The sequence below is a fragment of the Aquarana catesbeiana genome, linkage group LG03 (genome assembly GCF_042186555.1).
Source record: "Aquarana catesbeiana isolate 2022-GZ linkage group LG03, ASM4218655v1, whole genome shotgun sequence".
In the NCBI taxonomy this organism is placed as follows: Eukaryota; Metazoa; Chordata; class Amphibia; order Anura; family Ranidae; genus Aquarana; species Aquarana catesbeiana.
Genome location: NC_133326.1, coordinates 341,362,857 through 341,434,945, shown reverse-complemented (window position 1 = coordinate 341,434,945; position 72,089 = coordinate 341,362,857).

Sequence of the window (72,089 nt, the reverse complement as noted above, 5' to 3'; positions counted from 1 at the left end):
AGTCAGTGTAGTGGCCCACTGCCAATCGGCCCACCGGGAAACTCCCGGTAGTCCCGATGGCCAGCACAGGCCTGGGGTGTACTCACTTTTGTTTCCAGCGGTTTAGAAATGAATGGCTGTGTGTTGAGTTTTTTTTTGAGGGGACAGCAAATTTACATTGTTATTCACTACTTTACATTGTAGCAAAATGTAATTTCTTCAGTGTTGTTGTCACGGTACTACTTACAGTGAGCACACAGGCGAGCAGGTGACATTGGATCCCCCAGGGCCTGGAGTCTAAGGGCCAGCCGGTATTCTGCCAGGGACCCCCTCACGAGGGTTTGGGCTTAGCTGCGTGCTGACCCCAGGTCACGACCCCTGGGTTCACCCTGCTCGTTAGGGAAGTACCAGAAGACACTGTCATACAAGGATAGATGGATAAAGCAAAGGAGAGCCGGACAGTGAGCCAAGGTCAGGGCGGGCTGCAGACAACGTAATCAGAACAAGCCAAGTCGGTACACAAGAGATCAGTTCACGAGAGGTCAGGTTAAGGCAGGTTACACGAAGGGAGCTCAGAAACAAATGTTGCTCAAGCAACCAGAACTGGTCTGAGAGGGATTTAAATGGAGAAGCACATGAGGGGCAGGACAGGAAGTAGCAGGAAGGAATTGTATATTAAGCAACAGGTAAAGCCTGCGACGCCCATAGCTGCAGAGTGCAGCAGAGCTGAACACAAGCTAGTGGAACAACAGGTGCCAGCCAGCCTACAGCAGTAAAGGTGAAACACAGATCAGCTCCGCAGCTGATCTGTGACAGTACCCCCCCCTCTTACGAGGTCCCCCTACACGTCTGGGGGCTGGCTTGGAGGGAAATTTCCGATGGAATCTGGTCACCAAACGTGGGGCTGAGACATCGGTGGCAGGAACCCAAGACCTCTCCTCCGGACCATAGCCCTTCCAATCAATCAGATAGAGTAGCTTCCCTCGGAAGTACTTGGAGTCCAATATTTCTTTAATCTCATACTGATCCGTGGTATCAGCCACAGGAGCGGGGTGAGAGGAAGGGCGAGAGAAGCAATTGAGGACCAGTGGCCTGAGCAGGGAGACATGGAAGGCGTTGGGTATCCTGAGATGAGAGGGCAGACGGAGCTTGAAAGCAACTGGATTGATCTGACGGAGAATAGGAAATGGACCAATGAAGCAAGGGGCAAATTTCATTGAGGGCACCCGGAGTGGGATGTGCTTGATAGAGAGTCAAACTCTATCGCCAGGCTGGAACTTAGGAGCTGGACGCGATGACGATCTGCTGCCATTTTATGCCTGGAAGCAGCTAGATGAAGATTCTCAAAGACTTCTTTCCAGATTGAGTTGAAGGACCTTTGAGTTTCAGCTGCTGAGGAGAAATGGGAACAGAAAAGGGAAGAGATGGATGCTGCCTGTAAACAGTGAAGAAGGGAGATTTTTCAGAACTGACATTGGAGTGATGGTTTAAGGCAAACTCTGCCCAGGGTAAAAGGTCCACCCAGTCATCTTGGTGGGCTGAGATCATAAGTGTGCGCAGCCTATTGCATTAGGGTGTGCACCCCAAAGCTCAAACACACATGCATGTGTGTATATATATATATATATATATATATATATAATATATAGTAGTGGACCTGTCAGTAGAGCAGTGGACGGTGTCAGTAATGCAGAGATTGAATTTAGTAGTTTATTTATCTTTTTACCAGTCGGGAGACTCTGGTGAAATATCTGGGGACTAAACAGACCCCTGATGTCTCACTTTTGAGGCAGAGAAAGGGACTTAGGACAGAGATTCCTCAGTCCCTTTATCTGTAGCCAGGCAGCAGGGGAATCTGCACAGGACAGGATGATTAGGGTGTGCCCGGGCACACCTGGCACCCTAAGTGCGCACGCCTATGGCTGAGATGAAGGCACGGAGAAAACATTCTACATTTTGATTGATACTTTCCATTTGCCCATTAGACTGAGGATGAATGGCAGATGAAAAATCCAATTTAATCCCAAAGGAGCTGGCCAAGGCTCTTCAAAACCGAACAGTAAATTGAACTCCTCTGTTAGAGACGATATGTGAAGGCATCCCATGAAGACGAAAGATCTCCTTAATAAAAGATGTCGCAAGACTGGGATCAGAAGGTAGGCCTGGGAGAGGAATCAAGTGACACATTTTTGAGAACCAACCCACCACTAACCAGATGACTGTAGAACCTGTTGAGGGGGGCAGATCTGAGATAAAATCCATGGAAATACAACGCCAAGTTATATCAGGAACTGGTAAAGGCAAAAGCAACCCAGCAGGGGCGGACATGGAAGATTTGGATAGTACACAAACCGTACAAGCTTGAACATATTCCTTGACATCTTTAGGAAGAGAAGGCCACCAGTAATGACGCTGAAGAAGGTCACAAGTACGAGGTATGCAAGGTAAGGTAAGGTAAGGTAAGCAAGGAGTTTGGGACAAAGTGCGAGAACTACAAAAGCTTTACCTGGAGGAGGCTGCGTAGACCGGAGCTGAGTAGTGGCTAGAATACAATGCGGAGGGATGATGGGACCAGGATCTAGGTGATTCTCAGAATCGTTGACATCAAACGATCTGGACAAGGCATCGGCTCGAAGGTTTTTGGCACCTGGATGAAAAGTAATATTAAAGTTGAAGCGGGCAAAAAAGAGGGCCCAGTGAGCTTGACGTGGGTTCAAGCGTTTCACAGATTGTAAATACTGCAGATTTTTATGATCAGTATACATGGTAATACAATGGGGAGAACCCTCTAGAAGATGTCGCATTTCTTGAAGAGCTAGTCTAATAGTGAGTAGCTCACGGTCCTTAATGATATAGTTCTTCTTCGCATCAGAAAACTTCTTGGAAAAGAATCCGCAAGGCTGAGACTTGCCCTTCTGAGCTTGGAGTAGGACAGCACCGACTCCTACTGAAGAGGCATCAACTGCCAAAGAAAAGGGTTTTGTAATGTCCGGACGTAGGAGAATTGGGGCAGAGAGGAAGGCTGCCTTGAGTTTGAGGAAAGCATCAATGGCTTCAGGGGACTAGAGCCAGGCATTGGCTCCCTTGCGGGTGAGAGATGTAATAGGGGCCACCAAGGTTGAGTAATTACGAATGAATTGGCGATAGTAATTGGTGAAGCCCGAAAAGCGTTGGGTGGCTTTAAGACCAGAGGGCTGGGGCCACTCAGAGATGACCCGAAGTTTGGCTGGGTCCATGAGGAGGCCCTGTGACAAGATTATGTAGTCCAGAAATCAAACTTGTGTTTGTTCAAATAGACATTTCTCCAATTTTGCATATAGACAATTGTCCCGTAGATGCTGTAGCACAGCTTTCACATAAAGGCAATGGGTAAGTAAGTCTGATGAGAAAATAAGAATATCATCAAGATATACAATAACACAGACATACAGAAGTTTGCGGAAGATCTCATTAACCAAATTTTGGAAGACCGCTGGGGCATTGCATAAGCCAAAGGGCATCACAAGATATTCATAATGTCCGTGCCTGGTGTTAAAGGTGGTCATCCATTCGTCTCCTTCCCCGATTCTTATTAAATTGTAGGCCCCTCTAAGATCCAGTTTGGTAAAAACATGAGAACCTTGCAGTCTGTCAAAGAGTTCCAGAATTAAAGGAAGAGGGTATCGGTTCTTCACGGTGATGGCATTAAGGCCCCTGTAGTCGATGCATGGACGGAGTGAACCATCTTTTTTCGCTACAAAGAAGAACCCGGCTCCAGCAGGTGAGTTTGATTTCCTGATGAAACCCTATTGCAGGTTTTCCCTAATGTATTCAGACATGGCTTGTATCTCGGGGATAGATAGAGGGTAGACTCGGCCTCGGGGAGGAGAGGTCCCAGGTAACAGCTCAATGGAGCAGTCATAGTCTCTGTGAGGAGGAAGGCGATCAGCAGACTTTTTGAAGAAAATATCTCCGAAAGACTGATATTGGGAAGGCAACATGGGAGTTGTGGAGGTCTCAGCCAGAGGAATGGGAGGAAGGAGGTAGCACCTTGGAAATACATCGTTGCTGACACGGAGGACCCCAAGCTAATACTTGTCCAGAATTCCAGTCAAGATGCGGGGAGTGTTTCTGCAACCATGGAAGGCCCAGGATGATGGGACTGGAAGATTTATGCAGAATTAGGAAAGAGATCTCCTCAGTATGCAAAACCCCAATGCATAAGACAATAGGAGGGGTTTTAAACCAGATGGGGCTCATAGGCAAGAAGGAGCCATCTACTGCGGTCACGGAAAGGGGTATAGCCAAGGCAACAAAGGCAATGCCCAACTCGGAAGCTAAAGATTGTTCAATGAAATTCCCGGCAGCACCAGAGTCCACGTATGCAGAGAGTTGATCAGCATTTTGAGCCCAGTGGATAGCCACGGGTAGGGTGAAACGAGGGAAGGATCCATCTAGATCACCTCCCTCCAAGTGACCTAGACCCTGGAGTTTCCCGGACGGACTGGACAGTTCAAAACATGTCTTTTATCGCCACAATAAAGGCACAAGCCCAATCTTATGCGTCGGGCACGTTCCTTGAGAGTGAGGCGAGTTGGCCCAAGCTGCATAGGTTCTTCCAACGTGTGAGAGGTTGAAGATGGAGAGGGCTCCACTGGTCTTTGGACTACCTGCGTTGGACGGCCAGCAGGGGGATGACTCGCTGGACGCACCATTCCTACCACATTGAATGATTTAATCGCATTGAGCATTCAAATAGACATTCTCCAGGGCCCGCTCCTGAAAGCGAATGTCTATTTGAATGCTCAATGTGATTAAATCATCCAATGTGGTAGGAATGGTGCGTCCAACGAGTTCATCCTTGACACGCTCAGATAGGCCTTGCCAGAAGGTAGCAGTAAGGGCCTCATTATTCCATTTGAGTTCAGCGGCCAGCGTACGGAATTGAACTGCGTATTGGCTGACAGTGATTCCTTGCTGACGAAGACGAAGGAGGGCCCCAGCAGCCGAAGGAATGCATGCAAAGAACTGGAGGTCAGAGGTGATAGAATCGTGTGATTCCCGAAAACATAGGCAGTGCAAGAGAGGGGCAGTTCCCTCAAGGGAAAACACCCTCACCCTCACATGTCCGCCGCTGGGGAGAAGAAACAAGCAGCCAGAAAAAGGCTGGCTAAACGTGCGGGGAAAGCAACAACCCAAATTAATTACACCAAGTATACATGACATTAATACATAGAAAATATATTCATTACAAGAGATAATGAGGGGCTGGATTGCCCCAAATCTATAATACTGATTTTTTTTGTAAACAAAACATTTCAGAAATGTGACTATTACTGACCTAGTTCAGGGACAGATATGGACGGCCAGGTAACCTGAGGTGTAATAGGCCAATGGGGAATTGCTGCAATAGTTGACAGGGAGGGATACACAAAGAGAACCCATGGGATAAGGGTAATTTGGATTGAAAGGGACAGAAGGGATAGGGAGGGGGGAGGGGAAAGGGGGAATGGGGGGAGAGAGAAGGGAACGAAGAGGGGGAGGGGGGGAATTGTGAAAAACCTACAGGAACGATTTATAAGATATCATCTCGTTGAGGCCTGGGGGGTATTAGCATTGAGACGTTCGATCCACAGAGTCTCTCTCTGTAAAATCGTCCTATCCCAATCACCCCCTCTAGGACCCTGTTGGACTACTTCAAGAACCAAAAATTTGACAGCCATAACATCAAATCGGTGGTGCAGTCCGATGTGTCGGCCTATGGTGGTAAGTTTACCATTGCCGGAATAGTATAAGTGATCTCCGGTTCACTGTCGGAGTTCTCGTATTGTTTTGCCTACGTAGAAAGCATTACACTTACACAGCATAAGGGAAATCACCCCCATAGTGCCGCAATTGGAAAAGATAAGAGTTTGTTGGGTAACTGGAACCTCCTCCCCTCGAGAATCCAGGGACAGTCCCCACATTGGAAGATTTCTGTAACAGATCGCTTGTTTGTTTGGTAATGGCTGTTAGTCAAACGGTCCCTTAACGAGGATGCTCTCCGGAACACCAGTTCAGGAGTAGATCTCACATGTCTGCTCAGGGCATATTGGTCCGCCAGCAAATGCCAATGGTTGGACAGTATCGTTCTGAGTTGTTGATGGTGGGCAGAGTACTTAGTGATAACTTTAACTGTATCAGTTGATGGAGGTTTGGGTGAGGTATACAGTAAAGAGCTCCTAGTACGTGCTAGTGCTCGGTTAAACGATTTTCTTAGGTTGGTACGTGAATAACTCTGAGTAAAAGACGGTCATGCAAAGCATTAGCTTGGGTCCTGAAATCTGTCTCTAGAGTGCAATTTCTTCGTAGTCGCAAATATTGCGCATACAGAATTCTCCGCACTAGTGGACATGGGTGAGCACTAGACGCATGGAGAAGCGTATTACCAGCCATTGGTTTGAGGAACAAGTCTGTGCCTATTGTACCGTCCTGTTGTTTGATGATAGAGAGATCCGAAAAAGGAATTTGTTCATTGTCAAAACTAAATGTAAATTTGGGGGATACTCGAGTATAGAGCCTCGATATCTATAGCCACGAGCAGGGCATCCAGAGGGATGTGGATCCCCTCAATATGTTTCAAGAGATCGGTAGTATCACGTATATTGGAGGGAAGAAAGCATCTACAAATTTGCTGCCATTGTGTGTAAGTGATCCTATTCCAGAAATGATTGGTCTACTGGGAGGTGTCTGGATATTTTTGTGGGTTTTCGGAAGGGTATAAAAGGTGGGGACACGTGGAAATTTAGGAACCAGGAACTCCAGGGTATCCTTTTCAATGAGGCCCTCGCAGAAGTCCCCAGTGCAAAGATCCAGGAGTTCTGAGGCAAAGGTAGAATAAAGGGCAGGAGCAATGGGCTTGTACCAATTGTGGTTGTTCAAAACAGTCAGGCACATTGATTGATACTGGGTATGTGTCATTAAAACAATGTTATTACCACCTTTGTCCGATTGTTTGATAACAAGCTCGGAACATTTTTGTAAAGACTTAAGTGTTTTAATTTGTCTAGTATTGAGATTTGATGGAATCTCATGCCAATGCTGTTTCTTAAGATCCCTGATAGCTTCATGCAGAAAAACCCAAATGGCCAGGCAGGTCAGAAGATCAGGAAATTTGCGAGATCTCAATCGAAATTGTTTGGTCGAACGGGTCTGGTATGTAGTGGAGATGGAAACCGTGGGTACCGAGGGGGAAGGAGGGGAAGAAGTAATGTCCTCCAGTGCCTCTTCATCATAGAGGGGCATGAGGTCACGGAGCGCCCGAAACTCCTCCATAGTGAAGTGTTTAGTTTGCTCCACAAGCTCACGTTCAACATTGAGTTGTCCTCGATTCTTATCAAAAATAAACTTAAATATGAGATTACAGGTAAAAAGGTAGAGAACCTTAGTCTCTGTGACAACAAGTGCATCAAGTGAACAGAAGCCCAGACCCAGCTGGAGAACTGAAAGCTCATCCTCAGCTGGTAGGGGGTCAAGTTTGTGATGTTGTGATGGGTGTCGTGTTGGGAGTGTTGGGTGATGGAAGCGGGGTTAAAAAAAATAGATCTTCATTAATTTTAGTGCTTTTGTTAGTTAATAGTGACAATCCCAGAATTTTTGGGATGGTTCCATGTAAGGTGGAGTTGTTTGCAGTCCCATCGACTGGGGCATGATTCCCTGCCATGGAAGGTGTTTGTTGTGCTTGTGGGGTTTTAGGAGCTTTAGGAGCTTTCTTTTCCTTTTTGGGGTTTGTAGGTGGAGTCCCACCACCGTAATGCAATTTTTTACGTGAAGAATTAGTGACAGGTGCCACTGTGAAATGTAAATTACTATGTTGGGAAAGAGAAGATGACAAGGAGGATTCAACTTCAGTGGCAAAGTTCTGGGTATAATTGCCTCGTGGGTGTCCCCTTCTACCGGGATTTTTTCCGGACCACTTGTAGGCATAGACTTCTGAGAAGGCTAGTTTGTCTTTACTGAATTTGCCCTGTTTTTTGACTATTATCTCCTTGTTCATCAATTCTAATCGATCTTTTAATTCCTTCTATTTGGTTGAGAACGTGGTGGTGCCAGTTAGATGTGTGTATTGGGTGTTGAGCCGTTCAATTTCACTGTCCAATAGTCATATCATTAGTGTATTGTATGATGAGAGATCTCATCATTTCAAGACTAAACAATTGTGTTTTCCCAGGATTTTTTTAAAATCTGGGGATGGGTCTTTGATGGTAGGAAATATCTGGACTCTTAGGCCCATGGGACAAGTGTTTTCAGTGATATATAGTTTGAAATATTCAATGTGCCAATGTAAGTGAGATTTTCGCTTCAATAAACTAGACATCCTGTTGAAAAAAACTTTAACATCCTCATCTATTTTATGACCACTCAGACAAGAGGTCTGTATATTGGTCATAAAGCCTTCCCAGTAAGTACTGAGAGCGTCCATTCTATCCAATAGAACAAGGGGCAAATTTCAGAAGGTGATGACGATTACATAAATCAGAGTTGTATAACGCAAATAGAAAGTAGGCACTCAGAAGCTGCAAGTGTTGATGGCATGTGGGGTAATCCACATATTCATAATCAGCCGCATGCAAAAGAAGGGTGTATTATCCACCCAGTAGATATAGGAATTTTTAAGTACAGCTTCAAATAACAAAGCCTAAACCTAGGCATAAAAAGTACCAACATCCAGAAATGATATAGGAAAAAGAAAAAGGGTAGTGGATGGGAGCGTGAGGACAGTTGCTGAGACTGACCAAATATATACTCCAACCCACAAGGTTTTGTGGTGGTCTATCTCGGTACTGATACACAAAATACAAATCTTGGATAAAAATTAAATCATTTATTACATGTAAGAAGACATACATAGATCACATTAAAAAAGTTTCAAAAAATAGTAAACAAATATTCAAAGGTTACCCCAGAGATATCTGTTGATGGGGTTTTCTCATAGATTAACCAGTCATCTACTAGTTTAGTGGTATGTAGAACGCTTCGTCAGGAGGAATAATCTATAAAACAAATGATCAAATAAAACACAAGAACACATAATCAAAAAATTACAAAAGCATGATATATACATAGAGCTCAGTGGTAATGTTGAGAGGTTGCTTACCCAACAGGTCAATAGCCAGGTACAAAGCCCAGCCGCCTAACTTTTCAAAGCTATCTAAGCAGGTAGGTTATAATTCTTCTCCCCCTTCACATCCCCACATAACAACCCAACCTCCCATTACCCATCTCCTCAAATAATAATCTCTCACTCCCTATCATCCCCTCTTTTTCCCCCTCCCCCCCCCCCCTTTTTCTCCCTTTTCCCTCCTTGTCCCTTCCTTTCTCTCCCTCTCTTTTTTTCTTTCCCCCTTTCCCTCCCTTTTTTCTCTTCCCCTCTTCCCCCCTTCCTCCGCCCCTTTTTCTTTCTTTTTCTTTCCCCTCCCCCTTCTTTTCCTTTCCCTTCCTCCCTCCTTTTTTTCCCCTCCCCCCTCCCCTCCTTCCCCTCCCCCCGGTGCACTTCATAATCCCCATATGGGTATTACTTCACCAACCATTCTGCATGTATCTATGTCGACCCCTATTTAGATTCAATTTCCGCATAATTCCCCCTTGTCCATCGCAGGGGGAGCCTTTTGAGCGGCTGGGCTTTGTACCTGGTGATTGACCTGTTGGTTAAGCAACCCCTCAACGTTACTGCTGAGCTCTATGTATATATCATGCTTTTGTAATTCTTTGATTATGTGTTCTTGTGTTTCATTTGATCATTTGTTTTATAGAATATTACTCCTGACGAAGCAGTCTATGTGCCGCAAAACTAGTAGAGGACTGGTTAATCCATGAGAAAACCCCATCAACAGATATCTCTGGGGGAACCTTTGAGTATTTGTTTACTGTTTTTTATAATAAATTATTTAATTTTTATCCAAGATTTGTATTTTGTGTATCAGTACCGAGATAGTCCACCACAAATCCTTGTAGGTTGAAATATATATTTGGTCAGTCTCAGCAAATGTCCTCACGCTCACATTTGACCACTAGTTGATTCTAAGTGTCATCCTGTGACACTTTTACTAAGAGACCCCTTAGTCTCTTTTGTAGTAAAGTGATTGTAAAGGCTTGTTTTAAAAAAACAAAAAAGAACAAACATGTTATACTTAACTCCTCTGTGCAGTTGGTTTTGCACAGAGCAGCCAAGATCCTCCTCTTCTCAGGTCCCTCTTTGCTGCTCCTAGCCTCTCCCTCCTTTCAGTGTCCTTCAGCCAGCAGCTTGCTACAGGGGGCACCAAAGTGGAGTCAGAGCTCCCTGTGTCCATTCAGACATGGAGCCCCGACCTGGCCCTGCCCCCTCTCTTCCCTGATTGGCTGGCTGACTTTGATTAACAGCCCTGGGAGTCAATGGCGCCACTGCTCTGTCTCAGTCAATCAGGAGGAGTGTCCTGGATGACTGAGGGGATCGTGGACATCGCTGGAGAGAGAAGGGGCTCAGGTAGGTAATTAGGGGGGTGCTGGGGGGGAGGAGCTGCTACACACAGAAGGTTTTTTATCTTAATACATAGAATGCATTAAGATAAAAAAAACCTTCTGCCTTTACAACTCCTTTAAGAGCTCTTTTTCTGCCTGCCAGCAATCTTCTTGGTATTTGTCACTGAGCCATGCATGATAAAGTAAAGAGTTGGAATCCCTGTTAGATTATATTGCTGCCTGTGTCCCCACTTGGGAGATTTCCTGTTTCTGTTTATCCTGCATGAACGCTCTCTAGAACTAAAAGTGAGGGAAAATCAAAAAATCTTAGTTGCCACCAAAAAAAAAAAAAAAAAAGAGAGGAAATTTTTTTCAATGGGAACATGTTTCTGGTGTCAACTGCCTAAAGCCTAGTACACACTACTTCACAGCTCCGGTCAGAGCCGCATTACTAGCAATCCGATGTTAGTACATCAATCTCCCCTGCTGTTCTACTGTGTTCTGACAGGGGGACGGCCTCCTCGCTAGAACACTCTGGTCATTGTTCTCAGTCTTTGGCTTAGAGAATTGATTGGGAGCCGGTTGGCTGCTGATTTTCCATGTTTGCCATACACACGGGCCGAATATTGGCCGTTTTGTTATTGAACTGGCCGATGTCACTCGACATTCGGACCGGCTGCCATACACACAGGCCAAATGTCGGACGGTTTTTATTGAAGCGGCCAATGTCGTCCAACATTCGGCCATTGTGTTCTAGATTTTAGAGGTGATTTCCTCTATTACAGAGAGGTTTCCTCTAACTTGCTGTTGTGTCCACAGGACATGAACTAAAAATAAATATGTGAAACAGATGGCATAAAAATAAAAAACTGACAGGGGCTTTAGCCATTCTCCATATAGCGTTACCCTCGTAGGAGCCACTGGAAATTGCCCAGGTTTTTTCCTCTGTAGATTGCCCCGCAGCCAAGCACAAGTTCACAGTCTCCCTTTGGCTCAATAACAAGTCCAGGGGTGTTCTCCTTGGTGTTTTTATTTTCGGTGTAACTTGGATAGAGTTGGAGGATTTGAGTGGGATACTCCAAAAAGAACTATGTACAAGATGAGGATAGTAAACTCCCTTCTGTAGAGCTGAAGCAAAAGCAAAGTATGGACTTGGCTTTGTAGTAGAAGCAGTCAAAAGCACAAAAGCTTCTTTCTTTCAGCAATCAGAGCAGAGTCCCTTCACAAAGAACTAGATAGACTGAGCTCTTCAGGACATCAGCCGATCAGGGCCATCTTAAAGGCAGGGCAAAAGGGGCCAATCAATATTAAAGATGGCCCTGCAGCTGATGTCCTCTTTACACAAACACACAGCTGACTCTCTAGCACCAGCCCAAAAGTTTCTCTCTGCTTGTAAATTTTATTGCTGACAATACTGACTTAACTTGGAGAAGTACAGCCAAAGCTTGTTTCAGAGGAGTGCAGTTCATTTTGCACTCCTGTGCCCCTATCTTAGCTGACAGCGGGCTGAAGCCCGCTGTCTGCTTATGTCACAGAGCCGGTCCAGGCTCGGGCAAGATGCTTCTCAGCAAGCCACTGAGAGCCTAAGCCTGCTGCTCCCGCCCCCACCACAGCCCAGTGGTCCAGTGAGTGCAGGGGGGGCAGAGCAGAGAGCTGTGACTGATAGTCACTAGCTCTCTGCTCGGGGAGCCCTGAGAACAGCTGTGTTTGATTGCTTGGTTCTCAGTGTTAGAGACGAGGGGGGACAGTTGCAGTATCGGACTGATGCTGTATCCACCTACTGTAGGTAAGTATGATTCTTCAAAACCCATCATTCTTTAGGTTTTTTCCTTCTGTTTTCACTTGATGATCTGGCCAGTAGCACACCCTTTGTATTAGTGAGACACAACTCATAAGAACAGGAAACACAGCAGGCTGCAGCTTTTTTTTGTTTTTTGTTGGGATAAAGGTTTTGCATGAATAAATAAAAGTTGATCATTTTAATCACCCCTCCCAATGTGTGGCTTTCGGGACACTTTGGATGTTTCTTTTTTGCACTACTATACACCTTTGTGTTGTACAATAGTTGTATATATTGTTCTCAGCTCTGCGTAGCCCTTTGTTGCCACTGGGCATGTTGTGGTGTCTTGAGCAGTGTTTGCTTTCTTCTTTTTTTCCTTGTATTCATGAAAACTTATTTTGTATTGCATGTTTCAACAAAATGGACATATAAGAAGGTCATTCCTTTCTATTATTTTACTGTATTTATTTCCAAGTCATGGCTGAAAATGGAAGCATACCTGTTTCATAGCTATTGGCCGCCATTTACATTGTCAGTATGAGTTGTATTTCACAGTTACAAATGTACAAGGAAACAGGTGGGCTTATTTCTGTAAAATATCTTGCATTGTTAAACTCTAAGCAGCTATATATAGTGCTAGCTAAAAGCATACAACATTCTGCATGGTGCATAACTCAGAGTGACCTAAGGCACCAACTGGTAAGAACAAGGCGTTGCCATAACAATCATTTTACAATAAAAGAAAGCAGATTTGGGACACACACATGAATAACATTCCTCTAACTACAATCAACAGTTATACCAGTTTTACAATGTAAGAGTCACTTTGACTGCTATTTCTGTTTCTCTGCCAGCTTTAATCATGTAGATACATGCCTTTTGCACAAAACAGGTATGTTTGTTTTATTATCTGACACAACGAACTCTAATTTCAGAACAGAATATCACATTTCCAGTGGTAAAAGTTACATTTATTTTTTACAGTAATATGAATTGAAACAAACGTACATAACCATGTCACTCCCAGCTGTATAGCCTTCCAGAATTCTATGTTCAAGGAGTCTTAGTTTATAAACGTATGCCTCCAGAGATTTTTGTCAGTGAACTGACCCTAATTTTCCAAAACAAACCATTTTTTCATATAACCCCTCCTTTTTATCAGATTACAACAATGTACTGTTATATATTAATTTTCCATTTTTAAGGAATAACTCCACTTTTGTGTGGTAAGGGGGAGTATCTGCCTATAATCAGTCCCACTATACTAATAAGAGGAAAACTGCTGCAAAAACCACTTAGCCAATCATATAATTAGGGGTGTGCAAATCTGTTCAATTTAAGTGAGGTTATTTAAACTTTGTTTAAAATTAATAAAAAAAAACAAACTTGGCAAATTTGATTTAGGGCTGCTAATAAGGGGGTAGCACCAGTCCTCCTGTACGGAGCCAAGGCCAGCAGGGTGGAGGGAGCCTAGGCAGCAGGGGAATCGTATATAGACTGTACAGGGGGTAATCGGTAAAGCGGGGGCAGTGCAGTTAGAGGAACTGATCCCCTGAGTGTCTCTCCGTTCAGCAGCTAAAAGCTGGCTTCTCCTTCTCTCCCTCCCATTGTCTTTCAGATGCTGCAGGGAGAGATACACAGAGGATCAGGTCCTGTAATTGCCTACCCCACCCCCTCCCCCACTCCTCACTGATCCCCTTCCCTGTCCAGGATTTAATTTCCCCTGTTTCCCGCTAATAATGATTTTAGTGATTTTTTTATGGAAATATAATTAAATTTTTTTTTTGGGGGGGGGGGGCTTGTTTTCTAACAGCAGCCCTAATTTTATTTGGTAGATTCTGACAATTTTATAGATAATATGTAATCTACTGTAAAAAATGTGGCTGGGTACTGCTTCGGGGAGCCTGTGTCAATAAAAGAAAGAAAAAATGCAGGTTTTCATCTATGTGACTTTGAGGGCAAAAATTACAGGTTTAAGGGGTGTCCTAAAGCTATGCGTTGTATTTTAAAACAAGCATAGGATCTCTATAACTGATCTGGTCTTGGTGAGATAACTTCATTTAGTCTCAGTAGCTTGGTGGACAATGATCCATATGACACCTTGCAGATCGTAGAAAGTGTTATTCCAAAACTTGTGCAGATCATAACAGGTGATAGGTCAGAAAATCATAGTGTGTCTAGCTCCAGACAAATACAGTACATTTAATCTCTTCGATTGTAAGCTTTAATGAGCAGGGCCCTCTGATTCCTACTGTATTAAAGTGTATTGTATTTGTACTGTCTACCCTCAAGTTGTAAAGCGCTACGTAAACTGTTGGCACTATATAAATACTGTATAATAATAATAATGATTGGAGGCTAAAGTATGAAAAAGAATGGTGGGATTAACGCTATAGAGCAGATATAGATATAGAGCTATAGAGTGAAGTAGGGACAAAATTATTAAAGGCAAACAAACAACAATGCATGTGTAACATAAATGATAATATTTTGGCAGCATATTTTTTTCTATGGAATTACAGAGCAGCAGAACCTCAATCTACTTTTATTTGATTGACATCAGTTAAAAAATTATCTACCAGAAGAAGTGATCTAAGTTATCCCAAACACTTGCATCTTCAATAAGGGTTAGAGCTTGGAAAATGTGTGATGGTAGGGGGGATTTTATTTTATTTATTTTTTTTGGGGGGGGGGGGTTTGCTGGCATGGGGGATTTTGAAGGAGTGAAAGAAAATATGTGTTGAGAGTGGCATTTTGGGGGTACAAAGATGACCAGCTTCTCTTTCCTCAATTATTCACATCAGGACTGTATTTCTTCGCACTTTTCTAAGGACATTTCTGCCATCTGCCATCACAATGGACGCTCTCCTTTCTTGTCCTATCCTGACCCAGTCACTGTATAGCTTCTTATTACAGTCCTTTCTGCCAAAGCTTTTCAGTCTGGAAATACCTCTGCTAGCACAGCTGCCCAATGGAGCACTACTAAGTATGCAAGCAGAGTTAAATTCTATATGCCTGCCACCACTCTGGCATATGTTCTCAAGGGACATTTTAGAGACTTTTTGCAAGGATGCTTCCAAGAGTGATGTCTCACATCAGCCATATTGCTACTGTCATCTGTTAAAAAAAAGTAAGGTATATATATATATATATATATATATATATATATATATATATGTATATATATACATTTACAGTTGCAATAAAAAGTATGTGAACCCTTTTGGAATGATATGGATTTCTGCACAAATTGGTCATAAAATGTGATAATGTGATCTGATCTTCATCTAAGTCACAACAATAGACAATCACAGTCTACTTAAACTAATAACACACAAAGAATTAAATGTTACCATGTTTTTATTAAACACACCACGTAAACATTCACAGTGCAGGTGGAAAAAGTATGTGAACCCTTGGATTTAATAACTGGTTGAACCTCCTTTGGCAGCAATAACGTCAACCAAACCTTTCCTGTAGTTGCAGATCAGACGTGCACAGCGGTCAGGAGTAATTCTTGACCATTCCTCTTTACAGAACTGTTTCAGTTCAGCAATATTCTTGGGATGTCTGGTGTGAATCGCTTTCTTGAGGTCATGCCACAGCATCTCAATCGGGTTGAGGTCAGGACTCTGACTCCAGAAGTCGTATTTTCTTCTGTTTAAGCCATTCTGTTGTTGATTTACTTCTATGCTTTGGGTCGTTGTCCTGTTGCAACACCCATCTTCTGTTGAGCTTCAGCTGGTGGACAGACGGCCTTATATTCTCCTGCAAAATGTCTTGATAAACTTGGGAATTCATTTTTCCTTCGATAATAGCAATCCACCTAGGCCCTGACACAGCAAAGCAGCCCCAAACCATAATGCCCCCACCACCATACTTCACAGTTGGGATGAGGTTTTGATGTTGGTGTGCTGTGCCTCTTTTTCTCCACACATAGTGTTGTGTGTTTCTTCCAAACAACTCAACTTTGGTTTCATCTGTCCACAGAATATTTTGCCAGTACTGCTGTGGAACATACAGGTGCTCTTGCACAAACTGTAAACATGCAGCAATGTTTTTTTGGACAGCAGTGGCTTCCTCTGTGGTATCCTCCCATGAAAAATCCATTCTTGTTTAGTGTTTTATGCATCGTAGATTCACTAACAGGGATGTTAGCATATGCCAGAGACTTTTGTAAGTCTTTAGCTGACACTCTAGGATTCTTCTTCACCTCACTGAGCAGTCTGCGCTGTGCTCTTGCAGTCATCTTTACAGGATGCCCACTCCTAGGGAGAGTAGCAGCAGTGCTGAACTTTCTCCATTTATAGACAATTTGTCTTACCATGGACTGATGAACAGTAAGGCTTTTGGAAATAAATTTATAACCCTTTCCAGCTTTATGCAAGTCAACAATTCTTAATCGTAGGTCTTCTGAGGCATCGTTCACATCAGGCAATGCTTCTTCTGAAAAGCAAACACAGAACTGGTGTGTGTTTTTTATAGGGCAGGGCAGCTGTAACCAACACCTCCAATCTCATCTCATTGATTGGACTCCAGTTGGCTGACACCTCACTCCAATTAGCTCTTGGAGATCTCAACTAAAAGAAAAAAGTGCACTAAATAGCCACACCGTAAATATTGAGGAAACAGTAGGGGGTACTACTATAAGTATTACCAAAAGGCAGACTTTATAGGCCAAGAACCAATGGAGGAGGAAACAATATAAACAATCAAATTTATTGAGAAAATATAGATTACAAACATTATCTTAAAAAAAGGTAGAAATCATAGCATATATGCATCTGTGTTTTTAGTGCAGTGAGCCCTTGCTCACACAAGGCACAAGGGCTCACTGCACTAAAAACACAGATGCATATATGCTATGATTTCTACCTGTTTTTAAGATAATGTTTGTAATCTTTGTTTTTTCAATAAATTTGATTGTTTATATTGTTTCCTCCTCCATTGTTTCTTGGCCTATAAAGTCCGCCTTTTGGTAATACTTATAGTAGTACCCCCTACTGTTTCCTCTTGGAGATCTCATTAGTCTAGGGGTTCACATACTTTTCCCACCTGCACTGTGAATGTTTACATGGTGTGTTCAATAAAAACATGCTAACATTTAATTCTTTGTGTGTTATTAGTTTAAGCAGACTGTGATTGTCTATTGTTGTGACTTAGATGAAGATCAGATCACATTTTATGACTAATTTGTGCAGAAATCCATACAATTCCAAAAAGGTTCACATACTTTTTATTGCAACTATATAGTTGTGCTCATAGGTTTACATATTTATGATTTCTTGGCCATTTTTTTGAGAATATGAATGATAACACAAAAACTTTTCTTTCACTCATGGTTAGTGTTAGGCTGAAGCCATTTATTATCAATCAACTGTGTTTACTTTTTTTAAAATCATAATCACAACAGAAACTACCCAAATGACCCTGATTAAAAATTTACATACCCCAGTTCTTAATACAGTGTATTGCCCCCTTTAACATAAATGACAGCTTGAAGTCTTTTGTGGTATTTATGGATGAGGCTCTTTATCTTCTCAGAGAAAAATCCTCCAGTTCCTGTAAATTCTTGGGCTGTCTTGCATGAACTGCACGTTTGAGATCTCCTCAGAGTGGCTCAATGATATTGAGGTCAGGAGACTGAGATGGCCACTCCAGAAACTTTACTTTATTCTGCTGTAGCCAATGACAGGTCGACTTGGCCTTGTGTTTTGGATCATTGTCATGTTGGAATGTCCAAGTACGTTCCATATGTAGCTTCCTGGCTGACGAATGCAAATGTTCCTGCAGTATTTTTTGATAACATACTGCATTTATCTTGCCATCAATTTTGACCAAATTTCCTGTGCCTTTGTAGCTCATACATCCCCAAAACATCATCAATGTTATCAAGTTGAGCTCAGGACTCTGTGCAGACCAGTCAAGTACCCCCCAACCCAAACTTGCTCATACTTTATATGTTTTTAAGAACCTTGCTTTGTGCACTGGTACACAGTCATGTTGGAACAGGAAGGGGCCAACCCCAAACTGTTCCCACAAAGTTGGGAGAATAAAATTGTCCAAAATGTCTTAGTATGCTGACGCCTTAGGAGTTCCCTTCACTGGAACTAAGGGGCCAAGCACAACCCCTGAAAAACAACCCACACCATAATCCCCCCTCAACCAAATTATTTGGATCAGTGCACAAAGCAAGGTCCATAAAGACATGAATGAGCAAGTTTGGGATGGAGGAACATGACTAGCTTGCACAGAGTCATGACCTCAACATGATAGAACAACTTTTGGATGAATTAAAGCGGAAACTGTGAGCCAGGCCTTCTCGTCCAACATCAGTGCCTGACCTAACAAATGTGCTTCTGGAAGAATGGTCAAACATTCCCATAGACACACTTCTAAGCCTTGTGGTCAGCACTTCAAGAAGAGTTGAAGCTCAATATTGAACCCTACAGACTAATGCCCCGTACACACGGTCGGATTTTCCGATGGACAATGTCCGATCGGAGCGTGTTGTCGGAAATTCCGACCATGTGTGGGCGCCATCGAACATTTTCCATCGGATTTTCCGACACACAAAGTTGGACAGCAGGAGATAAAATTTTCCGACAACAAAATCCGATCGCGTCAATTCCGACCGTGTGTGGCCTGTTCCGACGCACAAAGTGCCACGCATGCTCAGAAGAAATTCCGACACGGGACAGCTCGTTCTGGTAAACTTAGCGTTCGTAATGGATAAAGCACTTTCGTCACGCTGCAATGTTCAAAATGGTTTAATACAGCGCACTCTCTTCTTCTTTATAATGTGACAAGAATTAAGTCGTTTTGATGCTCATATTCACACACACTTCTCACAAAGTTTTTTCGTTACTATTTATCGGGATTCCCTCAATATATTTTGATTTCTCACATCTGACAACATATTTTTTTTTTTTGTTTTTTTACTTTAATGTAGAATCTTTTTTTGTTTTTCTCTTTTTATTTTTTTTTTTTTTGGTGATTTTGATTTGTACTCCCGAAAATGTTTGTGTGTTTTTTGTGACAAGTTCCCACAACACCACTAATATGTTGTTCTATTTAATCTGTAGGAGATTGTTTGGTGTTGTTGTCCCTTGTTAATTTCACATTGTACTTTAGAAATGTACCTGAATCGTCACCAACAAACTGTCCTTTTTGGATGAAAACACACACAGGAGAGTAGAATTTACCGAAAAATATTTTATTAAGGGGTCACAACAACTATAAAAAGAGGGAGGCAACGCTGGAGAAACTGCAGAAGTGGGCGAAGCCTTGGACCCCCGGGGCAGACATCAATTATTTAAAAGTAAAATTGGTGGCCTGAGGAGTCCTTATCTAAGGGAGGGCAGTCTGGTCCAGAAGTCCCAGAGATCCGGAAAGCAGCAGATGACATCTGTGTCCCCAGGCTGTGGTCATACAAGAGACTGCAGCTTTTGTCAGACCAGACTGAACCCAGGGCCATCACTCTTTGGTCTTCCTTCCACGCTTCCTTACAGGCTTTGGCTGTGGTGGTGGAGTTGTGGCAGCAGGAGGAGGAGGAGGAGGAGGAGGATCGTCCCTCTCCATGACGTCCGTCTTGTGTGTCAGTTCCCCACTCTCCCCCTTACGTAGGACTTTATAAATCAGGTCCTCAGAAATCTTGCGTTGGCCCTCCTGCATGCCCTGCAATTTGGTGGCAGCCATGCAGGCAAAGGCCTCTTCAGGACTGGGGAAGGCTCTGAGGGACGCCGAAGCCTCCTGGATCAGCCTGTACGCTGAATCCTGCACAGGACTGGGAGTGGCCTTCCTGGCCCTTTTATATGGCAGGCGGAGGGGAGGGACCTGAGACTCAGTCAGGCTGCGACTGGTCCCTGGCTTCTCTTGGCTGACACTTAGCCCCGCCTCCTCCTGGCTGCCAATAATCCCCGCCTCCTCCTGGCTGACACTAATAATCCCCGCCTCCTCCTGACTGCCACATTCCACAGCCTCCTCCTGGCTGAGGTCTTCCTGTGTATGAAAAAGGGACATAGTTTTAGTATTGTTTTCATCAATCACACACAATTTTCACCTCCTGACTGCTGCAAATTCAATGTTAACAAATATAACAGACTATGCTTCTGAGCCCAGCATTTTGCATTCTTGTCCCAATTTTGGGTGCCCACTACTGTCTATTGATATGTAAAACACTTTTTTCAAGCAGCAATTAGTGTTCAATAATAACATCTAGTAAACATCATTTATTTATTGACCAGAAATCTGTAGAAGAATGCTATACCTGACTCAAGCTGGGCTCCTCCACTTCTTCCTGGCTGGAAGGCCCAGGTTGGACATCAGAAGCCTCAGCTGGTATGGAAGGAAGAGTGGAAGGAAGAACGGAGAGGGATTCCCTGACTTCAGTGTGGTCTGACAGAAATCGCAGTCTCTCATAGTACCACAGCCTGGGGACATAAACGTCATCTGCTGCAGCTCCGGACCTCAGGGAATCCGTGACCTTCTTGCGCTCCCTAAGATAAGTGCTCCTCAGGCCACCAATTTTAGCTTTCAAATAGGGGATGGTTGCTGTGGGGACCACCGGCTTCACCAACTCCAGCAGTTTCTCCAGCGCTGCCTGCCTCTTCTGTTTGTGGTTATAGTGGGGGTGTCTCACCTGCCACAGACAGGGCAGCTCTCTGTACTTGTCAATAAACAGGGGCAGGAAATTGTGGTCGTTGAACCCATCCATTTTCTCTGCAAGACACAACACAAGACAAACCCTAATGTCAGGCCAAACTCCCCTAATCTTGTTACAATATAGGCTTCCATTTCGAAGCAGTATAGGCCCAAGTTTAGATCCTACCTTCGTTAGCACGATCGACGTCTCCGATGCTCCTTCCTCCGCTCACAGATCGTACGTAAGACGCACGCGTTACGATTTATACACACTGCGCATGCGTATAACTCCGCCCGCAACTGACGTTCTTTCTATTCTATTCCCCGCCCCTTTTCGTTCGGCGCAGTGGAGGAAGAGCACATGGCGGATAGACAGCAGGATCGTGCTAAGTACAGCAACGAGGAGGAGGGGGAGGAAAGGCCGGAGCCTGAAACGTCCCGATCCAGAAGGAGATTAAAGGACTCAAATATGTCCTTTGGGGAGATGTTGGAAATGGTGGACATCCTGAAGAAGGCCGACTATGATGGAAAGTATGGACCTTACCCCAACCCCAATGTCCGAAAGGCCAAGATCATGGCGAAAGTGGTCAGGAGTCTGCACCGGAAATTCGGGGTACGACGATCGAAAGATCAGCTCAGGAAGCTGTGGTCGGACCTGAAATTACGAGAACATGAGCAGTACATAAAGATCCGGAGAGTGCTGCAAAAAAGTAAGTAGTTGTGCTGTGTTCCTATTGTTCTTGTGTTTATTACGTTTGTGCTGCTCCATGTGCTTTTAGGAACTGTTGTACAGTTTAAAATGGCAACTTTCATGTTCATGGGCACATTATTCGTTCGGATCACACATTTTTTTTTCGGACTATAAAATACCATTGTTTAGCCCATATGCATTTGGCCACCATTTTGAGGCCCTATACTTGTCTTCAAAGAATTGGGTTGTGTAGATGGCTTTGTTACTAGAATGAAATGCAAACTAGATTGTGTGTAAGGAGAGGACACTGAGCAGCTGTTTTCACATCTGGACACTGGAGCACTAGTGTGGGACACAAGAACACCATTTTTATTAGGGGGGCCACACAGGTGCTCCAGTGTATACTATAGGGGGGGATACATCTGTGAAGCTTGTACCAAACAGGTAAAGTATTGCAGCTTGACAAAGGACACTAAAAAAAGCTACATCTTGGAACTCTGCTAAAATAGACAATTGTACCCCACTTCCAAGCAATGTTTCATCTTTATAGTTCTGCCATCAAATATCTGTGTGCTAATTATACCATTTTTGTTTTACATAGGGGAGAAAAGACTCGGAGGACACCCCTCATCCGAGGAGAACAGAGCCCCCCCCCCTCTGGAAGAAGGGGAAATCCCACCAACACAAGATGAGCAGGAGGAAGAAGACGTGGTGGAACTAGTCACCACAACAGGTGAGTGTCTGCGACCACAGGCTCAGATAAGAGATGGATGGCGGCATTTTTTTTAGACCTAATTTATTTTGTGTTTCCTCTCTTTTTAGGTGATCGTGAGGTTGTGGATCCAGATCCTTTCACATCCGAAAGTGCCCAGATCCTGATCGGGGAGATCATGGGGTGTAATTTACAATTGGAAAACATCAAGCAAAACATCAATGATGTTATTCCCAAATATAAAAACATCATTGATGTTTTGGGGCGAGTTTAAAGCCCCTCCAAATCACTTTCTTCTTTTGTCTGCTACAATGTGCTAAATGTTTTTGTGATTTTGCACAAAGCCAAATTTGGAGGATGCACACAATGTGTCAACATGTGCTATCTGCCATCACGGAAGATCAATGGACGCGTTTTGGGGGTGCAACCCCTTCCTCAATTATAAAGTAGCGGTGAGGAAGGGCTTTCTCCCCCAAAACACGTCCCTTGATCCCCCCTGATGGCAGATAGCACATGTTGACATTGGGAAATTTGTGTGCATCTTCCAAATTTGGCTTTTCCAGGGGTGATTTCCCCCCATCTGAACGCAATATCAAACACAGTTCCTAAATACTCATGTCTGATATTGCCTTCAAGTTCTACCAAATGTGAACTTTGTAAGATCAAGATTTGTGTCTTTCTTGTGGGTTTTACACAGGCCTGTTTTCTATAAAATGCACATTTTGATTTTGGATAATGACACCACAAAAATTGTTATACAACAAACATGTTGGTTTGTCAGAAAAACCTTTGGTAAATGCACATGTGATTGTGCAGGTATTAAAAAGATTGCTCATCAAGAATGTGTGGATTATTGTCTCCACGCTACAACACTTTTGGGGTGATGTAATTGTTGTTTTATGAGAAAATGGGGGTAATTTCCTAAGGGGAAATCCACTTTGCACTACAAGTGCAGTTTCAGTGCAGTTGCAAGTGTACTTGTAGTGAAAAGTGTCTTTGCATTTAGTAAATAACAGCCAACAGTGCTTTGTATAAGGTTACACAATCACGACATTTTCTGCACTCCAAACATTTCTGTCAGGGTCAGCTAAAACAAACACAAGCAGTAAATGTCCACAAAGAAGAGCCTGGGGGGAGATGCCTGTCGAGAACTTGAGGTCCTGCAGGCTTCTCCCTGTGGCCAAATACCGCAGGGTAGCGACCAACCTCTGCTCCGGAGTGATGGCTTGCCTCATGCAGGTATCCTGCCTGCTAATATAGGGGGTCAGCGAAGCCAACAAACGGTGAAACACGGGGTCCGTCATCCTGAGAAAGTTCCTGAAATCATCAGGATTATTCTCACGGATCTCACGGAGCAAAGGCATATGACAGAACTGGTCACGCTGAAGCAACCAATTCTTGGTCCATGAACTCCTCCCCACCCTGTTCATGGACTGGACTTGTGTCAAGGTCAGGACCCCAACACCAAGCCCCTGCACAGCACGAACTGTACGAGGAGTACGCATACGAAACATGGCTAGAAAACGGTCGGCTGCTCAGAACGAAGTAACAGAACGCACTGAAGAACAGCAAGGCCTGTGAAGAGCGACCTGAAAAACAGCAACGAGTGGACAAGATCGCACAGAAAACTCCGATACGAACTGACTGCACGCACTGAAGAGCAAATACAAACCCACAAGCACAAACTGAACGGCAGAAAACGATCTGAAAGCCACGAGTCTGAAAAAGCGCGAATCGTCTCTCACCAAACTTTTACTAACACGAGATTAGCAAAAGGAGCCCAAAGGGTGCCGTGCTTGGTTCTGAACCGGCCTTTTCTAGTCTCATCGTACGTGGTGTACGTGACCGCGTGGTTGTCGATCGGAAATTCCGACAACTTTGTGCGACCGTGTGTAGGCAAAACAAGTTTGAGCCAACATCCGTCGGAAAAAATCCTAGGATTTTGTTGTCGGAATGTCCGAACAAAGTCCGACCGTGTGTACGGGGCATAAGACTGAATTGAGGAGGTCCAAAATGAATGTGATCTTGCAAGAAATATACTAGCTACACGGCAGAAGTGTCCCACCCTGATTTAGCTATATATATATATATGTATATATAAGGGGTGGGGGGGTCAGCCTATCAGTGCTCAGACCATATACCAAACAGTCCATCAAATTGGTCTGCATAGCTGTCGTCCCAGAAGGAAGCCTCTTCTAAAGATGATGCACAAGAAAGCCCGCAAACAGTTTGTTGAACACAAGCAGACTAAGGACATGGATTACTGGAACCATGTCCTGTGGTCTGATGAGACCAAGATAAACTTATTTGATTCAGATGGTGTCAAGCGTGTGTGACGGCAACCAGGTGAAGAGTACAAAGGCAAGTGTGTCTTGCCTACAGTCAAGCATGGTGGTGGGAGTGTCGTGGTCTGGGGCTGCAGGAGTGCTGCCGACACTGGGGAGCTACTGTTCATTGAGGGAACCATGAATGCCACATGTACTGTGACATACTGAAGCAGAGCTTGATCCCCTCCCTTCGGATAATGGGCCGCAGGTTGTATTTCAACATGATAATGACGCCAAACACACCTCCAAGACGACCACTGCCTTTCTAAAGAAGCTGGGGGTAAAGGTGATGGACTGGCCAAGCATGTCTCCAGACGTAAACCCTATTGAGCATCTGTGGGGCATCATCAAACAGAAGGTGGAGTAGTGCAAGATCTCTAACATCCACCAGCTCCGTGATGTCATCATGGAGGAGTGGAAGAGGACTCCAGTGGCAACCTGTGAAGCTCTGGTGAACTCCGTGCCCAAGTGGGTTAAGGCAGTGCTGGAATATAATGATGGCCACACAAAATATTGACACTTTGGGCCAAATTTTGTCATTTTCACTTAGAGGTGTACTCACTTTTGTTGCCAGTGGTTTAGACATTAATTGTTGAGTTATTTTGAGGGGACAGCAAATTTACACTGTTATACAAGCTATACACTCACTACTTTACATTGTAGCAAAGTGTCATTTCTTCAGTGTTTTCACATGAAAGGGTGTAATGAAATATTTACAAAAATGTGGGGGGTGTACTCACTTCTGTGAGATACTGTATATCTATCTATCTATCTATCTATCTATCTATCTATCTATCTATCTATCTATCTATCTATCTATCTATCTATCTATCTATCTATATCTAGATAGATAGATAGATAGATAGATAGATAGATAGATAGATAGATAGATAGAAAGAAAGATATAGATATATACACACACACACACACACACAAATGTTTAAAGCACATGTTACTTTACTGTGGTTTTCCTTTAAATCATAAAGGTTTTCATTGTGCTCAGTGTAGGCTGATTTGGATCTTCACATGGGAGTGGGACTGAGGTTCCAAAATCCACTTATTTCCTAGCTGAATACCCATTAGAGTGATGAAACTGTAATAAGCTCAAGCAGTTTTGATGTACTTTTCTCACTGGCAGTGTTGTACAGAAAATGTAATTTTAATAGGAGACTTAACAGTTTAAATAAATTCCGGACACACTTGGACGGCTACAAATGTCACCAGTTCCCCACCAGTGAGTCTGCAATGTTAATAATCTCTTAATGAACTGAGGAGTCCAGTATGTACTGAACGGCTGACTTTTCCTTTATCCTTGAGGCACCTTGATAAGCGCGGCAGGTGTATGATTTTGGATACCAATAAATGACTACCCTCCCCCTGTACAAAGAAAGAGGAATAATCCAGCAAGTTGAAAAAGAGTACCTATCATGATAAAACTAGTGACTTTGGGAAGTACCTTCTAACTGCAGGACATGGGAAACAAAAGGAGCCCAACAATGTGTTAATTTTTTGCCACTGATGATAAGAGCAAGTTGAAGTTACAGCCCACTATTTTGAAGTATCAGTGTTTGCTAGAAATGTAATACAGTATACATGGTTTAGTTTCAGTAGACTGCTCCAAACAATGTTGCAATGTTTTTAAGAATATGCACATTGATATGTGACCATTACTCACATGCCTTCTGCCATGCATCTCTTCTTCCTCTTCCTTGTAGAATTTGTTAGTAGACAGTCTTATCCTTTCATGTCTTTCTAATCAATTACTGGGCCTATGACACCACCACAGAACAAAACAGGCCCTAAGGGGTTGATTTACCAAAACTGGAGAGCGCAAAATCTGGTGCAGCTGTGCATGGTAGCCAATCAACGTCTAAGTTCAGCTTGTTCATTTAAGCTTTGACAAAAAAACTGAAAGCTGATTGATTTATATGCAGCAGATTTTGCACTCTCCAACTTTAGTAAATCAACCCCTAAGCCCACGTTCACATTGGGTCATTTTGACGAATCCGAATCAGTGCCACGCCGACTTTGCGGTGCCGCACCGATTCCCAAAAGTAATACCTGCACTACTTTTGGCAACTTCGGGGGCAATTTAAATAGACATCTGTGCATGAACCAAACAGATGTCTGTCAAATCTCCCCTGAAGTCAGACTGCATTGCCGGTTTGAAATCGTGCAAATTCAGCTGAACACGCACGATTTCAAACCCTCCCTCAATGTGAACTTGGGCTTAGGGTCCATTTTTATATAAATAATGTTGTAAAATGCAAACTCATATACAGTATATGCATATAGAGGCAGTGTAAAAACTGAGCCTGGCCTTCCGTGTGCCAAGGTTTGCTTTGAATACGGAGAATTGTAGTCAGTTCAATTCCCAAACGCCCAGTCTCCTGCTTTCTCTAAAACAGAACAGTGTGAATTGGATTTCACATTCCACAGTTTGATCTCATTGGAACAACTATGCAGTATGGATAAGCAACATTGTAGCTTAGTGTTCTTCATAACCATAAGAAACATTGTTCTGCTAAAACAAATTAGCCATTTTGGTAATGCTTTATAGCTCACACTGCTCTTTATAGAGTGTTCCTAATTTTGGCATTCATAATAAAATTTAAATTTTTTCCCATTAAAACTTTTCTGTAGAAGACAGAAAAGTTGCAGTTTTTAAATGATGGTTTCATTTATTAAGGCAATAAAGCTGTCCAAACCTGTATGGCTTTATGTGAAAAAGTAATTGCCCCCTAAACCTAATAACTGGTTGTGCCACCCTTGGCGGCAACAACTGCAATCAAGTGTTTGCGATAACTGGCAATGAGTCTTTCACGTTGCTGTGGAGCAATTTTGGCCCACTCTTCTTTGCAGAATTGTTTTAATTCAGCCACATTGGAGGGGGTTCCAGCATGAATTGGTCATGATACAGCATCTCAATTGAATTTAAGATGGCTTTGACTAGGCCACTCCAAAACCTAAATTTTGCTTTGTTTGAACCATTTGGAGGTGGACTTGCTGTTGTGTTTCGGATCATTGTCCTGCTGCATAACTCAAGTGCACTTGAGCTTGAGATCACAAACTGATGGCCAGACATTCTCCTTTAGGATTTTCTGATAGAGCTCAGAATTCATGGTTCCATCAATTATGGTAAGTCGTCCAGGTCCTGAAGCTGCAAAGCAGCCCCAGACCATCATGCTACCACAACCATGTCTGACTGCTGGTATGATGTTCTTGTTATGAAATTCTGTATTTGTTTTATCAGTCCACAGATTGTTTGCCTAAAAATCTTGGGGATAATCAAGATTTTTTTGGTAAATGTGAGATGAGACTTTGTGTTCTTTTTGGTCAGCAGTGGCTTTGGCCTTGGAACTCTCCATGGATGCCATTTTTCCCAGTCTCTTTCTTATCATAAACACTAATCATAAACACTAATCTTGCCTGAGGCAAGTGAGGCCTGCAGTTCTTTATATGTTGTTCTGGGTTCTTTTATGACTTCCTGGATGAGACGTTGTAACGAGCCCCTTGCTCACTCGGTTCCACTCTCCCGACACTCCTCTGCAGCTATAGAATCAGATTGCAACTTCTGATGGTTCCGTCATCCAATGCTCCGGGATTAGAACTTCAGCTATGTGCCGTTCTAACCCAGTTGTGATAGCTCAGAACAAACACCAGGCAGGCCGTATGTAAGTTCAAACAGGAATCTCTTTTATTGCAATATACAGGCTCTTTTATACACTAAAAGTGGAGGTGCATACCTCCGACTCATATTACTCTAACAATACAGCTGTAACATAATTAACCTAATTAACATGATCTAATTAACTAATCCCTTTAGACAGCCTAGATGACTCAGACATGACCTTTAGGCCAGACTGGCCGCCTTGTAGTTCAGAAAATCCAATCAACATTACCACAATAGCAGAGTTAATTAAACACAAACAACAATGGGATCTAATGACTCTTAGATCCCATACTAGAGACTTATTTACAATACGCATTTTAGCAGACAACAGACAGGTAGCTGGAATTATGACATTAGCATTTAACAGTAGGAGTCCCAACGGTATGAATCAGTCACTATTCCAATATGGCAAATCCAGGGTCCCCAGAGTCTGTGTGTCCTGGGGGACCAGGACCCGAATCCACAGTAATACCGCCTCAAGGGTCCCCAGGCATACAGCTCACAAAGAGCACCGTTCCCCCAAATGCCAGGGCCCACGATCGATCAGCAAGAGGCTAGCATACAGTCCCCTCCAAAAGTCTCCCGGCTAGGTCTGTCACAGACGTCATCATGCTCTTGGAGTAATTTTTTGTAGGCCGACCACTTCTGGGAAGGTTCACCACTGTTCCAAGTTATCTCCATTTGTGGATAATGGCTCTCCCCGTGGTTCACTGGAGTTACAAAGCCTTAGAAATGGCTTTGAAACCCTTCCTAGGCCGATATATGTATATTACTTTGTTTGCAATCTGTTCTTGAATTTGTTTAGATTGTGGCATGATGTGATCTGTTAGCATGCTTCACTTTGTCAGACAGCTTCTATTTATGTGATTTTTTTTGATTCAACAGGTCTGGCAGTAAACAGGCCTGGGTGTGGCAAGTGAAATTTAACTCAGCTTTCCCAAAAATTGTGGTTAATCACAGTTCATTCATGATTCAGTATGGGAGGGGGCAATTACTTTTTCACATAAGGCCAGGCAGGTTTGAACAGCTTTTTTTTCCCTTAATAAATTAAATAATAATTTAAAAACTGCATCTTGGATTTACTCGGGTTATCTTTGTGTAGTATTAAAATTAGTTTGATGATCTGAATCATTTAAGTGTGAGAAATATGCAAAAAGAAATAAAAAATCAGGAAGGGGCAAATACTTTTTCACACAACTGTACATGTAAAACTAATGTAGGAGGATTTGTTTCATCTCTGTTTATCATCTGGGGCTGTTCACTTCACTGGGTATATGTAAGGGTTTACATTAACTTTAAACGATCAAGTCAAAGCCTAAATAATGGATATGCTCTCATGTCTATACCCACTTTTGCATCTAAATTGAGACTGAAATTACACAAAAATAGATTTTTAATGCCCCTCCTTGCCCTAACAAATATCTCTAATGAATAAGAATGTAGAACAAGGGGGTGCAGTTGTTTCTACCAGCCCAGTGTGCTGACTGTATTCACATGGGTTCCCTTTGAGCTGGCAGAGCACAGTACTGCATATGCACTAGTGAGCTACATAGACTTCTATATGCTGTCCCTATAGTAGCTCACCAGTACAGCAGCAGTGCTTTGCTCAGCCGACTCATGTAATCTACTTGCCTATCCTCCATTAGGGGCAAAGTGTATTTTTAAGCATTAGAGGTATCTGCGAAGGCAAAGGGAAGTCTCAGTCTGAGTATTGCTACCATAGAAATATAGCTATTGTTCTGACCTAGAAACTTCTTTATTGCAGATTATTTATATTTCCAGCACACAGAGAATTAAGCAGAGTTTGCCAATTCCACACCATTTGTAAAAGATAACTAAAAGTAAAGAAATAATGTTGCATAGGCATTAAAGTTGTTGTGTATAGGGAACACAATAAAAATTGTGACTCAAGAGTTATAGGGGAAGATACATGTAAAGGCATATGGCACATAAATTCCTATTTTAGAGTCATGAAGTCAAACTCATGGTTCCTCTATTCTTTTATCACTCCCCACCCTATAGGTTTAATTTATAATGAATGCTGGTAACAGCATATTAGCAGAAAGTAAGCTCACACATAAGGAAACTATGATAAGCATCTGTGCAGTGCATTTTCTAGGGCAATGTGCAAGTTCAGCCATATTTTTATTAGTTTGCTCCTGGATAACAACCATACTGTTCCTGCTTGGGTGCTTGTACATGACTGTGATAGGAACATTAGACTGTCAGCTATTTCCACAGTAGGAACTGATTTAAATGGTATATTGTAAAACACTGCAGAATAGTATGGCTATATAATTGAGTAAAAAACGAAAACAAAACAAATCAAACAAATACTTGTAGCTGGGCTTCTGTTTCTTTTTCTTCTGGATAGAGTGGTGATAACTATACTCCAATCTTTATAGAAGTGACACAAGACAGACTATTTGAAAGCAAACTTGGGTTGTCTCCTACTACTGACAAGGCATGTATTGATTTTTGGGGAATTTCTTTTTATATACGTAGGTTTTAACTGAATTCTCCATTTTCCTCCCACATTTAAAAAAATATTACCAATAGGTTAGCTAACATTTGTCTGCATTGCCCCTCCTATGTGTGTATGTTAGCAGGCCGGAACAGTTAATGGATACTGTCCCAGCTGGGAGGGTTGGGATTAATGCTTTGCCCCCTCTCCTAATCTTTTGGCCATTTTTTTGGTCTAAGTCCACCCCACTTGCCTGTGTGATTTAATTTGGGCAGTGATCCAGCTCCTTGTGGAAGTCTTGGCAGTCATTAATGGACACTTTGTGAGCACAGTACAGCCATGGACTGTGAGACCCTTGGAGGATGGATATGGACAAAGAGACCCACAGGAGTAGGAGACTGTCATCTGTCATGGCCTGCAACAGAGACTTTTAACTTGGGGATCACCCTGAAGATGCCAGTATGCGTCCGAAGAATCTACACTTGCGTGAGAGAGCCTGTACTGGACTATGGACACTGGAATGCACTTTTGCAGGTATGCCAGGGCAGCACATCAGCTTGTAGTTATAATGGGTAGGAAAATATCGTGCCTTGCCTGTTGGACTTTAAATGTCTACTTTTGCACCCTTATCAAGTAAAATGTTTGAAACTTTGTCCTTGCCTGGTCTGAAGTCCTTAAAGTGGTGTATCAAAAGTAACTGGCACACACATAGTTCACTGAGTGGGTCTTAACATATTGGGGTATGAAGGTATTGATGAGGAATAGAGTAACGCAAAGACATACAGAAGGGACGGAAAGTATTCAGACCCCCTTAAATTTTTCACTGTTCATTATATTGCAGCCATTTGCTAAAATCATTTAAGTTCATTTTTTTTCCCTCATTAATGTACACACAGCACCCCATATTGCACTGAGGAGAGGCTTCCATCGGGCCACTCTGCCATAAAGCCCTGACTGGTGGAGGGCTGCAGTGATGGTTGACTTTCTACAACTTTCTCCCATCTCCCGACTGCATCTCTGGAGCTCAGCCACAGTGATCTCTGGGTTCTTCTTTACCTCTCTCACCAAGGCTCTTCTCCCCCGATAGCTCAGTTTGGCCGGACAACCAGCTCTAGGAAGGGTTCTGGTCGTCCCAAACGTCTTCCATTTAAGGATTATGGAGGCCACTGTGCTCTTAGGAACCTTAAGTGCAGCAGAAATTTTTTTGTAACCTTGGCCAGATCTGTGCCTTGCCACAATTTTGTCTCTGAGCTCTTCAGGCAGTTCCTTTGACCTCATGATTCTCATTTGCTCTGACATGCATTGTGAGCTGTAAGGTCTTATATAGACAGGTGTGTGGCTTTCCTAATCAAGTCCAATCAGTATAATCAAATACAGCTGGACTCAAATGAAGGTGTAGAACCATCTCAAGGATGATCAGAAGAAATGGACAGCACCCGAGTTAAATATATGAGTGTCACAGCAAAGGTCCGAATACTTAGGACCATGTGATTTCTCAGTTTTTCTTTTTTAATAAATCTGCAAAAATGTCAACAATTCTGTGTTTTTCTGTCAATATGGGGTACTGTGTGTACATTAATGAGGAAAAAAATGAACTTAAATGATTTTAGCAAATGGCTGCAATATAACGAAGAGTGAAAAATTTAAGGGGAACTGAATACTTTCCGTCCTCACTGTACAGTATCTCACAAAAGTGAGTACACCCCTCACATTTTTGTAAATATTTTATTATACCTTGTCATGTGACAACACTGAAGAAATTACACTTTGATACAATGTAAAGTAGTGAGTGTACAGCTTGTATAACAGTGTAAATTTGCTGTCCCCTTAAAATAACTCAACACACAGCCATTTATGTCTAAACCGCTGGCAACATAAGTGAGTACACCCCTAAGTGAAAATGTCTAAATTGGGCCCAAAGTGTCAATATTTTGTGTGGCCACCATTATTTTCCAGCTCTGCCTTAACTCTCTTGGGCATGGAGTTCACCAGAGCTTCACAGGTTGCCACTGGGGTCCTCTTCCACTCCTCCATGATGACATCACAGAGCTGGTGGATGTTAGAGACCTTTCACTCCTCCACCTTCTGTTGTAGGATGCCCCACAGATGCTCAATAGGGTTTAGGTCTGGAGACATGCTTGGCCAGTCCATCACCTTTACCCCCAGCTTCTTTAGCAAGGCAGTGGTGGTCTTGGAGGTGTGTTTGAGGTCATTATCATGTTGGAATAGGCAAGACACACTTGTCTTTGTATTCCTCACCTGGTTGCCACCACACACGTTTGACACCATCTGAACCAAATAAGTTTATCTTTGTCTCATCAGACCACAGAACAGTTCCAGTATTACATGACCTTAGTCTGCTTGTCTTCCGCAAACTGTTTGCAGGCTTTCTTGTGCATCATCTTTAAAAGAGGCTTCCTTCTGGGATGACAACCATGCAGACTAATTTGATGCAGTGTGCAACTTATGGTCTGAGCACTGACAGGCTGACCATCCACCCTTTCAACCTCTGCAGCAATGCTGGCAGCACTCATATGTCTATTTCCCAAAGACAACCTCTGGATATGATGCTGAGCACGTGCACTCAACTTGTTTGGTCGACCATGGCGAGGCCTGTTCTGAGTGGAATCTGTACTGTTAAACCGCTGTATGGTTTTGGTCACTGTACTGCAGCTCATTTTCAGGGTCTTGGCAATCTTCTTATAGCCTAGGCCATCTTTATGTAGAGCAACAATTCTATTTTTCAGATCCTCGGAGAGTTCTTTGCTATGAGATGCCATGTTGAACTTCCAGTGACCAGTATGAGAGCGTGAGAGCGAAAACACCAAATTTAACACACCTGCTCCCCATTTACACCCGAGACCTTGTAGACCACTAGTGAGTCACATGGGGAGGGAAAATGGCTAATTGGGCCCAATTTGGACATTTTCACTTAGGGGTGTACTCACTTTTGTTGCCAGCGGTTTAGACATTAATGGCTGTGTGTTGAGATTATTTTGAAGGGACAGCAAATTTACACTGTTATACAAGCTGCACACTCACTACTTTACATTGTAGAAAAATGTTGGTTTTTCAGTGTTGTCACATGAAAAGATATAATAAAATATTTACAAAAATGTGAGGGGTGTACTCACTTTTGTGAGATACTGTAAGTAGTTGCCAAGAGTAACTGAAGTGTAAGAAGCAGCCCGTCGATAGTGTGTACCTGTTATAGTGAGGGAAATGTTATCAGCACTCCTTTCGCGAGCGATCTCTCATAGCAATGGCAGCGGATTGCACCGCAGAGGTTCACCCATCCTGTACAGAGGTATGGAAGTTATAGAGTTAAGTGCATGTGTGGAGCCCACGCAGAGTGCATGGTGGGGCCCACTCCACTACTTGGGGGTAGTAGTGGAAATCCCTGGACAGGTGGATGTAGACATTGGCTCAGCGTGTTCCTTCAAAATGCAAGTTACTGTGAGGGTGCGCGTTGTCACGGTGAACCAAGAGTTAACTGGAGAACAGTTAAGGTGTCAGTGTACATGCTGTACGTTCATCTCTAGGAGTAGAGGTCCACCTTAAGGTTGAATAATCCCCCATGGCAGCCTCAGCCTCATGCCAAGGTATTAAGATATGCTGTACGTTCATCTCTAGGAGTAGAGGTCCACCTTAAGGTTGAATAATCCCCCATGGCAGCCTCAGCCTCATGCCAAGGTATTAAGATGACACAAAGTATAGGTACCCCATGTGTGTGTAACGTGACCCCATAACCGTGCCTAACGTAGCATAGAAGAACCCACCTCGGGGTAAGCTTCTCATGTGATCCTTGCTTGGCGCCCAACAAGGAGGGAAACATGGAGGCCATGATCAACAACTACACAGCTACCTCTACATTTATGTATGTGTGTATAACTGTGGTAAATATATAAAATTCTCAGCCTCCTGATAACTCAAGGTTGGATATTCTTTTACAATTGCGGTTTACAAGCCCTTTTCTTCATGATATCGAGATAGCTTACTCTGAACTATGTTACTGTATGGAATCCTCCATGCCTAAATTGACAAACTGTAATGCCTTATGTTCATCATATTTATTTTTCATTATCTCTACCTTTTATAAGTGTAGTTTACTTCCTGAAATATGTTCATTTCTTCATGTATGTTCTGTTTGTGTGCACAGATTACACACAATTGCATTCTCAAGTTATTGCTGTCCTCTAGCAATCCTATATAAAAATGTAATAAAAATTATTGCAAAGAAATAAGATAGTACAGTAAGTTGATAACATAAATAATCCTGATTTATACTGGCCATGTAAACTGCAATTCTGAGCAATCAGTCCAACACTGTATCACTGTAAGAGATCAAAAAGCTCACCATGTATGATAATTATCCCATCCAAATCTGTAGGAAATTATTGAATGTGCTGATAAATGTGATGGTAGAGAAAAACCAATGTGAATCATTAGTGTCTGCGCACAGCTACAAAACAAAGCCTTATAACTCTAATAGTCTTGCAAAAAAGCCAATTGTCAGGATATTATCTATTTCAATCCAACATACACATATAATTTAGTCATTTAACAGAAACATTTGATAAATGGCTGACATTTCCATTGGAAATACTAAATAGTTTAAGGCAGAACTCCGGAGAAAACAAAAAATTAACCCTTGCAGTGTGTCTCCCCCCACATTAAAAGTTTTATTTGCTAATTTTTTATAGAGAAAGAGAACTAGGCAATAATGCTTACCTAATTTCTCATTCCCCCGGATGAAGGTGCTCTTCCTCTTAATGCTCAGGGACATGGGCAGGGCTGTCAAAATCTTCATGTACAATGCAGAGCGACTGGCCCTGCATTGTACATGATGAAGAGGCATCAACCAGTCGAGCAGCAATAAGAGCAGCTTTAGGACAGGTCATGTGACGGGAAAGAACCCTGTCGGAGCAAAGAATAAGGCAAGTGCTTATGCTTATTCCAATCCCCAAGAAAAATGAGCAATTAACCCTTGCAATGTTGACGGGGAATGCCTTTATTTATATTATCATATATAATTTTTATTAAACATAATATGCATAATAATTTCCTCAATCATACTGAAAATCCTACTTATGAAGTGTGAACACAGACCATCGTGTGATCAAAAACTCAATGCTAGTTTTTGATGAAGCTTACACATAGATGATGCCATCTGATGGAAGAAGCTTTAAGTGTCAGTGTGTCCCTATGGAACATTAGCATTACTGGAGATTACATTAAATCTTCATTCTTTGGTAGGCGAAAGGTTACACCCTCTAACCCAGGGTTGTCTGTGTGTAGAAAAATTCTTATCTTACATATCCTTGGTTATTAGGATGAAGCAATATTGCAACCACAGTCAAGCACCATGTGTCATAGACTGGCCTATCTTGTGAAACAAAGACTTTCTGAGCTTTTGATTAGCCAACATAATAGCTTCCAGGAATAAAATCATCTTAGTTCATTAAAGGAGAACATATTCTTGGAATAATAAATTATGTATGAAAAATTACACACTACAAAAAAAAATAGGTCAGAGCCAATTATAACTAATGCTGCGCACACACAATCGGAATTTTGGTCAGAAAAAGCTATGATGGTTTTTCCAACGGGATTCAGCTCAAGCTTGTCTTGAGTACACATGGTCACACCAAATCCCGATCGTCAAGAACGAGGTGACATACAAGTATGATGGGACTAGAAAAAGGAAGTTCATTACCCAGTGCGCCACCCTTTGAGCTCCTTCTGCTTATCTCGTGTTTATCTCGTGTTAGTAGAAGTTTGGTGAGAGACAATTCGCGCTTTTCAGACTCGTGCTTTTTCAGATCGTTTTACTGCTGTTCAGTTTGTGCTTGTGGGTTTGTATCTGTTTTTCAGTGCGTGTAGTCAGTTCGTATCTGTTCTTCAGTGTTTTTTTGTCCGCTCGTTACTGATTTTCAGCTCGCTCTTCACAGGCCTTTCTGTTCTTCAGTGTGTTCTGTTTAGTTCGTTTTGACCAGTCGACCGTTTTGAAGCCATGTTGCAGTTACGTACTCGTCGTAGAGTTCGTGCTGTGCAGGGGCTTGGTGTTGGGGTTCTTACTTTGATCCAAGCCCAGTCCATGAACAGGGTGGGGAGGAGTTCATGGACCAAGAATTGGTTACTCCAGCGTGACCAATTCTCTCATATGCCTTTGCTGTGGGGACAACCAGGAGAATAACCCGGATGATTTCAGGAATTTTCTCCGGATGACGGACCCCGTTTTTCACCGTTTGTTGGCTTTGCTCACCCCTTATATTACGAAGCAGGACACCTGCATGCAGCAAGCCATCACTCCCGAGCAGAGGCTAGTCGCCACGTTGCGGTACTTGGCAATGGGGAGAAGTCTACAGGACCTCAAGTTCTCTACAGGCATCTCCCCCCAGGCTCTGGGGATCATTATTCCAGAGACCTGTTCTGCCATCATTCAGGTCCTGCAGAAGGATTATATTAGGGTTTTATCCTTTAATATCACATTATATGTATTTAATGTTTCTTTCATCATTCCATAATTACCTTGATTGTAATATGCTGTGAATGTCCTCTTTATCCTCATACATGCTGTAATCTTTTAATGCTCCTTTTTTGTCCTTCATGCATATTTGCCTTCACTAACCTCCCCAGCATGCTATCCTGGGCCCATATACACTTAGCCTAGTCACTTAACAATGTATTTTGTCAGCTCCATTGTAGTGCTTTACCCTTAACACACCCTAGAATGTGTCCAAATGTCATTGCTGTCCTTAAATTCAGGCAGAGTGCCAGAGGCTTTTTGTTGGCTCCCAAACTTATTTAGAACCCCCTCCTAAAATTTTTACAATGGGCCATCAGAGGGGGTGAGGAATCTGATAAGTGGACCTTATATTTTTGTCTTTAAATACTCCTTAAAATAAATATTATACTAATGTTGGCCAAGAATGTTTGTGTCTAATCTGCTTGCAATATTTATGTGCAAAATTACTATTTTTTTTTTTGGTTTGACTCCACAGTTTCCTTCAACGCCACAGGAATGGCAGAATGTGGCCTCCATTTTGCTAATTGTTGGGACTTTCCCAACTGCGGAGGAGAAAGCGATGGGAAACATGTCCACATCATCCCACCACCCCATTTGGGGTCATACTATTTTAACTATAAGGGGTGTCATAGTATCGTGTTGATGGCGGTGGTGTCGGCGACATATGAGTTTCTCTATGTGGACGTGGGGAAGAATGGCCGGATTTTGGATGGTGGAGTCTTTGCCCAGACCGAGTTCTACGGACATCCCCATAGTGGTGGCTTGGGATTGCCACCTGCTGAAGAGAACGTGGAATGACTCCCATTTGTTTTTATAGCTGATGAAACATTTGGTCTGGGTGATCACATGATGAGGCCATTCCCCCAGAGGACCCTCACCCCAGAGAAGAGGGTTTTTAATTACCGGCTGGCCAGAGCCCGAAGAGTCGTGGAGAATACCTTTGGGATAATGGCCAGCCAGTTCTGCTTATTTCTAACAGCAATTAACATGGTGGAGTACAAACTTAACCACATTGTTTTATCCTGCTGCATACTGCACAACTTTTTTAAAGCGAAATGCACCTGGTTATGTTGCCACAGTTGGGCCTGAGAATCCAATGACGGCCCTGGAAGCTGGCCGTCCTGGCTTGCCCCCCCAAAGCGCCCATGAAGTGCGTAAAAAATATGTGGAATATTTTACGGGTAGGGGGGCCATTGCTATGCCAGCTAATTTTTAAATATTTTCAAAATAAAAAAAAAATGATATAAAATCTTGATTTGGATTTACTGCTTGTGTTTCTTTTGTCTGTTTCCTAGGTTCTCCTAGTGCACTTGTAGTGCCAAGTAGTTTTAACATTATTTAATTAAACCCATTGTCACTGTAAACACCATCTTAATACAAAAAGTGTTATTGAGCATTGAAAGAAGAAGCCACACATTGTTGAGTAGAAAGCCTTTTACTCCGTGCACATTTACATGTGTGTTCTAAAACATTTGGTGGTAAAAAAAACACATCTTTTTAAAAAAAAGTTTTACTTTGAAATTTCTGAAAAAGTACAGAAACAGGCATGTTTACAAACATAACATACACAACTCTGGAACTTACAAAGTTCAACATTGCAAAAAATGAAGGCAATATCAGACATTATAGTGTGAAAAATGTCTTGATCTTGCCTTCATCAGATGGGGTGAAGTCACCCCTGTAAAAACCAAATTTCGAAGATGCACACAAATTGTGAGTCAAATTTCCTTTCTGATTCCACACCTAATGTCAACATGTGCCATCTCCCATCATGGGGGATCAATGGATGTGTTTTGAGGGTGCAACCACTTCCTCTCACCTACTAGAGTTGGGAGGAAGGGGTTGCACCCACAAAATGCGTACATTGAAATCCCCTGATGGCAGATAGCACATGTTGACACACTGTGTGCATCTTCCAAATTTGGCTTTTAAACTGTATTAAAACTTTATTAGAGAAATTTGTCAAAAAAAAAAGGTGTAATCTTTTTTGGATTTAGATTCTCCCTAGTACATCAATCATGTTCTTCAGTCTTTGTTCAATCTCCTTGGTTTTTTCGTTGATAAGGTCTAAATCCCGACTACACCACATTATGTCCTGGATAAGCCGTTGTGCGCTGTCACTGTTGAAATGAATAGATTGTTCTTCCACAACCTGAACATCACCTAAAATAAAAATACACACCATGTATTATAAATATGCAGGCATACATCTATTACCTGAATCTGTGGTGTCAGACACTGACCTGTTGTGGTGACAATTTCAATCACTTCTTCCACCTCACCTTCCTCCACATCCTCAGATTGTGGTGCCCTCTGTTCCCCTTCTTTCGGAGGTGGGGGGTTCCTGTTGTCCTCTGAAGTCCCGAGTCTTTTCTCCCCTATGAGAATGAAACAAAAGGTATACTTAGCACACAGATATTTGTGGCCAGAACTATGAATGTAAAACATTGCTTGGAAGTGGGGTACAACTGCCGTTTGGGTAGAGTTCCAAGTTGAAGACATGATTAAATCCGTTAACCAAGCTTGAATATTTTCTTTTTTTGGACAAGTTTCACACATGTAGACACCCCAAGTTTCCACTGGAGTACCTGTGTGGGACACCTTAAATGTTTGCTCTTGTGTCCCACAACAGTGATCCTGAGTCCAGATGTGTAAACAGCTGCTGAGTGTCCTCACCTTACATTACACTGAATCAAGTTTGCAATTCCTTCTAGTTACAAACACATCTAGACAACAATGTCCTAAACTTCTTTTAATACAAATTAGCATGACCAAATGTAGTTAACCCTGTATCTGCCCAAAACATTGTATTTAGTTGGCAAACGAATGATGTTTCTTCTGACCGATTACTGTGCCCATGAACATGAAAGTAGCCATTTTAAACTGTACAACAGTAAAGAAAAGCACACGGAGCAGCATGCAAGTAAAAATAATAATAATAATAGGAACACACGACAACTACTTACTTTTTAGAAGCACTTTCTTGATCCTTCTGTACTGATCCTGCTCCCTCAATTTCAGGTCTGACCAGCGTTTCCTCAATTGCTCCTTGGATCATCGTACCCCAAAATTCCGGCGCAGACTCTTCACAACTTTAGTCACGATCTTGGCCTTTCTCACATTTGGGTTTAGGTATGGTCCATACTTCCCATCATAGTCGGACGTCTTCAATATGTCCACCATGTCCACCATCTCACCAAAAGACATATTGGAGACCTTAAATCTTCTCCTCCGGGATCGGGATGTTCCGGGCTTTCCTCCTCCTCGTTACTGCTATTATGCACCTGCTGTGTCTCCGCCATGTCGTCTCCCACTGCTCCGAAAGAGAAGGGGCGGGGAATACTCTAGAAAGAATGTCAGGGGCGGGCGACGCGGACGAAGTTTCACGCATGCGCAGTGTATATAAAGCTAACACGCGTGTGTCGTACGTACAATCTGTGAGTGGAGGAAGAGATTTACGTTATAACGAAGGTAACATTTTAACTTGGGACATCAGTGGCCTATACTCATTCTAGATTGAGGCCTGTATTGGGATAAGATTAGGAGAGTTTAGCCTGATATTAGTGTTTTGGTCTTGTGTTTTGTCTTTCAGCAAATATGAAACAATTCAAAGACCCTGAATTTATGGGCCAGTTCATAGACAGATACAGGGATATGAGAAATTTGTGGGAGGTTAAAAACCCCTTATATCAAAATAAACCAGCTAGGAAGGCATCGCTAGAGAAACTGGTGCAATTTGTGAAGACGCAGGTCCCCGACGCAGACATCGAGTTTGTGAGGAAGGAAATTGGTAGCTTGAGAATGCACTTATAGGAAGGAGCTTAGCAAGGTCCAGGCTTCCATTAGTTTAGAAGCTGCGGTAGAGGATGTGTATGTACCCAGTCTGTAGTACTACAACAGGATGCGGTTTCTGGAAGACCAGATGGAAGCCAGGGAATCACTTTCTACACTTCCATCCACCCTTCCCTCAACCCTTCCCTCAACCCCAGCTGAGGCTTCTGAGGACCAACCTGGGCCTTCCATCATGGAAGAAGAAGAAGTTGAGGAGCCCAGCTGGAGCCAGGTATAGTATTTTTTTAAATATTTATTGTCCAAAAATGATTGTTGTTAACTAGATGTTATTATTGCTAACAAATTAATGATTTAACAAAAAGTGTTTGACATATCAATAGACAGTAGGGGCCAAAAATGAGTGTGACAAGAATGAAAAATGCTGGGGTCAGAATGATAGTCTTTTCTATTTATTAACATTCAATTTGCAACAGTCATGAGCTGAAAATTGTGTGTGACTGATGAACCAAAAACTAAAACTATGTCCCTTTTTCATACACAGGAAGACCTCAGCCAGGATGAGGCTCTGGAATGTGGCAGTCAGGAGGAGGCCAAGCCCAGTAGCCTCACCCAATCCCAGGTGCTTCCCCTCTGCCTTACAACAAAAAGGGCCAGGAAGGGGAGTAACGTGGAGGAGGCAGCACTGGGCCTCATTAAGGACGCTAATGCGGCCCTGAAAAGCCCCCCGACACTGAAGAGGCCTATGGCTGCTATGTGGCTGCTAAATTGCAGCAAATGGAGCAGGGCCAACGCTTTAGGTGTGAGAAATGTATTTTTAAAGCCATTCAGAAGGGGTTGAGTAGCCAAATAAGTGATAACATGCACTTATGTGTGCTCGCCCATCCTCCTCCTCCTCCTCCTGCCACAAGTCCACCTCCAGAGCCACAGCCTCCAAGGAAGGCTGCAGGGAAGGCTGCAGGGAAGACAAGAAAGTGATGGCTTGGGTTCAGTCTGGTCTGACAAAAGACGCAGGCTGTGGTAGTACCACAGCCTGGGGACATATATGTCATCTGCTGCTGTTCATGATCTCGGGGAGTCCAGGACCAGATTGTGCTCCCCGTTATATGGACTTCTCAAGCTACCAATTTTATTTTCAAAATGGTTGATGTGTGCCCTGGGGTAGAAAGGCTTCGCAAATCCCAGTAGTTTCTCCAGCGTTGCCTTCCTCTTTATTTTGTTATCAGCCAGAATAAATGGAGATTTTTTTTCTGAAAATACTTGCATATGTGTTTTTCTTCAAATAGGACAGTTTGTGAATAGGCAGGTACATTTCAAAAATACAATGTCAAATTAACAAGGGACAACGACCTCCTTGAGCTTTAAAAATACAAGATAATAATGTTGTTGTGTAAACTTGACGCACAAAAAAAAAAAAAATATTATGGAGATGGCTAGAAAATCATTTCAAAATTTTCCAAAAAAAGGAGTTCTTGATTTAAAAAAAATAAATGACAATAAAAAATAATTCCAAACATTATTATGGAGATCTGGCTTTAAAAACAAAAAAGATTATTCAGAGATCATGAGAAATAATAGAGAAAGAAGTTTATGAGAACTCTGTGTGAATATAAGCAGCAAAACAACTTCATTCTTATAGCATTATAAAGAAGAAGAGAATGCACTGTATTAAACTATTGAAAAAATTTCAGCGTGACGAATGTGCCATCTCCATTATGAACGGTAGTTTTACCAGACCGATCGCTTCCATCTCATACTTAAATCTGAGCATGTGTGAGTTTTTGCGCGTCGGAATTGCATACACACGAACACATTTTCGGATAGGAATTTTTTACGACCGAAAAATTGAGAAACTGCTCTCAGTCTTTTGCTGGCGGGAATTCCGCCAGCCAAAGTCCGATGGAGGATACACACGGTCGCATTTTCCGACCAAAAGCTCTCATCGGTCTTTTGCTGGCCGAATTTCCGATCGTGTGTATGCGGCATCAGAAGCACCCTACATTTCCTAAATTATATCTAAAGTTAAAACTTTTTGTTTATGAACAGAGTGGGGAATAGGTAAAACAACTGTTGGACTTTTGCTCTCTAATACCCTTTGGGGTGATTTCCGTTCACTTCCTGTCCCAAAGACAAATCAGTAAACGAGGGGAAGTCCTCTTTCAAACAGTTGCCTCTGGCACAATTGTCGATTTTTATTTTGGTGACAACTCAAAATTTTGTATTCCCTTTCACTTTCTTTTCCACTCACAATGGTCACCAGGGTAAGTGCAGTGAGTGAATCTCCACAGCAGGGACCCAGACAGGAACGAGAAACTAACAAAAGCACTAGCCTTTGCCTGCTTTATTCAAATTAAGAAACGAAAGAAAACTTTTGCCTTCTGCCAAATGTTTTGACTGCTATCCAACCTAACGAAAAAGGTTTTGGCTGGAGTTAAGCTTTAAAAACAAAACAAGCAAAAAAAAGGTAGGTGCACATTAAGTGAACAGACTGGATGCACTGACAGCATGAATTTTTAAATGAATGTGTGTATTTTCTTTTACCTTAGCTCTTTGAGGGGTACTAATCAATCCCATGAGCAGGGGCAGATATCTAAGAGCGTCTTTATTATAAAGGGACTTCCAGATTTCATTTTAAGATCCTCCTATATTACCCCACCTCCTTTTTAGAGCATTGGAAGTAAGTAAGCGGCCCTTGTCCTTCAACCCTTGTGAGGGTGGGAGGCCACCATGTTAGCCCTCCTTGCAAGGTACTCCCCCCTCCCTAATATTGAAAGATATGTTGCCTGGTCTGTTAAAGAAGTCACATGTTTGCTGCCTCCCACTGCTGGGCAGCCTGGCTGCCTGCCTAATAAGGGCCTAGGTAACATCTTAGGGGGAACTGCGTGACTTTTTTTTCATGGTGTACTCTCACTTAAATTTTTAAATATTATCTGACTTTGGGATTAAAGTAGAAGTGAAGGCAAAGCCTAACTAACTCTAAACCTACTACCACTCACATTCTAAGCCTAATCTATCTAGTCCTGTAAAGAAAAGATTGTTATACTTACCTATTTTGCAGCCGCTCCGGTCCAGTCCCAGACTGAGCTGTCAGCGGCGGCTTCAGTGTGTACGAGAGGCACCCGACAATGGAAGCCCGATTGTAAGTTTATGGGTGATGTCACTTCCCAGGCATTTCCCAGCCAGTGTCAGCTTTTTCCTGCACACAGAGGGTGCCACTGGAGTCCGGAAGGGTTTCAGAATAAATACCGTAAGTATAGCGGTCTTTTCTTTACAGGGTTAGATAGATTAGCAGAAACACAAACCCTCCTGCGCACAAGTGAGTTACCGGGTGAACTAAAAGTTCATGCTGGAAAATGCTTCAGACCTTGCTGCCCTCAAGGATAGGGAAATCCTAGTAGTCAGAAACACAAGAAGAAAAAGAGGGCGCACCAGCCTTGTGCATTATCCTTTAAACGTCTTTTTTATTAAAAATAAGAAAGGAATAAGGAAAAAAGTTTTGCAAATACAAACGATCTCCAGATGAGGACTGACAGACTCCAGATGGTACACAGGAGATATCAAGGGCCACTGCCGGGTGACGCGTTTTGAAGGAATACCTTTTTCCTCAGAGCCTAGTAGCCAAGAATGGGGATGGGGGTAGGTTTAGAGTTAGTTTTTGCCTTTAATTCCACCTTAAGTTTAAAGTAGAACTATAAGCGAAACTTTTTTTTATTCAATTTTGGATAGAGAAAGGGAGGGTTATATACCCCTGTAAGTTTTTTCTTGCCATTTATGTCCCATTGGGGGAATTTTCCTTCACTTCCAGTCCTTTAGTCAAGCAGGAAGTTAGAGGAAATCCCTGAAAATTAAGAGAATCCCTTGGGGCCCTCCAGATCACCAGAACTAGTCTCCCAATTGGAAGATTTCCCCTCTATTACTTTTCTGGGAACAACCCAAAATGTAGAATTTTTTTTTACTTTCATTTTCAATGATAATGATAAAACAGGAGAAATAGAGGGGGTAACTCTCTCTAACAGGGGTACATACAGCAGCAATAAAAACCTAATAGGTGTTCTAATCCCTCTATCCAAAACTAAAAAAAGTGTTGCCTTTAAGTATACTTTAATATATTTTTTTACACTTGTTTGAGGTCACCACTTATAAAGGATTTATCTCCTGCAGTTATGCCATGCTACTCAACCTTTTTCTCCAGGGGACACCTTTTAAGGTGGTGTCCCAGTGGGAACAGGCTGTTGGGGTCTTTGAAGAGGAGCAGTGGGAGGAAGCCCACTGGCCAAGCTAGCCTGAATGGGGGTGAACTCTGACTCCACCTGTACTAGATGCTGAAGAGACCATGGGGACTTGATACATCTCTTATGGAGATGCCCAAAGCTCCATATAGATTGGAAGAAAGTCTTGGACACTCTTAATAGGGTCTTCTGGGTTGAGATCCCTGTAGGCCTTAAACATTGTTTGCTGGGTATTCTAGACACACTCTTGATAGAGGATATCCCTAAACAGGCTATTGCTAGAGCGCTCTTCCAGGCCCGAAAAATTATTCTGAGATACTAGAAATCCACAGAGCCTCCCACAGTGCAGGAATGGATTACCGAAATGGGTGACATCATCCAATTAGAGAAGATAATTTATCAACATAGGGGCAAAAGGGGCAAATTTGATAAATTGTGGACCTCATGGTTAGATGTCCCTGGTCTAGCCCCAGTAGACCTGGTCTATGACCCAGGGCCATCTTTAAGGCAGGGCAAAAGGGGCAGCTGCCCTGGGCCCTGTCATTGTTGTGGGGCCCAAAGCAGCTGCCTCATACTTGCCAACTATTCCAGTTTAAATTCCCTTGTCCCTTGAAGTTTTAGTCCTGTGCTGTGTCCTGATATCTCAGTGTGAAGTGCTGCTACTAATGCTGCCCAGCTCTGCCCTATTGTTGTGTACAGATGACTCACCTGCAGACCCTGTGTTTACATATAAATAACCGGCAATCATATGTAAATAGCGGCAGCATTCACATGTAAATAGCAGCAGCATTCATATGTTAATAGCTGCATTCGGCGGCATAGATATGTAAATAAAGGCGGCATTCATATACATATCATGCCCCCTGCAGTGAGGAGATGATGTGCTGTAACCTCTAGCAACCAATCAGTGAGCAGTATTACTGTACAGTAATCTCTAGCATCCAATCAACAAGCAGAAACCATGTGTTGTAACATCTAGCAACTAATCAGTGAGCCGTAATGTGTGCTGTAACCTCTAGCTACCAGTCAGGAAGCGGTAATGATACACTGTAACCTCTGGCAACCAATCGCAATCGCTGCCTGATCTTATACAGTAAACTGATTTTAAGTTGGGGGGGGCAAGAAAACGTTTGCCCAGAGTCCAATCAATGTTAAAGACGGCCCTGATATGACCTGAATATTCTAGCATTCAATAACATTTTTACACTGCCTTCATGAATACCTAGTTGGTCGAGTATACGATTGTTGCTGATGGGAAATGTTTTATTTGAATGCATAGGCAAGTGGGTTATCAATCTGCAAAATGTTATGTATAATGTACTGAAATGTTGTGCACTGAAAGCTATAGACCTAATATACTTGTTTGCTGTGGAACATGTATGTTTCATTTTTTATGCTCACATTGCTTTTGTTTGCAGATTATATTTTGTAAAGGAGCACCTCTGAGCACTTCAGCACTTTGAGATTATACGGCACATCGAGCACCTTTCACATATATGGACTATGATTTGATCCATTGGTTATCATTGGTCTTTTTTGATATATTACTTGCATATTATTGCTTAAAATCCTGTATTGGGGACATTCAAGGTTCATATCACTGTTTATTTTGCACATTGTTTATTTGCACATTGCTTTTGTTTGCATCTAATTAGATTACATCTAATTGTAAAGTGACAGTGCACTATTGTTTTTTGAATTTGGTGGCAATATTGAAAGAGTGAGTAATCATATACGTGGTGCTGTGAGTCACAGTAGTCACATTATTGGAAGCCCATCCCGGTGACAGCTTGGCCAGTGTGATGGGAGTGTGCAATAAGCACACTCTCAGCATGCAACCTCATGCCACCATAGACACACATGTCTGGTGTCTGGGCGTTAAAGCTCACTTTTCTGGACGCATATATGTGTTACATGGTTGACAAGAGATTGAGGGTGCCTTGTTAAAATTAAGAGTTCTCCTCCTAAGCAACTATGACAGATTAGAAAACTGCTGCCCTATTCCATGTGTTTTTGTAATTACTATATTTGATCCAAAACATATATGTAAGCAGGTTGAAATCCTGGTCAATGAGATAGCCGCTGCCCTGTTTCCCCCACTCTTTGCCGAGCTCTGTCGCTCTCCCTGTGCTGATAGTAAAAGAGGGGAGGGCTCTGCCCAGACAGACAGTCTGCATGGGAAGGAAAGACACAGACAAGCAACAGCATGTAATCTCCAGCTGTTTACAGAGAAGAGAGAGAAAGGGGAGCAGTTCCTCCTCAGAGATCAAGCCTGCCTGCTGTCACAACCACCATGTACGGGGATTGTTGGCACCTGCAGTCCTCACCGAAAGAACACCAATTCTGGAGATCTGTCATTGTGGACACTGCTTTCACAAGCCTGAGTTAGGGGTTAGTTTAGGGAAAAGACTGCACCTTTTTGGAACAGCAGCCACCTACATATATACTGTATCTAGAATGTCAGATTTAGCATTCCCAGACATTAATTTGCCTTTATTCACCCAGCATATGGAATGCTTACAGTATCTATTAAGCAGACATTAGTATTTATTATCACTTTTTTTCTAAACATTTTGTGGGAACATGCACATATTGAAAAGATATCTCCCACGCTGTTTCAGGAATCCACACCAGAGAACTGGTCACTCACTGTAGAAGAATGTATAAATACTTAAGATGGGAAGAACAAGAAGACTCTAATTACAATTCAATTAAAGAAAAATTCGGAACTACAATTCAGTTTTAAACATAGAAATGAAAGACAGCAATTCTGGGCCTGAACATCAGGATATGTTAAAGCGGAGTTCCACCCAAAAGTGGAACTTCCGCTTTAAGCACTTCTCGCCCCCTTACATGCCACATTTGGCATGTCATTTTTTTGGGGGGGAGTGGGTACCTAGTTTTGACAGGTACTTCCTGTCCCACTTCCTGCTTCCGTCGTCCCGCTGCCTAGGTGACTCCTCCTCTCCCCCTCCCTCTCTGTAATCTTCTGAGACATGTGACAGGTCCCAGAAGATTGCCTGGCCAATAAGAGAGCGCAGTGCGACTTGCACATGCGCAGAGCGCGCCTGGTTGTCACAGCCCAAAATATTTTACAGCGCACACATACAAGAATGACATTTCCTACAGGGCTAGTTAAAAACACCTGAACACCTGAACATATTCAAAAAATACGGGGGTTTGGTCACACTATATGGTCATATAGTGCTAAGCCCACTTACTGCGACAAAGTACCCCGAATTAGTGGGTCCTACACTAGTAATAGAATGGAAGATCCTCTGTCTCAACCATGGGAGCTGAACTCCTCTATGTGGGAGAACTGAAAGGGATACATCCTAATCACTGGTGGCCACTAAATAGGAGGTAATGAGGAGGGGGAGGGGTGCTCCAGCCCAAAAACCTGGTCAGGGCCTATTACAACATACAAGTACATATTTGGGGGGCACACCATACAATGCATTTAAATTCAAGATGGTGCTGCTGTAAGACCTATAAACAGTGCAAAATATTTTACAGCGCACACATACAAGAATGACATTTCCTACAGGGCTAGTTAAAAACACCTGAACACCTGAACATATTCAAAAAATACGGGGGTTTGGTCACACTATATGGTCATATAGTGCTAAGCCCACTTACTGCGACAAAGTACCCCGAATTAGTGGGTCCTACACTAGTAATAGAATGGAAGATCCTCTGTCTCAACCATGGGAGCTGAACTCCTCTATGTGGGAGAACTGAAAGGGATACATCCTAATCACTGGTGGCCACTAAATAGGAGGTAATGAGGAGGGGGAGGGGTGCTCCAGCCCAAAAACCTGGTCAGGGCCTATTACAACATACAAGTACATATTTGGGGGGCCCCCCAAATATGTACTTGTATGGTTGTCACAGCCGGGTGCCCACACTTAGAAAGATGGCGCCGCGAAGAGGAGGGGGAGAGGAGCGAGGCTTCGGGCGGTTGCATCGGTGGACCATGGCACAGGTGATTGTCTGTTTATTAAAAGTCAGCAGCTACACTTTTTGTAGCTGCTGACTTTTAATAAACTTACAAATGAGTGAAACGCCACTTTCAGTTGCTGGTTGCATTGGCCCTGGAACTATGCGGGCAGCTTCAAATGGGAGGTGAATTAGCCACTGATCAAGGAACCTTTGGCAACCTCTGGAGGAACCCTAAAGTTCCACTGAACCCTGGTATATTGGCAGTTCTATAGCAACCCAAAGAATTCTTTCACTGCCAGAGTACGGCCACAGAACTGCAACTAACTGGAGGTTTTTACACATTGCTATAGAATCCTAATCATTAGCATTTCTTGTATTGTCTCTTGTAATATGTCTGATTAAAACTGTCCTTTATAACTAGGGGATTGACTTAAAAATCAGTACAAAGAGGTAAGACAATATCCAAAAGGCATGAAACTCACAGGAACAAATTCAATTTCAGCTTTCATTAGTTCTAAGTAGACAAAATAAAGATGACTGCTGACTGTGCTTTGTACAGTGCCTTGCAAAAGTATTCACCCCCCTTGGCTTTTTACCTGTGTTGTTACATTACAGCTTTTAGTTCAATGTTTTTTTAAATCTGAATTGTATGTGATGGATCAGAACACAATAGTCTAAGTTGGTGAAGTAAAATTAGAAAAATATATACATAAAACTATTTTTCAGAAATAAAAAAAAATGATAATTGGCATGTGCATGAATTCACCCCCTTTGTTATGAAGCCCATTAAAAGCTCTGGTGCAACCAATTACCTTCAGAAGTCACATAATTAGTGAAATGATGTCCACTTGTGTGCAATCTAAGTGTCACATGATCTGTCATTATATATACACACCTTTTTGAAAGGCCCCAGAGGCTGCAACACCTAAGCAAGAGGCATCACTAACCAAACACTGCCATGAAGCCCAAGGAACTCTCCAAACAAGTAAGGGACAATGTTGTTGAGAAGTACAAGTCAGGGTTAGGTTATAAGGCAATATCCAAATCTTTGATGATCCCTAGGATCACCATCAAATCTATCATAACCAAATGGAAAGAACATGGCTGTCAGGGCTGGGCTCAGCCCTTCCTTCTCTGAGCTGGCAGCTCAGCTGTCGGCTAATTGCCAGCTCCCATCTCTCTCCACAGTTACCCAGCTGTTGTTGATTCTGCTCGTCAGTCCTGCCAACTTAAAGCCGTCCATCTCACTTGATCTCTGCCTTCGCCTTTGTCAACATCATAGTGACTTTCTCCTGCGTTCCTGTTGAAGACTTGCTCGGCTGACGTTCCTTCTGGCTCCTGATCCTGCTTGCTGTACTACTACGTTTATCTCTGGCTCTCTGACATTTTCTTGGCTGACTACCCGATCCGGTTACTGAACTCTGGCTTGTTTTGACTACGCTTACTCTGTTTACCTTATTATTATTATTATTAAACAAGTGTGATTTAACTTTACTTCTGTCTCGGTCTGATTCATGGTTCCTGATAATGGCACAACAGCAAATCTGCCAAGAGACGGCCGCACACCAAAACTCACAGACCAGGCAAGGAGGGCATTAATCAGAAAGGCAGCACAGAGACCTAAAGTAACCCTGGAGAAGCTGCAGAGTTCCACAGCAGAGACTGCAGTATGTGTACATAGGACGACAATAAGCCATACACTTCATAGAGTTGGGCTTTTTGCAGAGTGGCCAGAAGAAAGCCTATACTTTCAGCAAAAAACAAAATGACACGTTTTGAGTTTGCGAAAAGGCATGTGGGAGACTCCAAAAATGTATGGAGGAAGGTGCTTTGGTCTGATGAGACTAGTTGAGAAAGTTGAACTTTTTGGCCATCAAAGAAAACGCTATGTCTGACGCAAACCCAACACATCAAATCACCCAAAGAACACCATCCCCACAGTGAAACATGGTGGTGGCAGCATCATGCTGTGGGGATGTTTTTTAGCAGTCGGGACTGGGAAACTGGTCAGGGTTGAGGGAAATATGGATGGTGCTAAATACAGGGATATTCTTGAGAAAAACCTGTACCACTCTGTGTGTGATTTGAGACGAGGACGGAGGTTCACCTTCCAGCAGGACAATGACCCCAAACACACTGCTAAAGCAACACTTGAGTGGTTTAAGGGGAAACATGTAAATGTGTTGGAATGGCCTAAGCCCAGACCTCAATCCAATAGAAAATCTTGGTCAGACTTAAAGATTGCTGTTCACAAGCGCAAACCATCCAACTTGAAGGACCTGGAGAAGTTTTTCAAGGAGGAATGGGCAAAAATCCCAGTGGTAAGATGTGGCAACTTATCCAAAGCGACTTGGAGCTGTGATAGATGCAAAAGGTGGCTCTACAAAGTATTGACTTTAGGGGGGTGAATAGTTATGCTCATTGACTTTTTCTGTTATTGTGTCCTATTTGTTGTTTGCTTCACAATAAAATAAAAACATATTTAAAGTTGTGGGCATGTTCTGTAAATTAAATTATGCAAATCCTCAAACAGTTCATGTTTATTCCAGGTTGTGAAGCAACAAAACACAAAAAAATGCCAGGGGGGGTGAATACTTTTGCTAAGGAACTGTTCATTGTTTCTTGTCTAGATAAATCTATTGTAACAAAGTGTGTGTCCATGAATAGCACCACAACTTGGATTAGTGTATTCTCAACTACTTATAATGCCGCGTACACACGGTCGGACTTTTCGTCTACAAAAGTCCGACGGACGCCAACGGACTAAAGCTGGCTGACAATCCGATCGTGTGTGGGCTTCCCCGGATTTTCAGCGGACTTTTCCAGCCTCAAATCTGACGGACTTTAGATTTGAAACATGCTTCAAATCTTTACGTCGTAACTATGCTGGACCCAGAAATCCGCTTGTCTGTGTGCTAGTCCGACGGACAAAAACCCACGCTAGGGCAGCTATTGGCTACTGGCTATCAACTTCCTTATTTTAGTCCGGTGTACGTCATCACGTACGAATCCGTCGGACTTTTGTGTGATCGTATGTAGGCAAGTCCGTTCGTAAGAAAGTCCGTCAAAAGTCCGCCAAAAGTCCGACAAAAGTCCATCGAAAGTCTGTCGGACAGGCTGTCAGACTTTTGTAGACGAAAAGTCCGACCGTGTGTACGCGGCATAAGTGTCTGAGACAAGTTCTATCTCAACTGATACCACTGTCCATAGCAACGACTCAGCTTTTATCTTTATTTTTTCCCACATAGCATACTAAATGAAAATGTAAAGGCTGAGTGTCTCAGTTGAACCAGTATAAATATTTTTTTTTTCATATGCATTGATGGGTTGCACTTAAAGTACAACTAAAGGAAAAAAACTTATTTTTAGTTTTGGATAGAGTAGAGAGGGATTAGAATACCTGTCAGTTATTATTGCTGTCTGTCCCTCCATTAGGGAGATTTACCCTCACTATTTATCTTTAAAAGTGAAAGTAAAAGAAAAGCTCACATTTTGGGTTATTCTCAGAAAAGTAATAGAGGGGAAATCTTCCAATGGGGACCCCAGTTCTAGTAACCTGGGGGGCCCCAAGGGATTCCTTTAATTTGCAGGGATTTTCTCTCACTTCCTGTTTTGGCTAAGACCCAGTAAGTAAAGGGATATCTTCCCAATGGGACACATGGAAAAAAATAAACTGACACGGGTTATAACTCTCCCTTACTCTACCCAAAATGAAAAAAAAAGTTTTGCCTATAGTTCTACTTTAAGTCAGCTGCTTCCCCAATAAAGCAAATAAAGTAGATTTTTGACATGACAGTTCTTTTAAAATCCAAAGTTTTTTTTATATATATAGAATGTGAAAAACTAAAACCATCTGTTAACATGTCATTGCTGCCTATATTCACGTTTTGGAGACTTTTGTTTATTTCCAGATTTTTTTTATGGCTGTCAGAATGAACAGGAAGTAAAGGAATGTGTTCCCACTTATTGCCTTATTGCCTGTTAGACAGGTGTCAGACAACAAAAAGTGAAAGGAACACCCCCCCCCCCACACACACACACACACACACACACACACACCCATACAGAAGCAAAAATACATTTTCTAGCCTCTCTCGAGATTTTATTGCTGTCAAGGTAGCATGTCAACCAAAACTGGGAAGGACAGTGGCTAGGTTAGCGGTTGGGATTCAAATCCCAACCACAGCACTACCTGCCTGGAGTTTACATTTTCTCCCTGTGCCTGTGTGGGTTTCTTCTGGGTACTCCGGTTTCCTCCCAAACCCCAAAGACATGCTGGAAGGTCAATTGGTTCCTGTCTAAATTGGCCCTAGTGTGTGTATGTATGTGAGTTAGGGACATTGGATTGTAAGTTTATTAAGGGCAGGGACTGTAAGTACTTGTGATAAATAAAATAAAAACAGTATCTGAAGAGAAATCTCCTTGCTAAGGATACAACATTTATACGTTTAATCTTTAACCACTTGCCGACCGCCTAACGTAAATATACGTCGGCAACGTACGTGATCTGCCTCCCGCGGGGATCGGACCCCCCCCCGGTGCCAGCGGCGGTCGGCATTTGACTGGGAGTGTTGGGAGGCGAGGGGGAGACCATCCGATCGTGGCCCCCCCCTCGCGATCGCTCCCAGCCAATCAGAATCCTCCCCTGCCTGTGTGTAGTTTCACACAGGCAGAGGATGTGATGTCACATGTAAGACATGTAAGTGCACAACACTACACACAACACAGTAGAACATGCCAGGCATACTTTACACCCCCGATCCCCCCCGATCCCCCCCGATCGCCCCCCGATCCCCCCCCAATCACCCCCCCCTGTCACAAATTGACACCAAGCAGTATTTTTTTTTTTTCTGATTACTGCATGGTGTCAGTTTGTGACAGTTACAGTGTTAGGGCAGTGAGTGGTAGCCCCTTTTAGGTCTAGGGTACCCCCCTAACCCCCCCTAATAAAGTTTTAACCCCTTGATCACCCCCTGTCACCAGTGTCACTAAGCGATCATTTTTCTGATCGCTGTAGTAGTGTCGCTGGTGACGCTAGTTAGGGAGGTAAATATTTAGGTTCGCCGTCAGCGTTTTATAGCATCAGGGACGTCCATATACTATCTAATAAATGTTTTAACCCCTTGATTGCCCCCTAGTTAACCCTTTCACCACTGATCACCGTATAAGTGTTACGGGTGACGCTGGTTAGTTCGTTTATTTTTTATAGTGTCAGGGCACCCGCCGTTTATTACCGAATAAAGGTTTAGCCCCCTGATCGCTCGGTGGTGATATGCGTCGCCCCAGGCAGCGTCAGATTAGCGCCAGTACCGCTAACACCCACGCACGCAGCATACACCTCCCTTAGTGGTATAGTATCTGTACGGATCAATATCTGATCCGATCAGATCTATACTGCGTCCCCAGCAGTTTAGGGTTCTCAAAAACGCAGTGTTAGCGGGATCAGCCCAGATACCCGCTAGCACCTGCGTTTTTCCCCTCCGCCCGGCCCAGCCCAGCCCACCCAAGTGCAGTATCGATCGATCACTGTCACTTACAAAACACTAAACGCATAACTGCAGCGTTCGCAGAGTCAGGCCTGATCCCTGCGATCGCTAACAGTTTTCTTGGTAGCGTTTTGGTGAACTGGCAAGCACCAGCCCCAGGCAGCGTCAGGTTAGCGCCAGTACCGCTAACACCCAAGCACGCACCGTACACCTCCCTTAGTGGTATAGTATCTGAACGGATCAATATCTGATCCGATCAGATCTATACTAGCGTCCCCAGCAGTTTAGGGTTCCCAAACACGCAGTGTTAGCGGGATCAGCCCAGATACCTGCTAGCACCTGCGTTTTGCCCCTCCGCCCGGCCCGGCCCAGCCCAGCCCACCCAAGTGCAGTATCAATTGATCACTGTCACTTACAAAACACTAAACGCATAACTGCAGCGTTCGCAGAGTCAGGCCTGATCCCTGCGATCGCTAACAGTTTTTTTGGTAGCGTTTTGGTGAACTGACAAGCGCCAGCCCCAGGCAGCGTCAGGTTAGCGCCAGTACCATTAACACCCACGCACGCACCGTACACCTCCCTTGGTGGTATAGTATCTGATCGGATCAATATCTGATCTGATCAGATCTATACTAGCGTCCCCAGCAGTTTAGGGTTCCCACAAACGCAGTGTTAGCGGGATCAGCCCAGATACCTGCTAGCACCTGCGTTTTTCCCCTCCGCCTGGCCCAGCCCAGCCCACCCAAGTGCAGTATCGATCGATCACTGTCACTTACAAAACACTAAACAAATAACTGCAGCGTTCGCAGAGTCAGGCCTGATCCCTGCGATCGCTAACAGTTTTCTTGGTAGCGTTTTGGTGAACTGGCAAGCACCAGCCCCAGGCAGCGTCAGGTTAGCGCCAGTACCGCTAACACCCACGCACCGCACACCTCCCTTAGTGGTATAGTATCTGAACGGATCAATATCTGATCCGATCAGATCTATACTAGCGTCCCCAGCAGTTTAGGGTTCCCACAAACGCAGTGTTAGCGGGATCAGCCCAGATACCTGCTAGCACCTGCGTTTTTCCCCTCCGCCCGGCCCAGCCCAGCCCACCCAAGTGCAGTATCGATCGATCACTGACACTTACAAAACACTAAACGCATAACTGCAGCGTTCGCAGTGTCAGGCCTGATCCCTGCGATCGCTAACAGTTTTTTTTGTAGCGTTTTGGTGAACTGGCAAGCACCAGCGGCCTAGTACACCCCGGCCGTAGTCAAACCCGCACTGCAGTAACACTTGGTGACGTGGCGAGTCCCATAAGTGCAGTTCAAGCTGGTGAGGTGGCAAGCACAAGTAGTGTCCCGCTGCCACCAAAAAGACAAACACAGGCCCGTCGTGCCCATAATGCCCTTCCTGCTGCATTCGCCAATCCTAATTGGGAACCCACCACTTCTGCAGCGCCCGTACTTCCCCCATTCACATCCCCAACCAAATGCAGTCGGCTGCATGAGAGGCATTTTTATGTCCTCCCAAGTACCCCTACCCAACGAACCCCCCCAAAAAAGATGTCGTGTCTGCAGCAAGCGCGGATATAGGCGTGACACCCGCTATTATTGTCTCTCCTGTCCTGACAATCCTGGTCTTTGCATTGGTGAATGTTTTGAACGCTACCATTCACTAGTTGAGTATTAGCGTAGGGTACAGCATTGCACAGACTAGGCACACTTTCACAGGGTCTCCCAAGATGCCATCGCATTTTGAGAGACCTGAACCTGGAACCGGTTACAGTTATAAAAGTTAGTTACAAAAAAAAGTGTAAAAAAACACAAACAAAAATATAAAATAAAAAATAATAGTTGTCGTTTTATTGTTCTTTCTCTCTCTATTCTCTCTCTATTGTTCTGCTCTTTTTTACTGTATTCTATTCTGCAATGTTTTATTGTTATTATGTTTTATCATGTTTGCTTTTCAGGTATGCAATTTTTTATACTTTACCGTTTACTGTGCTTTATTGTTAACCATTTTTTTGTCTTCAGGTACGCCATTCACGACTTTGAGTGGTTATACCAGAATGATGCCTGCAGGTTTAGGTATCATCTTGGTATCATTCTTTTCAGCCAGCGGTCGGCTTTCATGTAAAAGCAATCCTAGCGGCTAATTAGCCTCTAGACTGCTTTTACAAGCAGTGGGAGGGAATGCCCCCCCCCCAACGTCTTCCGTGTTTTTCTCTGGCTCTCCTGTCTCAACAGGGAACCTGAGAATGCAGCCGGTGATTCAGCCAGCTGACCATAGAGCTGATCAGAGACCAGAGTGGCTCCAATCATCTCTATGGCCTAAGAAACCGGAAGCTACGAGCATTTTATGACTTAGATTTCGCCGGATGTAAACAGCGCCATTGGGAAATTGGGAAAGCATTTTATCACACCGATCTTGGTGTGGTCAGATGCTTTGAGGGCAGAGGAGAAATCTAGGGTTTAATAGACCCCAATTTTTTCAAAAAAGAGTACCTGTCACTACCTATTGCTATGATAGGGGATATTTACATTCCCTGAGATAACAATAAAAATGATTAAAAAAAAAAAAAATGAAAGGAACAGTTTTAAAATAAGATAAAAAAAATAATAATAATAAAGAAAAAAAAAAAAAAAAAAAAGCACCCCTGTCCCCCCTGCTCTCGCGCTAAAGCAAACGCAAGCGTCGGTCTGGCGTCAAATGTAAACAGCAATTGCACCATGCATGTGAGGTATCACTGCGAACGTCAGATCGAGGGCAGTAATTTTAGCAGTAGACCTCCTCTGTAAATCTAAAGTGGTAACCTGTAAAGGCTTTTAAAGGCTTTTAAAAATGTATTTAGTTTGTCGCCACTGCACGTTTGTGCGCAATTTTAAAGCATGTCATGTTTGGTATCCATGTACTCGGCCTAAGATCATCTTTTTTATTTCATCAAACATTTGGGCAATATAGTGTGTTTTAGTGCATTAAAATTTAAAAAAGTGTGTTTTTTCCCCAAAAAATGCGTTTGAAAAATCGCTGCGCAAATATTGTGTGAAAAAAAAAATGAAACACCCACCATTTTAATCTGTAGGGCATTTGCTTTAAAAAAATATATAATGTTTGGGGGTTCAAAGTAATTTTCTTGCAAAAAAAAATTATTTTTTTATGTAATCAAAAAGTGTCAGAAAGGGCTTTGTCTTCAAGTGGTTAGAAGAGTGGGTGATGTGTGACATAAGCTTCTAAATGTTGTGCATAAAATGCCAGGACAGTTCAAAACCCCCCAAATGACCCCATTTTGGAAAGTAGACACCCCAAGCTATTTGCTGAGAGGCATGTCGAGTCCATGGAATATTTTATATTGTGACACAAGTTGCGGGAAAGAGACAATTTTTTATTTTTTTTATTTTTTTTTGAGCAAAGTTGTCACTAAATGATATATTGCTCAAACATGCCATGGGAATATGTGAAATTACACCCCAAAATGCATTCTGTTGCTTCTCCTGAGTACGGGGATACCACGTGTGTGAGACTTTTTGGGAGCCTAGCCGCGTATGGGACCCCAAAAACCAAGCACCGCCTTCAGGCTTTCTAAGGCCGTAAATTTTTGATTTCACTCTTCACTGCCTATCACAGTTTCGGAGGCCATGGAATGCCCAGGTGGCAAAACCCCCCCCCAAATGACCCCATTTTGGAAAGTAGACACCCCAAGCTATTTGATGAGAGGTATAGTGAGTATTTTGCAGACCTCACTTTTTGTCACAAAGTTTTGAAAATTGAAAAAAGAAAAAAAAAAATGTTTTTTCTCGTCTTTCTTTATTTTCAAAAACAAATGAGAGCTGCAAAATACTCACCATGCCTCTCAGCAAATAGCTTGGGGTCTCTACTTTCCAAAAGGGGGTCATTTGGGGGGGTTTGTGCCACCTGGGCATTCCATGGCCTCCGAAACTGTGATAGGCAGTGAAGAGTGAAATCAAAAATTTACACCCTTAGAAATCCTGAAGGCGGTGATTGGTTTTCGGGGCCCCGTACGTGGCTAGGCTCCCAAAAAGTCCCACACATGTGGTATCCCCGTACTCAGGAGAAGTAGCTAAATGTATTTTGGGGTGCAATTCCACATATGCCCATGGCCTGTGTGAGCAATATATCATTTAGTGACAACTTTGTGCAAAAAAAAAAAAAAAAAATTTGTCACTTTCCCGCAACTTGTGTCAAAATATAAAACATTCCATGGACTCAACATGCCTCAAAGCAAATAGCTTGGGGTGTCTACTTTCCAAAATGGGGTCATTTGGGGGGGTTTTATGCCATCTGGGCATTTTATGGCCTTCAAAACTGTGATAGGTAGTGAGGAGTAAAATCAAAAATGTACGCCCTTAGAAATCCTGAAGGCAGTGATTGGTTTTCGGGGCCCCGTACGCGGCTAGGCTCCCAAAAAGTCCCACACATGTGGTATCCCCATACTCGGGAGAAGCAGCTAAATGTATTTTGGGGTGCAATTCCACATATGCCCATGGCCTGTGTGAGCAATATATCATTTAGTGACAACTTTTTGTAATTTTTTTTTTTTTTTGTCATTATTCAATCACTTGGGACAAAAAAAATGAATATTCAATGGGCTCAACATGCCTCTCAGCAATTTCCTTGGGGTGTCTACTTTCCAAAATGGGGTCATTTGTGGGGGTTTTGTACTGCCCTGCCATTTTAGCACCTCAAGAAACGACATAGGCAGTCATAAATTCCAGAAAATGTACCCTAGTTTGTAGGCGCTATAACTTTTGCGCAAACCAATAAATATACACTTATTGACATTTTTTTTACCAAAGACATGTGGCCGAATACATTTTGGCCTAAATGTATGACTAAAATTGAGTTTATGGATTTTTTTTAGAACAAAAAGTAGAAAATATCATTTTTTTTTTAAATTTTCGGTCTTTTTCCGTGTATAGCGCAAAAAATAAAAACGGCAGAGGTGATCAAATACCATCAAAAGAAAGCTCTATTTGTGGGAAGAAAAGGACGCAAATTTCGTTTGGGTACAGCATTGCATGACCGCGCAATTAGCAGTTAAAGCGACGCAGTGCCGAATTGTAAAAAGTGCTCTGGTCAGGAAGGGGGTAAAACCTTCCGGGGCTGAAGTGGTTAAACTTTTAGGATCTCTATAATCTTTTTATTAAAAACATAACTGGTGGCCATACATGCTTTGATGTTATCATCTAATCAATGCGAGATTTGATCAAAGCAATCAAATCTGCAATAAGAAATTCCTGTTGAATTGTTCTGGCATTTGACTGTAACCACATACCCTGTCTTGCCAAGTCTGTCTGTAATATTATCTTCTTCGCACCTACCAATTTGAGATTATTCTACTTTATTATAGCATAATGGGGGTTATTTACGAAAGGCAAATCCACTTTGCACTGCAAGTGCACTTAAAAGTGCACTTGGAAGTGCAGTTGCTCTAAATCTAAGGGGTAGATCTGAAATGAGTGCAAGCTCTGCTGATTTTATCATCCAATCATGTGCAAGCTAAAATGCTATATATTAGATAAATGTAGCGCTAAATCAACTTGTATAAGTAATAAATGTGCACGTGCATATAATGTCCCAAATAATGCCGTGTGGCTGTCAACACAAAAGTCCACAATCAGGGTAAATGAACCATGGGGCAATACATGCAACTTCTCAACGATGTACTCAGAAGTCTTCAAGGTAAGTAGAAGGATGGAATACGCTTACCAGCTGTGTTGGATTCTATTGCCATAAGCATAGAATCAGTAAGACTTTGTGCCACCAAGGGCAGAGACATGAGGTGATGGAGGCAAGGGTAGAGCCTCTATGGTGGAGGCAAGGGTAGAGCCTCTCTCAGCTATGGATGTCCCTTCTGGTCCACTAGAACTGGGTCAAAGATGGTTTCCACAGATCAATAGTTCCTTGATGCATCAGAACATGTGGAGAAAAAAGGGATACTTCCACATAGTGTAACTCCGTATTTTTATTAAAAAATCGCAGTACAGGGAGCAAAAATTAAAACGTGATCACGAATAAAAGCAGTGTATGAGGTAAATGAAACCACCCTACGCGTTTCGATCAAAACGATCTTCAACAGGGGTATATGAGACCCTCATAACACTGCCGATATTTATAAAATACAATAAACCATCAAACATATTCAAGGACCAATCGGCTGTCAAACATTGAACAATGATAAATCTGATTGGCCAGGGATAGTGGTCATATAGCTAGCACTGATTCGCCCCCTCCTCTAAGCCTATCAGTAAACTTATGACAAAGAAATTAGTAAGTTTCTGGCCAATATCACAGGACGTCTCATACTGATCGCCTGTGATTGGCACTTAGTATAGGGCGTGTATATGTTGGAAAGTCCAGAAATAAAACCGGGCTCCCACATCCAACGCCGCGACCCGGAAGTATCACAGGACGCACGTGGAGGTTGCCCAGCAACCCACCACGCTAGATGCGGAAAGCGCGCGAAATCACACCACGTGATCGCGCGGCCGTCATGTAAGACCCGGACCGCTCCCCACGTGTTGACAACATCCGTCACGTGCGGGCAGTGCGTCCAGGTTGCTGGGCAACCCCGACGCGGCATCAGGGAGAGCCAGGAATGACATAGGCGTATCAACACCGCGGTCACCTGACTCTTCAGGTCTATCACGTGGCCCGATGCACATCGAGAATATCGATCCATTGGGAAAGATGGTACACAATCCAAATAGAACAATGTTGTTGACCTAGCAAGTAATAAATATGCTACATACAGGTGGGACTAAACCCATGATGGAATTAATATCTAATATACAGAAGAAATAAAATACAATAAATATAAAAGTATGTGTATGTGTACTGATAAAAAAAAAAAATATATATAAATTCAAAAAAGAAGGGAAGAAAAGGGGGAGGGGGAAGGAAAAGGAAGATAGGCCATATCAATGTGAAATCATGATTAGTAATGTACAGTGAACAAAATGATTATATACTGGCAAAAGGGGGGATAGGTCTTGTATTGCCTAGGTAAATGTAAACCATGTAGGGCAAATTGATCTAAATGTGTAGAAAAATTAAGAAAGATTGATAAATGAGTTCAGATCCCACTCCACATTGAGCCCAAAAGGAAAATAAGATCTGAGCTTATGTATCCAATAAGTTTCTAACCTAGAGACCCCTCGTATACGTGACTCCCCCCGCCAGTGGGGGACAAACTTATCGATCACTTGGAACATGCTACCCGAGGGGTCCCTATTATGGTGGAGTAAGTAGTGTCGGGGTACAGTGTGTTTATCTTTACCACCTTTGATACCTGCAATATGTTCATTAACACGTGTGGTAAATGTTCTAATGGTCCTACCGACATATTGTTTCTTACAGGGACAAGTAATCAAATAAACCACATATTGAGTGGCACAGGTAGCGAACTCTTTCATGTGATAAATATGGGAAGTGGTTGTAGAAATAAAGGTATCAGTTTTACGTCCCAATAAAGTGTTATGTGCACATACGTTGCATCTGCGACATTGATAAAAACCTTGACTTTGTTGGAAGAATGAAACTTTCTTTGGAGGGTCTATAATATTAGGGGCGATATGTCCCTGTATGGAGCGAGCACCTCTAAAAATGACTCCTGCATTGTCAGGTAGCTCAGGGCCTAGGAGTCGATCACTTTTAAGGACTTTCCAGTGTTTTCTGAGGATGGCCTTTATCTCCTTATATTGAGTAGAGTATGTAGTAAAGAAAGACCATTTGGCTCTGGAATCTGAAATATTAGAGGTGCGTTCTACCAGAGTAGAGCTCCTATCAACCTGTGAAACTTTATAGATCTCTGCATCAAGGTCTCCCGCCTTATAGCCTTTGGCAACAAATCTCTCTTTAAGGATATGAGATTGGGCAAAGTAGTCAGAAATTTTTGAACAATTACGACGCAGCCGTAAGAATTGGCTGCGTGGAACCGACCGTAGCCACTGTGCATGATGGCAACTATCAGACGGGATGTACCCGTTTCGATCCGTGGACTTGAAGTAGGTCTTGAACTCAAGATGTTGGTCAACGACCATAACTTCAAGGTCCAAAAAATGGATGGAGCTCAAGCTGGCCTCGTAGCTGAGAGAAATCCCGCGGTCATTGGCATTCAGAACTCTCATAAAATCATCCAAAGACTCACGGCTTCCCTGCCATAGGAGGAGGATGTCGTCTATATATCTAACCCAAAGAACCAATTCTGGTCTCTGGTAGGCATAGACGACATCCTCCTCCCACTGGGCCATGAAAAGGTTGGCCAGACTCGGGGCAAATTTGGCCCCCATGGCCACACCCTTTCGTTGTATGTAAAATTGGTTCTGAAACCAAAAGTAATTATGGCCAGTAGCGAAGCGTAGAAGCTGCATGATGAAGTTGCGCTGTAACAATGGCAGGGTATTGTTCCTAGACAGATGTTTCTCAACAGCATCAAACCCCAGACAATGTGGTATGCACGTATATAAGGCAGCTACATCAGCAGTGACCAGAAACGTACCCTCTCTGAGCCTAACTGGCTCCAAGCGTTGGATGACGTCTCTGGTGTCTTTAAGATGAGACTGAGTCAGTTTAACCAACGGTTGGAGGTAAAAATCCACATATCTCCCTATCCTAGAGGTGACCGAGTCTATCCCACTGACAATGGGTCTGCCAGGGGGATTGACTGGGTCCTTATGGACCTTTGAGAGATAGTAAATCACAGGAATCCGCGGGACAGTGGGTACTAAATAGTCTTTCTCCTTTTTATTTAGAATCCCCAAAGAGTACCCTTCATCAACCAACTCCACCAAATTACGTTTAAATTTATGAGTGGGGTTATAATTGATGGGGGTATATGTGTCTCGATCCTGGAGAATTCTAAGCATTTCCCCGACATAATCTACCTTGTTGAGGACTACAATACCCCCGCCTTTATCAGAGGGTCTTATAACAAGATTCTTCCTATTGCAGAGTTCTTTAAGTCCTGTTTTAATTAGGGGGTCAATATAAGTTTTCCTTTTAGGTTTGGAAAGTTCGTCCAAATCCTGTAGGACTAAGCTTTTAAACACTTGAAGGGACGGGGCCAAATTCCCCGGAGGGTTAAATAAGGAAGGGTTAGTTAAACCTGAATGTGTGTATTCTGTACTATTAGAACTAAGGTTAGCTGTAGTAGGGATGGAGGGTTGATTCAGAAAATGTCTGTGTATGTTTAATTTCCTCGTAAATTTGAGTACATCGATAAATGTACCAAATTTATTTAAGGGTTTTGGAGGAACGAATTTCAGTCCCTTGTCCAGAACCAATTTCTCGGCTTCCGTCAAATGGACCGTACTGAGATTAAAAATCCCAATGCCTCTCAGACTCTTTTTCTTTTGGCTTCTAGCCTTCCGCCCCCCTCTGGTCCCTCTTTTCCTTCTTGGTAACCTGTATGGGTTTCTATGGGCCTCTGAAAACCCGGTGCTTGTTCTAAATTTAAACCTCGTTGGTTATAATTATATGGAGACCTATTGTATACATCAAATTCCCTATCATATGGGGAATAGGCCTCGTACTGGGTATCTAATCTAGAATAATCTTGCAAGGGATAATATCGATTTTGGGTAGGTATCTGTACTTCGTAAGGATAATCCCTACTTCTTGATCTTGATCTTTGATTCCCCTCTCCATTAGACCGATAGTGTGGTGAAGACCCCGGAGCTCCACGATGAAATGAATCCACAGGGGGTCCCCGTGAGTGACCTCTACCTCGATTTTTGGGTCCTCCACCCCTATTAGGAGGTGGATAGAACGGCAGTAATGGACGTGGAGGGGCCATTCTGGGGCCGGGGTTTCTAGAATTATTATACTGAAAATTTGGGGGGTGTCTGGGGGTTTGATAGGATTGTCCCGAGGTACCTCCTGTGTTAGGTGGTGGCTCGTATACCAGTCTCCTATCAGAATTGGTTTTAGTTGAATGTTGGACTTCAACTGGAGGGGGTTCATTTTCTGGGAGAACAGAAGAGGCCATCTTTTTTTGCCAGTTAAAAACCATATGTGTACTATAGTCTGTAAAATCCCTATTGTATTTCTTTTGCTTTTTATTTCTCTGATCTTTCTCTTCCTTCTCCAAGTTGTTTCTTAGAGTAGAGGAAAGAGAAATATATTCAGCCGTGGTCTTATGTACAGAAAGTTTCTCTTTAAGATCTTTAATTTCTTGATCTATCAGAGATAACTTCGTTCGTTTCCTTTTTATTAAAAAATCTAAAAGTTGAATCCCCACATCGTTAAAATAATTAAACCATGACTCAACGTCTGATTCATCCTGTTGTGGGTAAACATCCCAACGGAGGCCCCTGGGTACCATCCGTTCTCTGATGTATTGTTCGAGAAAGGCAGTATCCCATTGAAGATGAATTTCGCTTATCATGAGATTTTTAAGGCGCATGAAAAGACCTCCTATTTCTGAGTCAGGGTTGGTAACCACAAATACACCTTCAGTGTTTAAGGACCTAGCAGTCCTATAATCAAATACATCCATAATGTGAAATAATGTAAAGAGAAAACAAAAAAGTGATGACAACAAAATATATAGTGAAGGAAGCAGCAACAATCCAATGTGTCAAAAACGTGAATCCAAGGAAGGGAATAATTATTGCGCTACCCTAAAAAATGAGGATGGACAGTGAGTGAGTAAGCTGCTACAAACCATGTGACAAGAATGAATACTATATATTAGATAAATGTAGCGCTAAATCAACTTGTATAAGTAATAAATGTGCACGTGCATATAATGTCCCAAATAATGCCGTGTGGCTGTCAACACAAAAGTCCACAATCAGGGTAAATGAACCATGGGGCAATACATGCAACTTCTCAACGATGTACTCAGAAGTAGGGATGAGCTTCCAGTTCGAGTCGAACTCATGTTCAACTCGAACATTGGCTGTTCGCAAGTTCACCGAACAGCGAACAATTTGGGGTGTTCGCGGCAAATTCGAATGCCGCGGAACACCCTTTAAAAGTCTATGGGAGAAATCAAAAGTGCTAATTTTAAAGGCTAATATGCAAGTTATTGTCATAAAAAGTGTTTGGGGACCTGGGTCCTGCCCCAGGGGACATGGATCAATGCAAAAAAAAGTTTTAAAAACGGCCGTTTTTTCAGGAGCAGTGATTTTAATAATGCTTAAAGTCAATCAATAAAAGTGTAATATCCCTTTAAATTTCGTACCTGGGGGGTGTCTATAGTGTGCCTGTAAAGGGGCGCATGTTTCCTGTGTTTAGAACAGTCTGACAGCAAAATGACATTTTGAAGGAAAAAACTCATTTAAAACTACCCGCGGCTATTGCATTGCCGACAATACACATAGAAGTTCATTGATAAAAACGGCATGGGAATTCCCCAAAGGGGAACCCCGAACCAAAATTTAAAAAAAAAAATGACGTGGGAGTCCCCCTAAATTCCATACCAGGCCCTTCAGGTCTGGTATGGATATTAAGGGGAACCCCGGCCAAAATTAAAAAAAAAAATGACGTGGGGTTCCCCCTAAATTCCATACCAGACCCTTCAGGTCTGGTATGGATTTTAAGGGGAACCCCGCGCCAAAAAAAAAAAAAAACGGCGTGGGGTCCCCCCAAAAATCCATACCAGACCCTTATCCGAGCACGCAACCTGGCAGGCCGCAGGAAAAGAGGGGGGGACGAGAGTGCTGCCCCCCCTCCCTCCTGAACCGTACCAGGCCACATGCCCTCAACATTGGGAGGGTGCTTTGGGGTAGCCCCCCAAAACACCTTGTCCCCATGTTGATGAGGACAAGGGCCTCATCCCCACAACCCTGGCCGGTGGTTGTGGGGGTCTGCGGGCGGGGGGCTTATCGGAATCTGGAAGCCCCCTTTAACAAGGTGACCCCCAGATCCCGGCCCCCCCCCCTGTGTGAAATGGTAAGGGGGTACATAAGTACCCCTACCATTTCACGAAAAAAGTGTCAAAAATGTTAAAAATGACAAGAGACAGTTTTTGACAATTCCTTTATTTAAATGCTTCTTCTTTCTTCTATCTTCCTTCATCTTCTGGTTCTTCTGGTTCTTCTGGCTCTTCTGGTTCTTCCTCCGGCGTTCTCGTCCAGCATCTCCTCCGCGGCGTCTTCTATCTTCTTCTCCTCGGGCCGCTCCGCACCCATGGCATGGGGGGGAGGCTCCCGCTCTTCTCTTCTTCTTTTCTTCTCTTCTTCTCTTCTTCATTTTCTTCTCCGGGCCGCTCCGCAATCCATGCTGGCATGGAGCGAGGCTCCCGCTGTGTGACGGCGCTCCTCGTCTGACAGTTCTTAAATAACGGGGGGGGCGGGGCCACCCGGTGACCCCGCCCCCTCTGACGCACGGTGACTTGACGGGACTTCCCTGTGACGTCACGGGGAATGCCACAGGGAAGTCCCGTCAAGTCACCGTGCGTCAGAGGGGGGCGGGGTCACCGGTGGCCCCGCCCCCCGTTATTTAAGAACTGTCAGACGAGGAGCGCCGTCACACAGCGGGAGCCTCCCTCCATGCCAGCATGGATTGCGGAGCGGCCCGGAGAAGAAAATGAAGAAGAGAAGAAGAGAAGAAAAGAAGAAGAGAAGAGCGGGAGCCTCCCCCCCATGCCATGGGTGTGGAGCGGCCCGAGGAGAAGAAGACAGAAGACGCCGCGGAGGAGATGCTGGACGAGAACGCCGGAGGAAGAACCAGAAGAGCCAGAAGAACCAGAAGAACCAGAAGATGAAGGAAGATAGAAGAAAGAAGAAGCATTTAAATAAAGGAATTGTCAAAAACTGTCTCTTGTCATTTTTAACATTTTTGACACTTTTTTCGTGAAATGGTAGGGGTACTTATGTACCCCCTTACCATTTCACACGGGGGGGGCCGGGATCTGGGGGTCACCTTGTTAAAGGGGGCTTCCAGATTCCGATAAGCCCCCCGCCCGCAGACCCCCACAACCACCGGCCAGGGTTGTGGGGATGAGGCCCTTGTCCTCATCAACATGGGGACAAGGTGTTTTGGGGGGCTACCCCAAAGCACCCTCCCAATGTTGAGGGCATGTGGCCTGGTACGGTTCAGGAGGGAGGGGGGGCCGCACTCTCGTCCCCCCCTCTTTTCCTGCGGCCTGCCAGGTTGCGTGCTCGGATAAGGGTCTGGTATGGATTTTTGGGGGGACCCCACGCCGTTTTTTTTTTTTTTTTTTGGCGCGGGGTTCCCCTTAAAATCCATACCAGACCTGAAGGGTCTGGTATGGAATTTAGGGGGAACCCCACATCATTTTTTTTTTTAAATTTTGGCCAGGGTTCCCCTTAATATCCATACCAGACCTGAAGGGCCTGGTATGGCATTTAGGAGGACTCCCACGTCATTTTTTTTTTTTAATTTTGGTTCGGGGTTCCCCTTTGGGGATTTCCCATGCCGTTTTTATCAATGAACTTCTATGTGTATTGTCGGCAATGCAATAGCCGCGGGTAGTTTTAAATGAGTTTTTTTCCTTCAAAATGTCATTTTGCTGTCAGACTGTTCTAAACACAGGAAACATGCGCCCCTTTACAGGCACACTATAGACACCCCCCAGGTACGAAATTTAAAGGGATATTACACTTTTATTGATTGACTTTAAGCATTATTAAAATCACTGCTCCTGAAAAAACGGCCGTTTTTAAAACTTTTTTTTGCATTGATCCATGTCCCCTGGGGCAGGACCCAGGTCCCCAAACACTTTTTATGACAATAACTTGCATATTAGCCTTTAAAATTAGCACTTTTGATTTCTCCCATAGACTTTTAAAGGGTGTTCCGCGGCATTCGAATTTGCCGCGAACACCCCAAATTGTTCGCTGTTCGGTGAACTTGCGAACAGCCAATGTTCGAGTTGAACATGAGTTCGACTCGAACTGGAAGCTCATCCCTACTTCTGAGTACATCGTTGAGAAGTTGCATGTATTGCCCCATGGTTCATTTACCCTGATTGTGGACTTTTGTGTTGACAGCCACACGGCATTATTTGGGACATTATATGCACGTGCACATTTATTACTTATACAAGTTGATTTAGCGCTACATTTATCTAATATATAGTATTCATTCTTGTCACATGGTTTGTAGCAGCTTACTCACTCACTGTCCATCCTCATTTTTTAGGGTAGCGCAATAATTATTCCCTTCCTTGGATTCACGTTTTTGACACATTGGATTGTTGCTGCTTCCTTCACTATATATTTTGTTGTCATCACTTTTTTGTTTTCTCTTTACATTATTTCACATTATGGATGTATTTGATTATAGGACTGCTAGGTCCTTAAACACTGAAGGTGTATTTGTGGTTACCAACCCTGACTCAGAAATAGGAGGTCTTTTCATGCGCCTTAAAAATCTCATGATAACCGAAATTCATCTTCAATGGGATACTGCCTTTCTCGAACAATACATCAGAGAACGGATGGTACCCAGGGGCCTCCGTTGGGATGTTTACCCACAACAGGATGAATCAGACGTTGAGTCATGGTTTAATTATTTTAACGATGTGGGGATTCAACTTTTAGATTTTTTAATAAAAAGGAAACGAACGAAGTTATCTCTGATAGATCAAGAAATTAAAGATCTTAAAGAGAAACTTTCTGTACATAAGACCACGGCTGAATATATTTCTCTTTCCTCTACTCTAAGAAACAACTTGGAGAAGGAAGAGAAAGATCAGAGAAATAAAAAGCAAAAGAAATACAATAGGGATTTTACAGACTATAGTACACAAAACGCCGTTTTTTTTTTTTTTTTTTGGCGCGGGGTTCCCCTTAAAATCCATACCAGACCTGAAGGGTCTGGTATGGAATTTAGGGGGAACCCCACGTCATTTTTTTTTTTAATTTTGGCCGGGGTTCCCCTTAATATCCATACCAGACCTGAAGGGCCTGGTATGGAATTTAGGAGGACTCCCACGTCATTTTTTTTTTTTAATTTTGGTTCGGGGTTCCCCTTTGGGGAATTCCCATGCCGTTTTTATCAATGAACTTCTATGTGTATTGTCGGCAATGCAATAGCCGCGGGTAGTTTTAAATGAGTTTTTTCCTTCAAAATGTCATTTTGCTGTCAGACTGTTCTAAACACAGGAAACATGCGCCCCTTTACAGGCATACTATAGACACCCCCCAGGTACGAAATTTAAAGGGATATTACACTTTTATTGTTTGACTTTAAGCATTATTAAAATCACTGCTCCTGAAAAAACGGCCGTTTTTAAAACTTTTTTTTGCATTGATCCATGTCCCCTGGGGCAGGACCCAGGTCCCCAAACACTTTTTATGACAATAACTTGCATATAAGCCTTTAAAATTAGCACTTTTGATTATTCATGTTCGTGTCCCATAGAATTTAACGGTGTTCGCATGTTCGAACGAACTTTTTTCCTGTTCGCATGTTCTGGTGCGAACCGAACAGGGGGGTGTTCGGCTCATCCCTACTCAGAAGTCTTCAAGGTAAGTAGAAGGATGGAATACGCTTACCAGCTGTGTTGGATTCTATTGCCATAAGCATAGAATCAGTAAGACTTTGTGCCACCAAGGGCAGAGACATGAGGTGATGGAGGCAAGGGTAGAGCCTCTATGGTGGAGGCAAGGGTAGAGCCTCTCTCAGCTATGGATGTCCCTTCTGGTCCACTAGAACTGGGTCAAAGATGGTTTCCACAGATCAATAGTTCCTTGATGCATCAGAACATGTGGAGAAAAAAGGGATACTTCCACATAGTGTAACTCCGTATTTTTATTAAAAAATCGCAGTACAGGGAGCAAAAATTAAAACGTGATCACGAATAAAAGCAGTGTATGAGGTAAATGAAACCACCCTACGCGTTTCGATCAAAACGATCACAGGCGATCAGTATGAGACGTCCTGTGATATTGGCCAGAAACTTACTAATTTCTTTGTCATAAGTTTACTGATAGGCTTAGAGGAGGGGGCGAATCAGTGCTAGCTATATGACCCCTATCCCTGGCCAATCAGATTTATCATTGTTCAATGTTTGACAGCCGATTGGTCCTTGAATATGTTTGATGGTTTATTGTATTTTATAAATATCGGCAGTGTTATGAGGGTCTCATATACCCCTGTTGAAGATCGTTTTGATCGAAACGCGTAGGGTGGTTTCATTTACCTCATACACTGCTTTTATTCGTGATCACGTTTTAATTTTTGCTCCCTGTACTGCGATTTTTTAATAAAAATACGGAGTTACACTATGTGGAAGTATCCCTTTTTTCTCCACATGTTCTGATGCATCAAGGAACTATTGATCTGTGGAAACCATCTTTGACCCAGTTCTAGTGGACCAGAAGGGACATCCATAGCTGAGAGAGGCTCTACCCTTGCCTCCACCATAGAGGCTCTACCCTTGCCTCCATCACCTCATGTCTCTGCCCTTGGTGGCACAAAGTCTTACTGATTCTATGCTTATGGCAATAGAATCCAACACAGCTGGTAAGCGTATTCCATCCTTCTACTTACCTTGAAGACTTCTGAGTACATCGTTGAGAAGTTGCATGTATTGCCCCATGGTTCATTTACCCTGATTGTGGACTTTTGTGTTGACAGCCACACGGCATTATTTGGGACATTATATGCACGTGCACATTTATTACTTATACAAGTTGATTTAGCGCTACATTTATCTAATATATAGTATTCATTCTTGTCACATGGTTTGTAGCAGCTTACTCACTCACTGTCCATTCTCATTTTTTAGGGTAGCGCAATAATTATTCCCTTCCTTGGATTCAAGCTAAAATGCTGTTTTTTATTTTCCTTGCATGTCCCCCTCGGATCTACAGCGACTTTACTTCCACTTTCAAGTGCAGTTGCAGTGCAAAGTGGATTTTTCTTTAGTAAATAACCCCCATTGTGTTTCTGTTTACCTTTGTATGATGCACTTTCCTGACAAATAAAGGAATTATAAAAAAAAAAAAAAAACTGCAATAGAACAGGTTTTCTGATCGATTTAGATTATATTTGATCAAACTGAGTCGATTGGCCAGGACGGAAAATTATCGTTTTCCATTGATCAGCAGCCCTGAGATCCTATGTTCGTGAATATGTTCATAATTCAATCGGATTATGAGATTACAAGGTGATAGAAAATTTATGATTGTAAATCATGATCATATCTTACCTGAAACTCACTTTCCCATGCATACAGATTGAATGTTGACATTAGATTGACATTAGATTGATTATTCCTATCAGAAGAGATCAAATGGAATAGTAATAAATCATTTATTGAAGCATGTATGACCACTATAATGGGTGCAAAGACAGTTTCTTTAAACCTTACATAAATTCTAACTGTAGAGCTATCCCCCATAGGGGCTACTGGTAATAATTGGTTCTGCCATAAAAGCACAGGGGCTGCACATAACCAGAAGCAC